This window comes from Mobula birostris, chromosome 30, assembly GCF_030028105.1.
Source record: "Mobula birostris isolate sMobBir1 chromosome 30, sMobBir1.hap1, whole genome shotgun sequence".
NCBI classification, from domain to species: Eukaryota; Metazoa; Chordata; class Chondrichthyes; order Myliobatiformes; family Myliobatidae; genus Mobula; species Mobula birostris.
The window spans coordinates 7799256-7871344 of record NC_092399.1 but is presented as its reverse complement, the minus strand read 5'-3'; the positions used below and the strand labels follow the sequence as shown (position 1 = coordinate 7871344).

General features: G+C 45.1%; 1 protein-coding gene across 5 annotated transcripts; it reads left to right on the top strand.

The window, feature by feature from the left end:
* Positions 1–32733: 32733 nt before the first annotated feature.
* rnf19b (ring finger protein 19B) lies at positions 32734–68612 on the top strand. Of its 5 annotated transcripts, none has more exons than XM_072247114.1 (11): positions 32734–32900; positions 33006–33416; positions 47224–47525; positions 52368–52573; positions 53126–53270; positions 56535–56697; positions 58345–58459; positions 58933–59073; positions 62998–63205; positions 65298–65435; positions 68030–68612. In XM_072247114.1, exons 2-11 carry the CDS (start codon positions 33180–33182, stop codon positions 68463–68465), a joined length of 2091 nt encoding a protein of 696 aa, XP_072103215.1. In that variant the 5' UTR covers positions 32734–32900; positions 33006–33179; the 3' UTR covers positions 68466–68612. The 5 variants fall into 5 exon arrangements, with proteins under 5 accessions (XP_072103215.1, XP_072103212.1, XP_072103217.1 ...); XM_072247111.1 differs by having other exon boundaries at positions 32734–32904; XM_072247116.1 differs by lacking the exon at positions 32734–32900 and having other exon boundaries at positions 32918–33368.
* The last annotated feature ends 3477 nt before the right edge of the window (positions 68613–72089 follow it).

The following is a 72089-nucleotide window of genomic DNA, read 5'->3' as shown; positions in this document are numbered from 1 at the left end:
ATGCACACACTCAGACATTCAGGAACAGCTTTTTCCCCTCTGCCATCCGATTTCTGAATGGACATTGAACCCATGAACACTACCTCTCTACTTTATTATTTCTACTTTCATACCTCTTATTTAATTTAAGTATTTAATATATATACTAACTGTAATTCACAGTTTTTTCCTATTATTACATATTGCATTGTACTGCTGCCGCAAAGGCAACAAGTTTCGTGACGTTATTAAACCGGATTCTGTTCTAAATATTGCACGTTGTGACATGCCACGACTTCCAAACCTATAATCTCAACCAACCAGAAATTCAAGGGCAGTAAATAAATAAGAACAGCACCAGCTGAACGTTCTTCTTTAACATGGGCTACAATCGTCACTGATCAAAGAACAGTATTAATTAAAAATGGACCTTGGACCTGACCTTATCATCTGGTCTAGTCCTTGTGTAGCCTTTCCAATCCCTAAGGATGAAAGCTTTTATTAAGTAGGTAAATCAAAATGTTCTGTAATAAATCGTAAATGTAGCTCGTCTGCAAAATGGTTTTACTCCAGCCCAGAATGGCTTTGAGCCCAAACCATCAGATTGCAAAGCAAAAAATTTACCAAGCTACTTTTCTTTATTGCTAACTACCTCCTTGTGGTATCTGAACTCTGCTTTCTGCCAGTCGGTCACCAATTATGTGTCACACCCTCTCCTGTGGCTTGTTATTGAATGCCTTTTGATGATCTAGAGAACTACATTTACTGGTTCCCGATATATCTACTCTGCTAGTTACACCCTCAAAAAAATCTGAATAGATTGATCGGATGTTATTTCACTTTCATAGAACCTTCACCCGACCAGACCCAGTTGACGAAGAATTTCCTGCATCCATACATCATAGGAGCAGAATTAGGCCATTCAGCCTATCAGTTCTGCTCCACCATTCCATCATGGCTGATTTATTATCCCTTTCAATCCTATTCTCCTGCCTTCTCCCCCCCCCCCCGTAAACGTTGATCCCTGACGAATCAAGAGCTGATTAACCTCTGCTCTAAATCTACCCAATGACTTGGCCTCCACAGCCGTCAGTAACAATGAATTCGACAGATACACCACCCTCTGGCAACGTTCCCCCTAAGGTGTGCGTGCACACATCTTTTGCTATGAGCTCACAGAGGAATTTAAACTGCGTACAAACACCCTCCTACCTCGTTGGCACGTTAAGTATATTTCACGACCGAACACAATCACGTTTCCTTTTCCGGTTTCTGATGCGGATGGTGCTGACGCTGTGGAGTTTGTCTGCAGAGTTTAGAACTGGCTGAATTATACTGTCTTTATTGAAGAAATTATTGATTCACTGTGTCGAATTCCAAAGAAGCAAAATGCGTTAGCGCAAAAGAACGGCTAGTTCATTTAAAGCGGAATGGCTTAATGAAACACACTTTACATAATCTTGGTTAATATGGTACTCCTGTTCATGTTCCATTCTACATAATAGAGTTCCGGGAAAGTACAGCACAGGAAAAGGCCCTTCAGCCCATCTAGTCCATGCTGAAACCATTTAAACTGCCTACTCCCATCGACCTGCACAAGGACTGTAGCCCTCCATATCGCTACCATCCATGTACCTATCCAAACTTCTCTTAGGCGTTGAGATCGAACTCGCATGCACCAATAGCGCTGGCAGCTCATTCCACACTCTCACTATCCTCTGTGAAGAGGTTTCCCTTCATGTTCCCCTTAAACTTCTCACCTTTCACCCTTAACCCATGACCTCTGGTTGTAGTCCCACCTAACCTCAGTGGGAAAAGCCTGTTTACATCTATCCTATCTATACCCCTCATAATTTTGTACACTTCTAACAAATCTCCTCTCAATCTTCTATTTTCCAAGGAATAAAATCCTAACCTATTCAACCTTTCCTTATAACTCAGGTCCTCAAGTTCCAACAGCATCCTTGTAAATTTTCTCTGTACCCTTTCAACCTTACTTACATCTTTCCTGCAGGCAGGTGACCAAAACTGCATGCAGTACTCCAAAGTAGGCCTCATCCATGTCTTCCACAACTTCAACATAATATCCCATCTCCTGTACTCAGTACTTTGACTTATGAAAGCCATTGTGCCTGGAGCTTTCTTTAAAACCCTATCCACCTGTGACACCACTTTCAATAAATTATGGACCTGTGTTCCCAGATCCCTTTGTTCTATTCTACACCTCTTCTCATTGCTGCCATCAGAGGGGAGGTACAGGAGCCTGAAGGTGCACACTCAAAGTTTCAGGAACAGCACCGGATTTCTGAATGGTTAATGAATACCACATCACTGTCTTGCTCTCTTTTTGCACTATTTATTTTTTATATTTTAAAAAATATTTATTTATCATTTAATATTGTTAAGAAGGCATATAGTATGTAGGCATTCATCAACCATGGGATTGAGTTTAGGAGCCGAGAGGTAATGTTGTAGCTATATAGGACCCTGGTCAGACCCCACTTGGAGAACTGTGCTCAGTTCTGGTCGCCTCACTACAGGAAGGATGTGGAATCTATAGAGAGAGTGCAGAGGAGATTTACAAGGGTGTTGCCTGGATTGGAGGGCGTACCTTATGAGAATAGGTTGAGTGATGTTGGCCTTTTCTCCTTGGAGCGACGGAGGATGAGGGGTGACCTGAGAGAGGTGTACAAGATGATGAGAGGCATTGATCGTATGGATGGTCAGAGGCTTTTTCCCAGGGCTGGAATGGCTAACACGAGGGGTATAGTTTTAAGGTGCTTGGAAATGGGTACCGAGGGAACGTCAGGGGTATGTTTCTCACACATAGAGAGTGGTGGGTGCATGGAATGCATGCCAGCAACGATGGTGGAGGCGGATACAATAGGGTCTTAGATAAGCATATGGAGCTTAGAAAAGTGGAGGGCTATGCGGTAGGGAAATTCTAGGCAGTTTCTAGAGTAGGTCACATGGTCGGCACAACATTGTGGGCCGAAAGGCCTGTAATGTGCTGTAGATTTCTATGTTCTATAGAAAAATATATTATTGCATTTTGTAGTTTTTCAATGGATTTTGTTGCACTGCTGTCACAAAACAACAAATTTCACAACATATGTCGGTGATAATAAACCTGATTCTGGATTCGAGTCAGACTTCGCACTTCTCCTTGCAGCATTATGTCTGACTCCTCTCTCATCCCTTCAATTTAAGGTTATTCTGTCAACTGGGGTGCCTTTATTGGTTCTGTGCCTCACTCTTGTTCAAAATAAGAATGCTGTGAATTAGGATTAGAATAATTAAATCTACATGTGACGTGAGTGTTTTCCTTCTGCTTCTGGTCGTCTCTTTTACGTTAGTTCATGGACATGTGTCTGGGAGATATTTCTACACGAGAGTTTCGAATAACTTTTTCTTGGAAGTTTGTATTTGAAAGTCTGCTTATGCCTGGAGTAATTTATACATTATCTTTTCTACCATAAGCTAGTTTATATAAGTTCGGATCAGCTGCACCTGGAGAGAAAATTAAAGGGAATTTATATGAACTCAGTAGCCACTTTATTAGATACATCGATATGCCTGCTCGTTAATGCAGCTAACTAATCAGCCAATCGTGTGGCAGCAACTCCATGCATAAAGGCACGCGGACATGTTCCAGAGATTGAGTTGTTGTTCAGACCAAGTATCAGGATGAGGGAGGAAATGTGATCTAAGTGACTTTGACTGCGGATTGATTGTTGGCGTCAGACGAGGTGGAGGAGCAACACATTATATTCTGCCTGGATAGCCTCCAACCTGATGGCATGAGTATCGATTTGTCCTTACGTAATTTTTGTTTTCCCTCACCCGCCACTCTTCTTCTGTTCCCCACTCTGGCCTATCACCCGCCTATCACCTCCCCCGGGTCCCCCCCTCCTCCCCTTTCTCCTATGGTCCTCCCTCCTCTCCTATCAGGTTCCTTCTTCTCCAGATCTTGACATTTCCCACCCTCCTGGCTTCGCCTATCACCTCCCCGCCCCCACTATTTATCCTGCCATCTCCCCCCCTTTCATTCCTGACGAAGAGCCTCAGCCCGAAACATCGGCTCTTTACTCCTCTCCGTAGATGCTGCCTGACCTGCTGAGTTCCGCCAGCATTTTGTGTGTGTTGCTGTGGATTTCCAGCATCACCAGACTCTCTCGTGTTTATGATTTGCTGTCCCCTGGACACTGCCGGGTCAGAATCCCCTGCTGCCCGTCTCCTGGACCCACGGATAGCTACCTCAGGACCAGGTTAACTAGGACGTCCGCCTCCCTCCCTGGCCCCTTCCTTATTAGATGACCAAAGATGAAGAGAGCGGGGTTACATAAATTCCTCCCTGTGGAACGTGTGGGTTTTCTCCAGGAGCTGCAGTTTCCTCCCACAGTCCAAAGATGTACCGGGTAGGTTAATTTGGTCATTGCAAATTGTTCCTTGATTAGGTTAGGGTTAAATCGGGGTTGTTGGGGGTTGCTGGGTGGTGTGGCTCGAAGGGCCGGGGGAGGTCCTATTCCCACCCCCCCACTGTATAAATAAATAATAGAATCTATGAAAGACCACGCCCACCCAACGGGGCAGACAAACAACCAGTGTGCAAAAGACAACAAGCTCTGCAAATACAAAAGGAAAAATAAATAAACAATAAATATTGAGAGCACGAGATGGAGAGTCTATAGGTTGTGGGAACAGCTGAGTGATGGGGCGAGGGAAGTTACCTCCATTGGTTCAAAAGCCAGATCCTGATGATTGAGGGGTCACAAAGGCTCCTATATGATCCTTTCCTCGTTCCACTACGTATGTTTTAATATCATAATGCTTCGTGTCTACTGTAGCCCATCCGTTAGTAAAGCCAGTATGTCAGCGGAAGCATTCACAAATTTCTGCAGGTCGCATTCCAGCTGGCTGCGTTACTGCCTGGCATGGGGGGGGGGGCAGGGAGGTGCTACTGCACAGGGTCGAAATAAGCTGCAGAGAGTTGTAAACTTAGTCCGTTCCATCGTGGCACCAGCCTCCGGATTACCCCGGACATCGTCAAGGAGCGATGCCTCAAGAATTCATCATTAAGGACCCGCACCACCCAGGACATGTTCTCCTCTCTTTGCTACCATCAGGAAGGATGTCCAGGAGCCTGAAGGTACACACTCAACGATTCAGGAATGACTTATTCCCCTCTGCCATCCGATTTCTGATGGACATTGCACTCACAAACACTACCTCTCTACTTATTTATTTCTATTTTTGCACTAATTATTTAATTTAACTAGTTTATATTTTTATTTACTGTAATTCAGATTTTTCTCTATCATTACATGGTACTGCTGCTGCAAAAACAATAAATTCCATGACATATACTGGTGATATTAAACCAGATTCCGATGTCTTTTTTGGCTTCAGGCTTAACTATTGCCCGTTGACTTCTCTGTCTCACACTTTATGTAATCTTTCCCTGTTTATTTTTTAGTCCAAAACTTGCGTTTGCATGTTGGTATTTGGGAGTAATGTTTGGACATTGAAGTTTGCTCATTTCAACTCCTCTGTCCATCTCACTGCTCTACCATCGTCTCCGGGGAAGTCTGTTACATACCCCGTAACTGGGTTGTCAAACCAGCAGAAATGGAACGCTCGTTGGAGTCTGTGATTACTAGGAACTAACAAAGTTTTATTAAAGAAATAAGTAATACAGTACACTAATCGCAAGGATATAAATGTAACAGGTTAGCAATGATAATACACACATATACACAGAAATAGGGTAATAGGAATCAACCAAGCTCTATCACAGTCTAGGGGTAAAATGATCAGTCTTAAGTGAAGCAGAGTTCAGTTCAGTTTAGTGCAGTTCGAAGTAGTCGCTGTTGTTGTACCGTTGGAGAGAGAGAGAGAGAGAGAGAGAGAGAGAGAGTGAGAGATGCAGTTGGTTTCGGGCAGACTTTTTGATGTCTTCTGATCCCGCTGTGGTCACCGACTGTGACACCTCCGTTCCGGATACGATCATTCTTCCGTGGTGAACCCGGCACCCAGGCAAGGGCGGACACACACCACAGGTTCCCACTGATTGTATCTTTACACCCTGTGAGCCTCTGACCGATTGCCGCGAACCGGTCCTCCAAACTCCCACCAACTGTGGGGGCACACTGCTCTTTCCAGAGTCTCGTGGCGTGTCGTGCCTTAGCAAACCTGCTCTTTCTATCCCCCTGCTGGAGTATCACCTGTCCATCAAACTTCAAACAGTTCAGGTTCAAAGCAAACGGTCTGTCAATATCTGAATTGTGTTTCTTTCTCGTTAATCTCTCTCTTCTCTCTTATTAGCATTTTGAATGTTTCTCCATTGTCTTCTGTTATCTCTTTCATTAGCATCATCCGTCCGGTAGCTCTGCTTGGCGTCTCACATGACAAGTCTCAGAAACTTTTGCTGTGCGCAATGCGCTGTTTGCAGCTGAGTTGTGATTGAAATTCTCTCCTCCTAGAGAAATGTGTGGTTTTACAAAGTGAGCCCCTTTTAAAGAAAAACGGGAATTCCTGTTGGTATCATGACCCTGCATACGTAATGCCTGACAGCGTTTAATTTTCAGAAAGAAAGAATAGCTGAGGCAACTGGCAATTTTCTTTGTATATGTTTTAATAGAATTTTCCATTCTCCAACTACTCTTCATCTTACTAAATGAAGAGTAAACCTGTAGCTGAGAAAAACGCACGACTTTCTTTATTACTGTCATACAGTCACTTTCAAGGACCCTTCATCTCATATTCTTGATATTTATTATTTATTTATCATTATTACAAATTTTTTCTCAGCTCAAGCTTTAAAACCTGAGATAGGAGCATAGCCAGGCACACTTGATTTCTCAATTGCTAGGAACCTTTGGACTATTTTATTGGTGGTATTGTGGCTTTCTGGGGATTTACATAAATATTGCTGTGTAGCCTGATTGTTTAGTGCTATTGTGTAGTGACTCTGGGACAACACCAGTTGTAGATATTACTATCAGGACAATGTGTATCCTGTTCATATTCCATAGTCCTTCAATTTCCTCTTTTAATTCAGCATATTTCTGGTATTTTTCACTTATTGCTTTCTGTATGTTACGTGTGTTTGGAATGGCTGTATCTATCAAATAAGTTGTTCTTTCTTTGTTTATCCTGTAATATTATATCTAGATGGTTATTATGGATTGTTCTATCTGTAATCATAATATAATTTGTAGGACTCTGACTGTAAAGCTGGATCAGGCTTGTATTTATAGTGAGGTATGGTGTCTTTTATGAGTTTGTATTTTAAAGCAAGATTTTGGTGAATGATGTTCACAACTTGATTGTGCCAGTGTGAGTAATCAGATTGAGTTAAACCGCTGCAGGATCCTGTAACGCGTTGGATACTTTTCGGTTTCTCCTGCCATTGTCTGCATTTATAATCTTGGATTTGTTGGTCCTTTATTGTGTATTTTTGATAATTTTAATAATAATAATTTTATTACCTTTTTCTTTCTTTATGTATTTGCACAGATTGTAGTCTTTTGCACATCGATTTTGTTTTGTCCATCCTGTTGGGTGTGGTCTTTCATTGATTCTATTGTGTTTGTTGTATTTAGTGTGAATGCCCACAAGAAAATGCATCCCAGGGTTGTATATGGTGACTCAGATGTACTTTGATAATAAATCTACTTTGAAAGCTACAGCATGGTAACAGGGCATCTACCATCAACCATCGACCACTCACTTTACAGGAATCTCAGTTTCATTTGTCCACATTTTCAACAACTTCCTCCCTCACAGACACAGTAGTGAGAATATTCAATGACCAAATTAACACACAGGTACTCGGGGTGCAAGAGGAAATTGAAGGAAACCCATGTGGTCACAGGTATTGTGTATTTAATATTTCAATAATATTTGAGTTATCTTTTTTATATATAGTTTGATTAAGCAGTCTTGTTGTTTAAATAATTCATTACGGGTTATATGTACAAATAGGTTAATTGCATACGTCAAAACGCTACCAAGAGATCGCGTGCATGCCTCGCTGAAAATAAACTCGAACTACACCCGTATTTTCGGACTCCCATGAGTTTCTTTGAACTAATTCAACATTCTGAAGTTAGAAAAGATAACAACAGGGAGAACGTGCAAACTCCACGCAGACAGCATCTGAGATCAGGATTGAACCAGTGCAGCTCTGGCACTACAAGGGAGTGGTGTTACTGGCTGCACAGTGGCCATGAAGGAAGGGGAGTAATAACACCTTCAGGGAATAATCTGTTCCTCGTCAAAGCTTGGAAGGTGAAGTGTGGCACAATTCCAACTCATGACATTAGCTGCTGTGACATTCTGAATGGCAGATTGCAAAATCAAAGACGTTAACTGCCAGTGAGTCACCCTTGTTTCACGCAGGTTCTCACCGGAGCAACAAACCATTCCTACTGGACGTTTAATTATGTAGAGATACAGCACAGAGTGAGCCCTTTGAGCCCTTCGATCTGTGCCACCAAGCAACCCCGACTGAACCCTAATCTAATCTTAGACCATAAGACCATAAGACAAAGGAGCAGAAGTCGGCCATTCGGCCCATCGAGTCTGCTCTGCCATTTTATCAAGAGCTGATCCATTCTCCCATCTAGTCCCACCCCTGCCTTCTCACCATAACCTTTGATGCCCTGGCTACTCAGATACCTATCAATCTCTGCCTTAAATACACCCAATGACTTGGCCTCCACTGCTGCCCGTGGCAACAAATTCCATAGATTCACCATCCGCTGACTAAAAAAAAATTCTTCGCATTTCTGTTCTGAATGGGCCCCCTTCAATCCTTAAGTCATACCCTCTCGTACTAGACTCCCCCATCGTGGGAAACAACTTTGCCACATCCACTCTGTCCACGCCTTTCAACATTCGAAATGTTTCTAAACTCCAAGGAATACAGTCCAAGAGCGGACAAATGTTCCTCATATGTTAACCCTCTCATTCCCGGAATCATTCTAGTGAATCTTCTCTGAACCCTCTCCAACGTCAGCACATCCTTTCTCAAATAAGGAGACCAAAACTGCCCACAGTACTTGGCAGCATATCACATTGTCTGCCCAGTTCACTTTGCTTGTGAGTGCACTGCTCACGGGGGCTTTGTAATCTGATGAAGAGTCTTAAAGCGGAAATGTTTCTTCTCTTTCTCTTCCCACAGATATGACCTGTCTTGTGGTGTCCGTTCTCCTGTCTCATAACCCATCTGGATTTCCAATATATTATATATAACCTTAAAAAAAAGGGTACTTCTAGCCCAAAGTTTTCACCAAAAGAAATTCTAATGGCAGTGTGTTAAACAGGTTAACAGATCATATGGGTGGAGGGTTCAAGAGTTGAGGCCGATTTGTCCTCCAAATCTATTACGTTCTTGTCACTCATGTTCAAGAATACAAATCAGGTTATACCTGTTAATTTAAGGTCGTTAAAATGGATGTAAGATCATGATAAATAAATACATACACTTTGTGTATACTATATATAAACTACACACACATTTACAATACTGTGCATAAGTCTTAGCACATTTATATAGCCAGGGTGCCTAGTTCACGCAGTACTATATTTGACAACGTGTAGTGGAGAGCAGGTTTGTAAATCTGGCAGGGGCAAAGGATGCTGGGAATGGTGAGGGTGGAATGCCACTGGAGGGGTGTGGGGCAGGTGGCAGAGAAGGAGTGCCAGGGCGGAGGGGTTAGTGTGGTTGCAGACACACCAAGTGCTGAGACACCAGCAAGGTCATTTGATACCAAACAATTGGTTTATTGATCATTACAGAATGTCTCTCTGGTACTTCCCGCTCCCTCCCCTCTCCCTTCCCCTTTTCCCAACCATGATTCCCCTCTCCCTGCCCCCTTCCCACTCTCAGTCCACAATAGAGACCCATATCAAAATCAGGTTTATCATCACTCATGTGAGTGGTGAATCTGTGGAATTCTTTGCCACAGACAGCAATGGGGGCTAAATCTTTATGCATATGTGTACCTAAGAGTTTGCTCAGTAGTCTCTCTCGCTTTCTCCCCATCCACCTCCCCTCTCTCCTCCCCCCTTTTTCTATCACCTCTTCTTCCTCCCTCCTGCTCTTCCCCTCCCTCCCCTCTTCCCCTCCCTCTTTCTCCCCATCCCTCCATCTCTTCCACCTCCCTCCCCCCTCTCTTTCCCTCCCCCCTCCCTCTTAAACCCTTCCTCTCTTCCCCCTCCCTCCCTCACTTCCACTCCCTTCTCTCTCTCTTCCTCTCTCCCTCCCTCTCTTCCCCCCCCCCCCACTCACTCACACTTCACATGGATTGCATTGGTACATTTACCCATGTGTTTTCTGGTGTATTTAATTTACTTCAGATACTGTGCATATAAGATAGATGATTTATAAAATGCGTGGCCTTCAAGGTGTCTGTGATTTCCTTTCAAATCCAGCTCAGTATGCGGGTACAGTATTATATTTTCCAATTTGTGATCCAAGCATTGTTACAAAGGCATAAACAATTTGCCTTTAAGAAGGTGGTGGTGAGCCAGAATCTTGAACTGCTGAAATCCTTCTGCTGAGGCCTGTTAGTTTAGGTTAGGAGGTGATGATGAAAGGACTATTTGCATTCTTTTGAAGTGTATGAGCAGATGTTCGTTCATCCACTCTTTTGATTTTAATGTGCTTTTTAAGTCAGCAACAGTCTCTGCTGATGGGCATTTTTCTCATTATTTGTTGAGGTGTCAGATATCAACTGTCTGATTATTTTCCAGATGGTCACCAGGTGCTTCTGAGTTAGGGGAAGAGTTTGTGATGGGTGCTTTCCCAACGTACTGTTCCAGTGGCAGAACATTCCCACCTGCTGTCTTGTTGCTCCACAGTGCAACAGAAAGTATGGCGATGTACTGCAATATGCTGAGTTCTTCTGGAGTTAGAAAACCATTGTCTTCTTCTGCCGGTGTCCAATGAGGTCTGTCGTGCCAAATTTACACTTACTCCACACTACCAACTGAGCGTTTTGAAAGTTCTTAGAGCTGACAACGTATAATCACACCTTGCCCTGTACACAATACACACCCACACGTTGCTCTGTACACTACAGACACTCACATCATGCTCTGACATGAAAGGCACCAGACATCCCACCCAGCAAAAACTCATTTCAGGGAGGTAGCACCATCAATTTGCAGGAGACTCCCGGAACTTCTGGGAGAGGTGGGATGTCTGCAATAGAGTCGCTCCTTAGCAGCTAGTCAGCTAGTTTAAATAACGTTAGCTATGCTAATGAACGAATGACACCTGTTAAACTCACCTCAACATGTCTTTTACAGTCTTAACCCACCACGGGCAATAGAAAAGTCACTGTTGCAAACAGTGCAGCAAGCAACAATGTCATTATTTTTGACCCCTATTAGGCAGGGGTACACTTTAGTGTGGTCTGGGGTGACGTACGTTTTATATTTTCTTTTTTTGGAACATTCTCCCATGGCTCTCTCTCTCTCTCTCGTGGTCGCTCTCGCTTGCTTTCTCTCTCGCTCTCTCGCTCACGCGCTCTCGCTTGCTTGCTCTCTCGTGCTCTCTTGCTTTCAAAAAAATTGATTTCCGTGATATTGTATATAATTTGCGGGCATCAGGGAGCCACTATTAATATGTGGGAGACTCCCAGAACTTCCGGGAAAGGTGGGATGTCTGAGGCACTCACCCCTTGCTCTCTACGCCACAGACACTCACCCCTTGTACCAGACGGTGATGCAACCAGTTAGAATGCTCTGCACATTAAATCTGTAGAAATTTGCTGGTCTCTTCAGTGACTTTCCAATTCTCCTTCAACTCTGAATGAACTATAGTCGTCACCATGCCTTCTTCATAATTACTTCAACATGGATAGGTCTTTGGAGATGTTGACACCCATGAATTTGAAACTGCTCACCCTTTTCACTGCAGGTTCATCGATGAGGATTGGTGTGCATTTCCACAACTTCCCTTCCTGAAGTCTACAATCAATCCCTTGATCTTACTGAGGTGGTCTGCAAGGTTGTCGTTGCGATACCAACCAGCAGACCTATCTCACTCTGGTGCACCTCCTCATCGCCAACTGAAGTTGTGTCATCGGCAAGTTTACAGGTGGCATTAGAGCTGTGCCTCGCCGCGCAGTCGTGGGTGCGGAGAGAGTAGAGCAGTGGCTGAGCACAGGACCTTGAGGCACACCAGAATTGATTGTCAGCGAGGAGGAGATGTTATTTCTGATCCGCACTGAATGTGGTCTCCTGGTGAGGAAGTCAAAAATCCAGTTGCAGAGTGAGATACAGAGGTCCAGATTTTGGCGTTCTTGATAGGTACTGAGGGTTTGATGGTGTTGAACGCCGGGCTGTAACCAATAAACAGAAACCTGGTGTGGGTATTGCTGTTTTCCAGATTGTCCAGGGCCAATTGGAGAGCCAGTGAGATTGCATCTGCTGTAGACCTATTGTGGCGATAGGCAAATTGCAGTGGGTCCAGTTCTTACTTAGGAAGGATTTGATCCTGACAATGGCCAGCCTCACAAAGCACTTCATCATAATTGATGTGAGTGCCGCTGGGTGAGAATCGTTGAGGCACTTCATCCTGCTCTTCATGGGCACTCGTACGATTGTCGCCCTCTTGAAGCAGGAGGGACTGAAGATGCCCTCGAACATTCCTGCCAGTTGGTTGGCACAGGTTTTCAGTGACCTACCAAGTGCACCACTGGGGCCTGGTGCCTTGCGAGGGTTCACCCTCTCGAAAAATGTTCTAATATTGGCAAAGAGGCAGAGATCAGAGAGTCACCTGTTGCTGCAGAGATTCACACAGGTGTAGTTTTATTCTCCCTTTTAAAGTGTGCATAAATGGCGTTGAGCTCACCTGGGAGTGAATCATCACAGCCATTCATGGTGTTAGGTTTTGCTGTGTGGGAAGTAAAGGCCTGAAAATACTGCCAGAACTGATGAGCATCTAGTTTCATAAGACCATAAGATATAGCAGCAGATTTTGGCCATTTGGCCCATCGAGTCTGCTCAGCCATTTCATTACAGCTGATCCATTTTCCCTTAAGCTCCGGTCTCCTGCCTTCTCCCTGTAACCCTTCACGCCCTGACCAATCGAGAATCTATCAACCTCTGCCCTAAATATATGTACAGACTTGGCCTCCACAGCCGCCTGATTCCACAGATTTACCACTCTCTGGCAAAAGAAATCTCTCCTCACCTCCGTTCTGAAACTTCAACTGGAATTTTAGTTGGCTGTAAGATGGCCTTCTGTTGGCCATACCTGGACTTCTTGTATATTTCTGGTTGACCGATCCTGAATGTCGCGGATCTCGCCCTCAGCAGACTACGAATCTGCTGGTTCCTCCAGGGCTTTTGGTTTGGCTACGTCCGGTATGTTCTCGAAGGCTGACCCTCATCCACACAGGTCTTTTTGAAGTCAATGACAACTGTGGTGTATTCACTGGGATTGGAAGATGAATCCCAGTCCACCGATCTAAAGCTGTCCAGTAAGTGCTGCTCCACCTCTGTTGACCTCATTAGGTCTTCCTCCTTGGTGGCACGACTTGAAGGGTGGGAAGGCTTATTCCATGCTGTATCTCAATAAATTAACGAATAAACAAACAAACAAACAAGATTCTGGTTATTGAAAGGCGGAGTGAAATGTGTCATTTGTATTAATAACCAACACAACCTAAAGATGTGCTGGCAATGGAGAGGTTCAAAGGAGGTTCACAAAGATGATTCTGAGATTGAAAGGCTTGTCACAGGAGGAGCGTTTGATAGCTCTGGGCCTCTACTCACTGGAGTTCAGAAGAATGAGGGGTGACCTCATCGAAACTTATCGAGTGGTGAAAGGCCTCGATAGAGTGGATGAGGACAGGACGTTTCCTGTGATGGGAGAGTCCAAGACCAGAGGATACAGCCTCAGAATAGAGGGGCATCCTTTTAGAATGGAGATGAGGAGGAATTTCTTTAGCCAGAGAGCAGTGAATCTGTGGAATTCTTTGCCACAGGCAGCTGTGGAGGCCATGTCTTTATGTATATTTAAATCAGAGGTTGACGGATTCTAGATTAGTCAGAGCATGAAGCAATACGGGGAGAAAGTGGGAGATTGGGGCCGAGAGGGAAATGGATCAGCCATGATGAAATGGTGGAGCAGACTCGATGGGCCAAATGGCCTAATTCTGCCCCTATATTTTCTGATCCTATGCGCTGAGGGCAGCCTGCAAGTGTTACCACACGTTCTGGTAGCCACACAGCATGCCCACCATGTTCAGCAGGACAACACAAGCCACAATAACGACACAACGAGAAAACCAAAGAACAATGGCGAAACAAGTCGCATTGTGTACGTGCATTCTCCAAATGTTGATTCAAACCGAAAACACCATCCACTCTTCTGTTCGGAATGGTAGTCTTAACGCTTTTTAATCTTTCCGTTACAAACATGATGCGATATGGCGAGCACACGAAAATCTGCAGATGCTGGAAATCCAAAGCAACACGGACAAAATCCTGGAGGAACTTAGCAGGCCAGGCAGCCTCTATGGAAAAGAGTGAAAAGTCGACGTTTCGGACTGAGACCCTTCTTCAGGACCGGAAAGGAAGGGGGAAGGCACCAGACTTAAAAGGTGGGCGGAGGGGAAGGAGGAGAGTTAGAAAGGGATAGGTGAAGCCAGTTGGGTGGGAAAGATAGAGGGCTGGAGAGGGAGGAATCTGACAGGAGAAGGGAGTGGACCATCGGAGAAAGGGAAGGAGGAGGGGCACCAGGGTGAGAGAAGAGGTAAAAGCCAGAGTAGGGAATAGAGGAAGAGGGGAGGGGTAGGGAATTTTCTTTTGCTGGAAGGAGAAATTGATATTGATGTCTTCAAGTTTGAGGCTACCTAAATGGAATATAAGGAGTTGCTCCTCCACCCTGTGTGAGGCCTCATTTTGGCACAAGAGGAGGCCGTGGACTGACATGTTGGAATGGGATGGTGAGATCCCTGTCCTTGTTCAGCGAGCAGACTGAGAGGCGTTGCGATGTTTATCTCTTCCAACAATTGCATCTCCCAAGCGTTATGATGTGGCCGCGTTTCAATGATTCTCGAACAATGGCCACAGAGGCCTTTCCTTTGTGTAGAAGCCGTGCGTCCATTCCCTATCTGCCTTGTGTTCTGTGGTGCGTGTTTATTTTTTTATGGTCACTGGTCATGTGGGTAGGGGCGTGGTTAAAGTGCAGGGAATAAGTTACATGTTCTTGCTAATTTTGGGGCAGTTTGTGTCTTGGGACTGGCGGAGGTCATATCTTTGGGGGTCGTATCTCATCAGACAGCCTCTTCACGTATGAATCACCGGTTGCGCTATACTGGTTACTTTTTAACTTGTATCATGCATGCACCTTGTTATCTGTTACCTTATTTCTGATAATATTGCTTTTTGTGTTAAGATTGTGAGCTATGTGTACTGTGTTATGCACCTTGGTCCAGAGGAACATTGTCTCGTTTGGTAGTATACATGCGTACGGTTGAATGACAATAAACTTGAACTTAATGGGACTTTCCCCCCCCCACCACCACCACCAACCAGGCTACCAGCATGGACAAAACTATATTGTTTGAATTGGTCAGTCATCCAGGTATTAAAGTGGAATCAGTACATTTTGTGCTTGACCATCTTGACCGGTTAATGATGTAGATCTTCTAAAGCAGTCTGCTCTGATGTGATCTGCTGCCGAGATATATTCAGTTCCTGATGAAGGGTTGCAGTCTGAAACGTTGATTCTTTATTCCTCTCCGTAGATGCTGCCTGACCTGCTGAGTTCCTCCAGCATTTTGTGTCTGTTACTCTGCATTCATCCCGTGCTCTCGATATTTATTGCGCATTTATTTGTAATTATTGTTTCCCTCTTGTTTTAGCAGAGCCTGTTGTCTTTTGCATACTGGTTGTTTGTCTGCCCTGTCAGGCGTGGCCTTTTTAGGTTTCTTGAATTTACTCAGCTTGCCCACAAGAAAACAAATCTCGGGGTCCGTGCAAAAGTCTACATATGTAGCTAGGGTGCCTAAGACTTTTGAACAGTACTGTAGTAATTTTAGTAAAAAAACACACTTCATGATGTATGTGAGCGATGATAAATCTGATTCTAATATGAGTCTCTACTGTGGACTGAGAGTGGGAAGGGGGCAGGGAGAAAAGGAATCACGGTTAGGAAAGGGAAGGGAGAGTGGAGGGAGCAGGAAGACCTTGAGAGTCATTCTGGAGTGACCAATAAACCAATTGTTTGGATTCAGATGACCTTCCCTGGTGTCCCAGGGCTGGGTGTGTCTGCACCCACGCCAAACCCCCACTACTGGCACTCTTGCTCTGCCATCTGTCCAACACCCCCTCCTGCAGTGCTCTGCACCCTCATCATTCCCAATATCCTATGCTCCATCCAGATTTACAAACTCACTCTCTGCTCCACATTGACAAATACAGTACTGTGCAAAAGTCTTAGGCACCCCAGCTATGTACATGTGCCTATGACTTTTGCACAGTACTGTATGAACTTTGATAAAAAAAATTACTTTGAACTATGAACTTTGGCTTCCAACATCTGCAGAATCTCTTGCAACTCTTGAGGGAGAGAATTCCAAGTGATCATAATCTCTCTGGGAGTAGTTTGAGCGTACAGGAGCAGGATAGGTCAGCTGATTGAGTGGTCTTGCAGCAACAACCTTACACTCAACATCAGTAAGACCAAGAAATTGATTGTGGACTTCAGGAAGGATAAGATGAGAGAACACATGCCAGTCCTCATCAAGGAATCAGAAATGGAGAAGGCGAGCAAGTTCGAGTTCCTGAGGGTCAACATCTCTGAAGGTTTATCCTGCGCCCACCATACTGATGCAGTTACAAAGAAGGTATGACAGCGGCTTCTAGGAGTTTGCGGAGAATTGGTATGTCATCAAAGACACTCGCAAGTTCCTACGAATGTACTGTGGAGGGCATTCTAACTGGCTGCATCACTGTCTGGTATGGGGGCGGGGGGGGCTACTGCACAGGATGAAAATAAGCTGCAGAGAGTTGTAAACTCAGTCAGCCCTGTCATGGGCACGAACCTCCCCAGCATCCAGGACCTCTTCAAGGAGTGATGCTTCAAAAAGGTGGCGTCCATCATTAAGGACCCCCATCACCCAGGACATGCCCTCTTCTCATTGCTACCATCAGGGAAGAGGCACAGGACTCTGAAGATACATACTCAGCGAATGAGGAGCAGCTTCTTCCCCTCCAGAATCAGATTTCTGAATGGGCATTGAACCCATGAACACTACCTCACTACCTTTTCCTTTCTCTTTTCACACTATTTATTGAACTATTTTAATATACAGTATATACTTACTGTAATTTACAGTTTTACTATTGTGTCCTCTAGACCAAGGTCTTTTTGGGAGCTTTTGCTATAGTTTGCTGGTGGGGTGGGGGAGGGTGCAGGGGTTGGTGCTTCTGGTGGTGCAGGTAGGGGAGGGGGTGGGGGAGGGTCAATACTTCTGCTGTTGCTTGTGCCATGGGTGGGGGGAGGGGAGGCTTCAGGGCTTTGATGTTTCTATCATACATTCTATAGGGTCTCTTGTTTCGTGGATGTCTGTGAAGAATAAGAATTTCAGGTTGTATACTGTATACATTCTCTGATATTAAATCGGACCATTTGAACCTTTTAAACCAATGTCCTGCTGCCTCAGAGCAGTAGATTTCACAACATATGCCAGTGTAATATTAAACCTGATTCTGATCTGTATTTCCCAAATAGTGTTGCAAGTTTACTGAGGGATTAGAATCATAGAGTAATGTGATACTGTAACAGGCACACCTGAGTTAGACCCACCTACCTGCATTTGGCTCATGTCCATATACCTCTTCCGTTGTCTTTTAAATGTCGTTATTGTACCTGCCTCTACCACTTCCTCTTATAGATACACCAGCCACTGTGTGAAGAAGTATTCCCCCAGTCCTCTTAAAAAAAAGTATTTTGCCTCTCTCCTTAAACTTGCAGCCACTAATGTTTTATTCTATTTCCCAGGGGAGAAGACTGCACATGCACCCTGTCAGTGGTCCTCATGATTATACACACCTGCATAAGGTGGCCCTTAATAGAGTCGTAGAAAAACGGCACAGAAACAGGCCCTTCTGCCCATCTAGTACATGCCGAACAATTTAAACTGCCTCCTCCCAACAACCTGCACAGGGACTATAATGCTCCCAATCACGTACCTATCCAAACTACGCTTCAACGTTGAAATCGAGTTCCCATACGCCTCTCGTGCTGGCAGCTCATTACACACTCTCACCACCCTCTGAGTGAAAAAGTTTCCCCTCCTATTCCCTTTAAAATTTTCACCTTTCATCTTTAACCCATGACCTCTGGCTGTGGTCCCACCCAGCCTCAGTGGTAAAAGCCTGCTTGCATTTACCCTATCTATACCCGTCATAATTTTGCATACCTCTATCAAATCCCCCCTCAATCTTCTACGTTCCAAGGAATAAAGTTCTAGTCTCCCCAACCTCTCCTAACACAGGTTCTCAAGTCCTGGCAATATTCCCGTAAATCTCCTTTGTACTCTTTCCAGCTTAATGATGTCTTTTTCATAACAGGGTAACTGAAGCTATACACAATGCTCCAGGTATGGGCTCACAATCATCTTGTACAAATGCAACATAACGTTCAAATTTTTATACTCAATGCCAAATGCCGCCTTCACCTCCCTGTGTACCTGTTTTTCTGTGTTATTTTGCAACATGGTCCAGAGCCAAACCATTCACTGTGAAAATCCCACCCTAGTCTGACTTCCCAAAGTGCCACACTTGGGCAGACGTGCCTCCACATGAAACCAATTCAGTATTCAAAGCTCTTGTAACGTGTAGAGTCCATCTTATTCCCATTAGGTTCCTTTATACAATGTTGATTGGTTGATTCTTTACTAGGGTGTACCGTCATTGGTTCAAGTTAATTATTGAGACTTGTGTATGAATATTTAGTATATGCAGGTCGTTTATTGTAAGTTGATCATATAGGATAATAGGCTGATCTTGTCATTAATTGATGTTTACACCACATAGCACCTTCAATTTGGTAAAAATCAATCTGCTTCTTGGTGAATTTGCCACTCAATCTATCAAATGTGAGTTAGGACAGGTGACCAAAATGAGTCGGGTCTATGGAGCATTTTAAAGGACAGTGGTTAAAGAAGGGGTTAAACCATTCTAACTGGTTGCACCACCATCTGGTACAGAGGGGCCACTGCACAGGATCGGAAAAAGCTGCAGAAAGTTGTGAACTCAGTCAGCTCCATCGTGGGCACGAGCCTCCCCAGCATCCAGGACATCTTCAAAAGGCTGCATCCATCATTAAGGGCCCCATTATCCAGGACATGCCCTCTTCTCATTGCTACCACCAGGGAGGAGGTACAGGAACCTGAAGGCACACACTCAATGTTTCAGTAACAGCTTCTTCCCCTCTGCCATCAGATTTCTGAATGGACAATGAGCCTATGAACACCCCCTCACTACTGCTCCTTTACTCCTCTCTCTTCTTGCGCTGCTTATTTAATTGAATTTTCTATTTTAGAACTATAGAAAAATAGAAAATTGACAGCACAATACAGGCCCTTCGGCCCACAATGCTGTGCCGAACATGTACTTACTTTAGAAATTACCTAGGGCTACCCATAGCCCTCTATTTTTCTAAGCTCCATGTACCTATCCAAGGGTCTGACCGGGGTCCTATAAAGCTGTAACATTATCTCTCGGCTCTTGAACTCAATCGCACAGTTGATGAAGTCCAATACACCGTATGTCTTCTTAACTGGTCAACCTGCGCAGCAGCTTTGAGTGTCCTATGGACTTGGGCCCCAAGATCCCTCTGATCCTCCACACTGCCAACAGTCTTACCATTAATACTATATTCTGCCATCACATTTGACCTACCAAAATGAACCACCTCACACCTATCTGAGTTGAACTCCATCTGTCACTTCTCAGCCCAATTTTGCATCCTATTGATGTCCGGCTGTAACCTCTGACAGCCCTCCACAGTATTCACAACACCCCCAACCTTTGTGTCATCAGCAAATTTACTAACCCATCCCTCCACTTCCTCATCCAGGTCATTTATAAAAACCACAAAGAGAAGGGGTCCCAGAACAGATCCCTGATGCACACCACTGGTCACCGGCCTCCATGCAGAATATGACTCGTCTACAACCACTCTTTGCCTTCTGTGTGCAAGCCAGTTCTGGATCCACAAAGCAATATCCCCTTGGATCCCATGCCTCCTTACTTTCTCAATAAACCTTGCATGGGTACTTTATCAAATGCCTTGCTGAAATCCATATACACTACATCTACTGCTCTACCTTCATCAATGTGTTTGGTCACATCCTCCAAAAATTCAATCAGGCTCATAAGGCACGGCCTGACTTGGACAAAGCCATGCTGACTATTCCTAATCATATACCTCTCCAAATGTTCATAAATCTTGCCTCTCAGGATCTTCTCCATCAACTTACCTTTAGGCTCCTGAGGGACAGGAGCCTAAAGACACACACTCAGTGTTTCAGGAACAGCTTCTTCTCTTCCGCAACAGATTTATGAATGGACAGTGAACCCATGAATACAACCTTAGTATTTTTTTCCTTTTCTCTCTCTCTTTTTAAACTATAATTTAATTTAATTTTTATTACTTCTTATTATAATTAATATTTTTAAATTATTATGTATTGTACTGTTGCTGCAAAACAGCAAACTTCACGACATAGGCAAGTGATATTAAACCTGATTCTGAGGGAATTCTGGAAGTTAAGTCCTCCCCTACATGAGATAAGCCAAAGAGGGCAGGATTGGAAGAGCGCAATGTCTCTCTGCGTTGTTGGATGCTGTGGCAATAGGGAGTGATTTGATAACAAGGATGTGAATTTCCACATTGAAACCTTGGGTGGACTTGTAAACTGCTGTAGGTCTGTCATCTCCTGGGCTTGGAGCATTTGGACATTTAAGGAGGATGTAGGGAGATGGGGTTGAGATACGTCTCTACCAAAAGGGGTGTAAGACATCCTTCCCACTGCTAGCCTGCAGGCCACCCTTGGACAAGGTGTAGCACCCACTTAGCCCCCTGATCTGGGTCACATGAAGCCATGGGAGCAGGTGGTGGATGGTTGTACGAGCAGCTAGTGCATATCACAAGTCTGAAGAGAATTGATGATGGCTGGGCTCACCCGTCTTGTGAAGACACTGCACAGAAGACAATGGCAAACCACTTCTGTAGAAAAATTTTCCAAGTACAATCATGGTCGTGGAAAGACCACGATCGGCCACGTCATACGACACAGCACATGATGATGATAATGATGAGGGTGGCAGGTCAGCTAGGTTCAAACTAAGCAAGACTACAGGCACACGGAGCAATGGTCAAGCAGGACCTCTGGAGCGTGGTCAGGAATAGGGACCGTGTATGGTTTATCCCTGCTGACTAAATGATAATTAAGATGATCGTAGCACTCCTAAAACTACCATGTCTGAGTTCAACTAACCCATTCAAAACCAGAATCAGATTGGCTATTTATCTGTCAGGACAGACGTCTTTGTGGACTAAAACAGTGTCATGATCTAAAGCGGAACATCCTGTGGGTAAGATCTTTGCTCACCCATAGCTGTCTCCCTCAGCAAGAGCTGAGCAAAGAACTTGTGCCTAAGCTCCCATCAACGCTGGTCTATCACTGGAAGCGGTGAGACTTGAGGGGAAGATATAATGATTTCCCCTCAATGCCACCCTTCCAATGAGTGTAAATAGTGCTTCAAAGGATGTGAGAGAAAACTGTAGCTAATCCTGTGGAAACAGTGGGTAGCAAACCACATCCCATCTCGCAATGACTTGACAGTATACAGTGTGCTCTGCCTAGATTTTAATAGCTGCAATAAAATGCAGTGCAGTCTCTGGTTGTGTTACCGTGACAACAGACTGTAGGGAACTCAATGTTAACCGGCAGATTGATGACTCAAGACCAATTGCTATCTTTCTGGAAATTACTTACTGCCCATTACACCTCTGTCATTTAGGGCGGCAATGAACGTCCTCCACCTCCATCTGTACGGAGGGATTCTCCATTGCTGTTTCTGAAACATTTTATTTTTGACCAGTCGTGGTTGTTAGCCCTGAGCTGAGCCGCCAAACCTGGAGGACTGGTGGACCACTCTTAGTCTGGCCTCTACCCTCTGACCTGTTTGGCATGGGTGACCCTACCAAGAGCAAAAGCATAAAGCCCTGACCCCAGTCGGCATAGCTCTCTGGGTCATTGAGGCATGCAACCCTCCAAACCCTATGGCAAGTTGTGGTCCTCCTCAAGGATTTTTCCTGAAAAGGTGATGCATCTGCTCTAATTACTTGCCAAGGAGGCGAACGGTTGGCCTGGGGCAGTTCGTGAGTTAGGCATTTGAATGTGACTTACAGAAACAATATTTTATTATTTATTGTCTAGGTTCATTAATTTTATTACAACTGAAACGCTTGTAATCACTTATGCGGGTAAAGATGGCGGCGAGCTGTGGTCTCCGTCGCGGCCGCGGCTCTGACACCGTGGTTTATTAGGTTCGTACGATGGCTTTCGGGACAGAGTGGGGAGTTAGGTGTCAGGTTAGCGTTTAGGGGTGTGGATGTGGAAGAGTTAGACCATCGTCCATGTTAGACCAGTCCATGGGTCAAAGGCCAGTAATTCCTATGGACAGGTGTCAGGCTGGGAAGTGATGAGGATGAAGACCAGCAAGGATGAGGGATGGTCACACCCCAGGTCGGTGAGTCCCCCCAGGTTGACATGTCCTCCCAGGTCACACCCCAGGTGGGGAAGTCCTCCCAGGTCATACCCCAGGTCTGCGTGCCCCCCCAGGTCACATCTCATGTCTGCAAGTTCCCCCAGGTCACACCCCAGGTCAGCACGGCCAAGATCAGAGGTCTGTTCAGACAGGAAGCAGCAGGATTGGTGTCACCCTAGGTCAACAAGGCAACGTCCAGAGTTCAGAGTCCTGTCGTTGGCGAGTACTGGGTGGATCCTGGAGATCGAAGGTCAAAGATGAAGGCGGTGAATACGGATGTCAAGGCCTGATAGCTGATCCCCTGGGTCTGTGGGTCTGCAAGTCCACTGGGGAGGTCAAGAGGCCCGATGTCTGCGAGGGCATGGCTTCACTGGTTGCCTAGAGTCCTGGGGTTGGATGGAGGTCTGTCTGTCTGTGTGTGTTGGGGGGAGAGGAAAGGAGCTTTTGTGGTTCTGCTGAACACTGTGGGTGTGTTGTGTTGGCGCTGGAGGCTGTGTTAGTTTCTAAAGTGAAAGATTACTGTCCGTTTTGATGTACGTGTAATGAATAAACAAATCTGAAATCGGAGATTTAAATTAAACATGCTTGCTTATCCAAAACCTGAATTACAAGTTTCTTCTTGGCTTTAGTAAACCGTTGGGACAGCTTGCAATACCAACATTTCCATAACATGGGGAGACTCTGGTTTACTTTTGATGCACACCTAGTACGGGGGAAAGCAAAGGCTGGAGATGAGGCACATCTCTCTTAATAAGTACTTACACAGCAGATCCAAGATTCACAGTAGATCTCTCTCGCTGCTCCTGGAGGAAGGTGGAAGGTGCCTGCATTTGACCGGTCTCTCTCTCTCACCCTCTTGCTCAATGCTGCCAGAGTCTTGGGTCTTGGGTCTTGGACAAGGTCTAATTGACACAATTGGTGGATTAAGCTCTGTAGTTCATGTGTTTCCGGTTACTCCTTTTTTCATTGCGACTTTGATCGGGGCAGATTGGTTCAGTCAAAGAACAGCACAACGCTAAATTGAACTGAACTGAACCAGACTGTTTCAATGACTCTGTGGTCTGATGTTTTATTTTCTGTGTTTCTCCCTTTTTTTTTACCATTTGCATGATTCGTTCTTTCTCGTTTGTGCGTTGGATGTTTGAAGTTTTCTTTGAATGGGTTCCATGGTTTCTTTGTTTCGTGGCTGTCTGTGGAGAAGACGAATCTCAGGGTTGTATACTGCGTACATGCTTTAATGATAAATGTACTTTGAATCTTTGAAGATGAGTCTGAGCAGAGGTTGTTCCCCTGGGTGGGGAATGATGTGGAATATGAGTGAACTTGATAAAGTAATATGGTGTAGCTTTCTCATGGTAAGTTCTGCATTTGTGATAGCCTTAGTCATTTTCATGCCAAATTATGTATTATAAGACCATAAGATATAGAGGTAGAGTAAGGCCATTTGGCCCATCTAGTCTGTTCCACCATTTCGTCATGTCTGATCAATTTTGCCTCTCAGCCCCAATCTCCTGCCTTCTCCCTGTATCCCTTTATGCCATGACTAATCAAGAATCTATCAACCTTAAATATACCCAGTGAGTTGGCCTCCATAAGTGGCATTGAATTCCACAGAATTGTGTTAATGACTAGCAGTTACTTACATTGTGCTGTGATTGAAAACAATTGGCAAAACAGTTCTTTTTTTGTCAGAAATTTGTCCTTGAGTTTCCCATCTTCTTTGCGTTGTCTGCAGAAATTCCAAAACTAATTTGCAGTTTAGAGGTTATTAAATATCTAAGAGAAATGTCAGCAAGACCAAAGAGCTGATTGTGGACTTCAGAAAGGGTGAGACAAGGGAACACATACCAATCCTCATAGGGGATCAGAAGTGGAGAGAGTGAGCAATTTCAAGTTTCTGGGTGTCAAGATCTCTGAGGACCTTACTTGGTCCCAACATATTGATGCCATAAAAAAGGCAAGACAGTGGTTTGAGGAGTTTCATTTGAAGTTTGAGAGATTTGAATTGTCAACTAAAACACTTGAAAACTTCTACAAATGTACTGTGGAGAGCATTCTGACTGGCTGCATCACCGTTTGGTATGGTGATGGGGGGGCTACTGCACAAGTTTGAAGTAAGTTGCAGAAACTTGTAAAGTTAGTCAGCTCTATCATGGGTACTAGCTCCTGTAGTATCCAAGACATCTTCAAGGAGCAGTGCATTAGGAAGGCGATGTTCATTGTTAAGGACCTCCATCACACAGGGTATGCCCTCTTCTCATTGTTACCGTTGGGAAAGAGGTACAGGAGCCTAAAGGCAAACACTCAGTGATTCAGGACCAGCTTCTTCCCCTCTGCCATCTGATTTCTGAATGGACATTGAACCCATGAACACTACCTCACCACTTTTTATTTCTGTTTTTTTACATTACTTATTTCAACTATTTAATAGACATACATATACTTACTGCAATTCAGTTCTTTTCTCTATAATTGTTTATCATGTATTTCATTGTACTGCTGCATAAAGTTAACAAACTTCACAACATATGCTAGTGATATTAAACCTGATTGTGATTCTGAAATACTGAATGATTTTAACCTACTAGGCAATTTGTTATTCTGAATTTTAAACTGGACTTAATCAAATAAACAGATAAATCACAAGCTGCTATTATCTGTAAACTTGATTCTGATATGTGTCTCTATTGTGCACTGAGAGCGTGAAGGGGGCAGGGAGCAGGGAATCAAGGTTGGGAAAAGGGGAGGGAGCAGGAAGCACCAGAGAGACATTCTGTAATCACAAACAAGTGAAAATCTGCAGGTGCTGGAAGTCCGAGCAACACACACAAAACGCTGGAGGAACAAGGGTTTCGGGCCGAAAAGTTGACTCTAATTTTTTCCATAGATGCTGCCTGGCCTGCTGAGTTCCTCCAGCATTTTGTGTGTGTTGCTCGGACATTCTGTAATGATCAATAAATCAATTGTTTAGAATCAAATGACCTTGCCTGCACCTGTGTCACCCCGCGCCCTGGCACTCCTCCTCTGCAGTGGTCCCACACCCCTCCCGCAGTGCTCCACCCTTACCACTCCCAATATCCTTTGCTCCTGCCAGAGTTACGAACTTGCTCTCCACTGCACGTTGACAAATACAGTACTGTGCAAAAGTCTTAGGCACCCTAATTACACAGCATATACGTGCCAAAGACTTCTGCACAGTGCTGTACCCGAATGTACACTCAGAAAGCGATTTGTTAAAGCTGGCCTCTTTCATCATTAACATTGAATGTATCTGGGTAGGAAGGGAGAGAGTGACTAAGCCCCAAAGATTTAGGTTTGACCCCTTTCTATTTTCACTCTCTACCTCTTTTTGAAGAATGTATTACAGGGCCACATGCTGGAATCCTCCGCTGTGTGAAAGTGTGGGGAGAGAAGCTTCGATCCCAAACACAGGAAAGTCTGCAGATGCTGGAAATCCGAGCAACACACACAAAATGCTGGAGGAACTCAGCAGGCCAGGCAGCAGAGTAAACAGTTGAAATTTTAGGCCGAGACCTGAAATATCCACTGTTTACTCTTTTCCATAGATGCTGCCTGACCTGCTGAGTTCCTCCAGCATTTTGCGTGCGTTGATTGGAGGTAGAAGGTTGCTTGCTCTTGCAAAAGCCTAGAATCGTGTGTCTGTGTTTTTTTTAATTAGCCTGGCCTATTTATACACCTCCACATCTCAGCTCTCATACAAAGTGCAAACTATGCAAAGCGCTCACAAAAAGGTAACGCTGCCCTCCCCTTAATTCCTTTGCAAAAATAAAAAGTGAAGGGCAGATCCATGTCATGTGGCTTGCAACTATGGTTATGTTAGATTTGTATTCATTGTAAAAACGAATAAAATGTAGACTATTGCATGTCATCTGCAAAGAAATGTAGGTATAGATTTTCTTTGAATTCAAATAGTTTAAATGAATTTATTGTAAATAATTTTAAAGAAATAACTGTAGAAGCAAAATGTAGTGCAGTGGCTTTCAACAGATACACCTCTAAGTATCTAATTTGAAGTATGTGTGGGTGGTAGGTTTGAGAAAGGAGGAGGTTGGAATGAATGTTGTATGAAGACATAGGTAGGTCAAAATACTGTTGGGGGTGTTGGTTAGGAGTCACCTGTATCAATATGTGACTTAATATTATGCACATTTTTATATCAAAATAAAGTTTATTCATAATAAAAATTATTTTGTGCAGATTTTGCTACGTAAAGCAATTTGTAACAAGAACAGTGTGATGTTGGCCTTTATCTCAAAAGAGCTATGCATGAACGTTGGAAGATTCGTTAAAGGTGTAGGTGTAAAACTCTAGTCAGACTCCCCTTCTGAGTAATGCACTTGGTTCTGGGCGCTTTATCTCAGTATGTATGTGTTTGAGTGGAGGCACTACGGATTTATTGGAAAAGACCATAGCAGAAAGGTTATGTACATGAAGCTTGAATTGAAAGATTAAGAGGTGGTCTGATTGAAGTTTTGAATGATTAAGGAGGAATTAGAGTAAATTTTAAAATGTTGGAAAAATTGAAGGTAAGTGTGGTGTCAGAAATCGCCTCCTCACAGGCGGAGTGGTAATCTGGGACTTTGTACCAAAAGAAATCGCAAAACATACATTGATGAATATAAAGATATTAGGGTTTATAAAATCAAAGTGCGTCTTTGGGGTTAAGGAACAAATCAGCTGTGACTTCTGAAGGCGCAACATCAGAAATAAGCAACACCTTTTATCAATTTTATTATCAACTGCTGATTTCTATCTGAGGCTTACTTAACCTGTGTTAGACAGAGTTTACACTTGAGCTACTATAGTATGCAGTTTGTATACTGCATAGATAGTTTGATAATAAACGTACTTCAAACTTTGAACCTTGGCAAGTTTCAAAATGTATATAATAAACTGCTATAAAAGACCATTATCAAATTATGAAATCCACTATTTTATCACCCTGGAGGTGAAATAATTCATCTTGTACTTGGAGATGTTGCTTCATTTAATTAAAACTCCAGTGCAGTGATAAGCGTTCATGATTTGATACATTTGTGTGCTAACCTGTGCTCTTCTTCTTAAGTCCATCACCCCTACAGGGGCATAGGCCATTGATAGCACCTCGCTGGACTCCTCTGTCCTTGGCCAATAGAAGGTTGATTGCCCCGTGTGGATTCCACTTTCACCTCACAGCTTCTTGTCTTCGAGCTGAAGATCCTTCCTCTCCCAGGAATGATATCTATGCAGCTTTTGTTGGTATTTCTAAAGCTCTAGGTGTTTTAGGGCTCTACTATCTCAATACCCATGATTGCGTGGCTAGGCATAGCTCAAGTACCATCTATAAATTTGCTTACAATACAACCATTGTTGGTCGAATCTCAGGTGGAGACGAGGAGGCGTACAGGAGTGAGATATGCCAACTAGTGGGAGTAGTGTCGCAGCAACAACCTGGCACTCAATGTCAGTAAGATGAAAGAGCTGATTGTGGACTTCAGGAAGGGTAAGACGAAGGAACACACACCAATCCTCATAGAGGGATCAGAAGTGGAGAGAGTGAGCAGCTTCAAGTTCCTGGGTGTCAAGATCTCTGAGGACCTAACCTGATCCCAACATATCAATGTAGTTATAAAGAAGGCAAGACAGCGACTATACTTTATTAGGAGTTTGAAGAGATTTGGCATGTCAACAAATACACTCAAAAACTTCTATAGTTGTACCTTGGAGAGCATTCTGACAGGCTGCATCACTGTCAGGTATGGAGGGGCTACTGCACAGGACCGAAAGAAGCTGCAGAAGGTTGTAAATCTAGTCAGCTCCATCTTGGGTACTAGCCTACAAAGTACCCAGGACATCTTCAGGGAGCGGTGTCTCAGAAAGGCAGCGTCTATTATTTAGGACCTCCAGCACCCAGGACATGCCCTTTTCTCACTGTTACCATCAGGTAGGAGGTACAGAAGCCTGAAGGCACACACTCAGCGATTCAGGAACAGCTTCTTCCCCTCTGCCATCCAATTCCTAAACAGACATTGAACCCGTGAACACTACCTCACTTTTTTAATATATATTATTTGTTTTTGCATGATTTTTAATCTATTCAATGTATGTATACTGTACTTTATTTATTTATTTATTTATTTATTCTCTGCTAGATTATGTATTGCATTGAACTGCTGCTGCTAAGTTAACAAATTTCATGACACATGCTGGTGATAATAAACCTGATTCTGATTTTGAGATGGAGCTAACTTTACAACTTTCTGTAGCCTCTTTTGATCCTGCGTAGTAATCCCCCCGTACCAGACAGTGATGCAGCCACTCAAAACGCTGTTTACGGTACACCTACAGAAGTTTTCCAGTGTTTTAGCTGACAAACCAAATCTGTTCAAACTCCTGTAGTTGCTGTCTTGCCTGCTTTATAGCTGCATTGATATGTTGGGACCAGGTTAGATCCTCAGAGATCTTGACACCCAGGAATTTGAAATTGCTCACTCTCTCCACTTCTGATCCCTCTATGAGGATTGGTTTGTGTTCCCTCGTTTTACCCTCTGGAAGTGTACAATCAGCTCTTTTGCTTTCCTGACATTGAGTGCAAGGTTGTTACCACAACACCATTCATAGGGAGCAGAGCAATGGGCTAAGCACACACCCCTGAGGTCAGCGGGGAGGAGATATTATCACCAATCCACACGGATTGTGGTCTTCTGGTCAGGAACTCGAGGATCCAATTACAGAGGGAGGTACAGAGGCCCAGATCCTGTAACTTATCGGTCTGGATTGTGGGAATGATGGTGTTAAGCACTGAGCTATCGTCAACGAACAGCTTCCTGACATAGGTGTTTGTATTGTCCAGGTGATCTCAAAGTCTCTTCACACAGCCTTAGATCACCTGGACAATACAAACCACTCTCTCTTTGCACTACATATCTCAAATTTCTTTATGTGCGTGTGTGTATATATACATATAATTTTCAATTTTATATGGGTGGGGGGAGTGGAGATACATTTCTACCAAAGGGGGGGTAAGGTGCTCCTTTCCTCCGTTAGCTTGCAGGTTGCCCTTGGGCAAGGTGTAGCACCTGCTTAACCCCCCGGTCAGGGTCATCTGAAGCCATGGGAGCAGGTGGTGGATGGTCGTACGAGCAGATGGTGCAGATCACAAATCCTGGTTATGTGACACTGGCGCCAGGCAGGCAATCTCTGAAGGGTACTGATAATGGCTGGGGTCACCTATCTTGTAAAGACATTGCCCAGGAGAAGGCAATGGCAATTTGCCAAGAAAAATCAGGGTCAAAGACCATGAACTTTATTATTATGTATTGCAATGTACTGCTGTAGCAAAACAAAAAAAAAATCATGACATACGCCAGTGATGTTAATTCCGATTCTGATCCTGATCTGTTTCCCCTTGTTATCAATCTTGGAAAGCTGGCTGGCGGTGTCGTGGCACCTGCACCAGACTTCGGGGCGAGCGGCCCTGGGTTCGAATCCGGCCGGCGCCTCGCATGCTTTCCGTCCGTGCTGTGTTGAGAAACAGCAAGGTTACCGCCTGATGCGCCACGAGGGGCAGAAAGGAACGACTGTCGACCTCTGAGCCAGGGCACATCGGCCTTTCCTATTCGAACTATCGTTTTATCTGTTGGTGCTGCTGCCTGTTCTGGTCGCTTTCTGTTTGTCCTTTGCCTGGAGGTTCACAAAGGGTTGAATTTAAATCATATTAAAGCAATTTGCTGTATTAATAGCCAACTTAAGCAGACCCAATCTTTCCTCACCGCAGGATGACTGTGCTGTAGCCTCAGGACGTACAATACTCACCGTCTCATTTCCCTCCCTCCCTTAAATGACATCAGCAGAGGTCATGGTCTCAGCATGTGGTGGGTTGCAAAGAAAACCCACGTCCTCTTCATAAGCGGTGCAGTGAGAAAATGCACTCTGGCTATTGGTTAGTCTGGATATGACAAGCCACTTCATTGTGCGAGTTTGTGGGGGGAATGTGCAGGTATACTCCTCGGCCGCACACAAGTGGCCTAGGACACTTTAATTCAGTTTCTCATTCACCACTAGTTGATTCGATGCCCTTTTGGGAAATCAGTATTTTTAAAATATTCTCTAAAATATTAAATGTTTAAGCACTTGTACAAAGAAATAAAGTTTTCAGTGTTTTACTGACACGGACTGGAACTCTGTGCTGGGTTCTAATCTTTGACGGGCCGCCAGTCGCACTCGGCTGGGGCAAACAAGTGAAGGAAAGGATGAGTAATTTCTGAGGAAGCCGTTGTGGAGAAGCCTGTGAATTCCCATCCGCTGGGCCATCGGCTAATAGGGGCAGCCATTTATTCGGGGCAAAGAACGAAAACTTTTATTTAGGGCACGGTGCTGCTTTAATTGGGACAGGAGGCAGTCGCCGTCAGATGCACACATGCACGCACGTGCAGCCGTCAGGCACTACACCTTGCTGAGAGCGAAACAGTTTTCAAAGTAGTGCCAGATGAGTGTGTTTGTGTTCAAAAGGCAGGTAAGACAATTCAGAACTGTTTTGTTCACTGCGGTTTCAAGTATTCAGGCTTGGAGATGCCAGAAACAGCCGTTAGACATTACGGAGCAAACAGTTTTTAAACAGCATCGGTTAGGTGTGCTTTTTAGGTTATCAATTTGGGCCGACGGACGCTGATTCAAAAAAAAAGTGATTTTTGATCATTGTCTTTTTTAAAAATTTTGACTTTATGCAAGGAGGTAACGGAGGCAGCCTGTTATCAGTACTAGGGGTCTGCACAGATTTTGTTCATTTCCAGTCAACAGAAAGAACACAGCAGCGATGAATTCTTCTGTCAATAGCTATTAGGGATTAATACACAATTTTGTAATGGTTGGCATCCGTCTGTCTCGGAGGACAATGGGTGGTGCTGATCATCATCACAGGCCTGGGTGGAAGGTATGGAGATCCTGAGACGCTCAGTTCCCCTCTCGGCCTCACCAGTGTAGTCCAAAGGAAAGATTATGAAGCAAAACGTTTGACAGCAGCTCGGCTTCAGGAGCTGCTGGGAGGATGTTCAGTGACGCCCAGCCGCCTTAGGGGCCCCACTCCAGATTAGCTGCCTGGGCTTTGTCCCTCCCGAAGCTGCCCACAAGGCAGTGGGGTCATTTGTCCATAGCTGGGGATCTGGTTCAGCACCACCAGGGCGTGTCCACACACCGGTGGGCCTGTGTGCTCCGTGTGCAGGGGCCAGACCTCCTCCCCGTCCTCTGTAGTTCGGCCCGAGTCCGAAAGGAGTTCAGTTTCCGTGTGTCACCAGAGAGGAGGCACTACGTGAGGCTTGCTGTTGGAGAGGCTGTGTACTGGCAGGGAGAGGCTTACACATTCAGCTCTCCTTTCCACAAGACTGCGAGCCGGCGGTGGAAGCTGAAAGTGAGAGCGACAAGCACTAACTACCTACTACCCCACCAGACTAGACGCGTCGCAACCACCATTCTGACAAATTTATAATACTGTAGTAATATTGGTAGTGCTCTCATTTATAATGTATTTCATTTAAATTCATAATTTGGTCCCTAGTTAAATGATAGTTTGCCTTTTTTAATACTTTTTTTAATTGTCATGAAACTTAGCTAATGGGCAGCCGCTTAATTGGGCCAAAATGTACTGATCCCGATGTGTCCCAGTTAGCCCGGAATCCACTGGGGTTATGTAAAATAATGTATTGTTATTTTTCTAAGATGAGCGCACAGTAGCAATATAATCCCCACAACGAAAAGTGTATTTAAACAAATCCTGAAGGCAGAGTTCCGCAGATTTTACCACTCAGTGTGTCCTTCCCGGTTACTGCGGTTGCTCAAGGGTTAAAATGATTCACCGACCAAGCAGCCAAAATGAAAGTCAAACATCTGTGCGACGCCGAAACCCTTGAAACTATAAACGAGATCTTTTTCCCAAACACAAGTGGGCTGGCTGGCTGGGCGTTAAATATCACTCGATCAAAGCCAGGCTGCTGTCTGACTGTGCCGCGTTTGTCAGCCCTCAACACGGGGTGCAGAAGGGAGCCCGAAATGAACAAATTATTGACCATGACGCACTTCCCGACCCACACGCCGCTCACTCGGGGTTAGGAGCGGTAGGTGAGGCGCTTTGAGCATGCTCTGTCAAGATTGTGTGATGACACAACTGGTGAACCTGAGTGAAAACCAACTCGCTCACCCCCCTCTGTTTTATGTTGCAGCCTCGACTAGGGAGAGAGAGAAGACTGACTCCAGATGCAGGAACTGCTGAACGAAATAGACAGGGGGGAGCTTCCTGGAGGTACTCTCTGCATCTAGCTGTGCCGGCTGCCCCGCACTGCCCATGGTGACCGGAGCTGCGTAGCGGACCCAGGAGAACGCGTTCCGAACGAACAATGCGGTCCCATTCTCCCCGCTCCCCGGCGAACGCACCCCCCAATCCCAAGTGTCCTGCAAAGAGAAGGAGGATTTCTCTCCATGGCATGTTTCATGGAAAGTCGAGAGGAAAACAGAAGCAGGAAGTGTCCATCTCCAGTATCGAGAGCATCCATGCAGAGGTGGCGGAGCCCGACAGAAAACCACAGGTGACCGACAGTCAGACAACCTTGACATCTTCAGATTCGGCGAAGAAGGTTCGATTCTAATTACCGTTCAATGTAGACGGACGCCTAGCCGCGTTCCAGCACCTTTTTTTGTGCTCCGGTTAATTATTAGCGCCGTTCAAAAATCTGATCAAACTAATAAGGGAATTCGAAAACTTAAGATGATTGGTGCGTTGGCCTGATTGCCTTGTGTTGCCATAATAATTATATATATAACGCCGCTGTCGGCAAGGTAGTTTCCCTTCCCCACCCGTGATCGCGTGGGTTTCCTCCGGGCGTACCCGTTGGTAGGTTAATTGGTCATTGTAAATTGCCCCGTGATTAGGGTAGGGTTGAACTGGGGGCAGAGCGCGGTTCAAAGGCTTATTCTGCACTGTATCTTAATAACTAAACAATGTCCTGAAAGGCCTGAATCTGCTCCTATGTCTTACAATCGCAGTGAACGAGAGAATGCTTGCAGGTACCTAACGCCAGCACCATCAGCACGTCTGTGTTGAGACCTTGTTACGCTGATACATAGAAATCCGACGTGCCCTTTGGTAAATGTCCACCCAACCCCCCCATACCCGGTGATCACAGCAAAGTAATGACCAGAAAAATAGTACAGAAAAGTCTAAGACCATCATAAGCTTCTGTTAGGCAGAGTGGCGTAGTGGTTAGCACAACGCTTTACAGTACCAGTGACACGGGTTCAATTCCTGCCGCTGCCTGTAAGGAGTTGGTATGTTCTCCCCGTGACCGCATTGAGTTTCATCTGTGTTCCCCTCTCAGTCCAAAGACCTGCTGGTTGGCAGGTTAATTGGTTGTTGTAAATTGTCCGGTGATTAGGCTGGAACCGGGTATCTCAATCAATAAACAAATGAATTTCGAGGATTAATCTTTCTTCCTAGCGGTGTAACGGGCAGCAATGAAGGTCCTCCATCTCTGGTGATGTTCAGGATTTCCTTCATCGTGTCAGTAGCTTCCTCTCAGTTTTCACGACTGTCAGCCATGCAGGTCCTGGGTTTGAGACTCACACTGTCACCCGCAGAAGTAGAAGGGTTCTTCATTGCTGTTTCTGTAACAATTTTGTTTGACCAGTCAGGATAGTTAGGGCTGAACCCCCAAACCGGGAGGACTGGTGACCCACTCTTAGTCTGGCCTCTACCCTTTGACCTGTTTGGCATGGGTGACCCGACCAAGAGCTAAAGCATAAAGCCCTGACTCCAGCCAACATAGTTCTCCAGGTCACTGAGGCACGCAAGCCTCCTAACCACTGAAGAAGGATGTCAGCCTGAAACATCGATTGTTTATTAATTTCCATAGATTCTGCCCAACCTGCTGAGTTCCTCCAGCACTTTGGTGATGGTTGTGGTCCTCTTGGAGGTCTAGGATTATTCATAACTGTCGTGTACTGAGTTGTTACCCAATAGGAACTTGGTCCAGACCTTTTCAGCAAGTATCATGCCAGATAGTAAACGTTATCAAAATATATTTCTGCCACCTTTGATCTACTGAAATCGGAGAATAAGTCAAGTGAATATTCCAAAGTGCAGAGCTGTGAATTGGATACACCACCCTATTGTGAAAGCTCGGCAACAATCATTATAACTCTCTGGTAAATCAAGAATTGTCCAAGCTCAAAATGGGCAATTTTTACTACCTTTTTAAAAGAAAAAGCAAGTCACTGCAACAAGTGTTTTTCAAAGAGGTATTAACCTGTTTGGCAAAGCTGAAGACGCGGTCTTTTTCATGTTTAAGACTTGTGTTAGTCCAGTTGCACGTTAGATAGATCTTTTCGAACGTTTTTTTTCCCCGAAACCTTCATTATGAAAGATCTACACTAAACATCAGAAAATCCTTATCTTGTAAATAGCACATGATCACAAAATGCCACCGTCATTTCCTGGCAAAGCACTAAATTCTCTTGGGTGTCGTACCTTTCATGTGTGAATGGTTCATGTTAACACTTTTTTTTAGAAGTAGGAGAAAAAGGCGGTTTTGCACATATCAGTCCATCTCTGTGTTCTCAGTGGTTCTGTTTCTGTGAGGACATTGGAGTTCCTTGACCGTTTATACAGCCTGCTTTACAGGCCAATCAGTAACCAGTCGCATTCTTCCTTGCACTTAACCTTTTCCCTACTAACTTCTTGAAGTCTGAATTGTTCTAACTTTGAATCAATTTTGCCAGTTCCTTTTATAATCTAACAGCACTACTTGGATCATTTCTAGAGCCTTAAGGTTTTTAACCCTGGAACACCTGGTTCAGTGAATAAATGGTTTTACATTTGGCCTCTCTGAATGTGTCCATTTATAGCTGACTATAGTTCACCTGTCACCTTTCAGCCAGCTTCTTTCCCCTCCCCCCGCCTTTTTATTCTGGTGTCTTCCCCCTTCGTTTGGTCTCAGCCCCTCTATCTCCCTCCTTGTCACCATCTTTCATCCCCTTTCCAGCTCCCTTTATCTCCATCCATCCTATCCCATTTTTCTCGCCCCCTTTCTCACTCCTTCTATCTCCCTCCTTCCCACCCCCATCTCTTATCCTCCCCTGTCTCTCTCCCTATCTTCCTCCTTCCCACCATCTCTCATTCCACCTTCCTACCCTCATCTCTCATCCCCCTTTCTCTCGCCATCTCCCTCCCTCCCAACCCCATCTCTCAGCTCCCCTTTTTCTCTCCCATCTCTCATCTCTCCTTCCTACCCTCAACTCTTGTCCTCTCCTTTCTCTCTCTATATCCCTCCTTCCCACTCCCATCTCTCATCCCCCCTTTCTCTCTCCCTCCTTCCCACTCCCATCTCTCATCCCCTTTCCTCTCTCTATCTCCCTCCTTCCCACTCCCATCTCTCATCCCCCCTTTCTCTCTCCCTCCTTCCCACTCCCATCTCTCATCCCCTTTCCTCTCTCTCTATCTCCCTCCTTCCCACTCCCATCTCTCATCCCCCCTTTCTCTCTCCCTCCTTCCCACTCCCATCTCTCATCCCCTTTCCTCTCTCTCTATCTCCCTCCTTCCCACTCCCATCTCTCATCCCCCCTTTCTCTTTCCCTCCTTCCCACTCCCATCTCTCATTGCACCTTGCCACCTCCATACCTTATCCCCCCTTTCTCACTCCCTCTGTCTCCCTCCTTCCCACCTCCCATCTCTCATCCCCCCTTTCTCACTCCCTCTATCTTCCTCCTTCCCACCTCCACCTCTCATCCCCCCTTTCTCACTCCCTCTATCTCCCTCCTTCCTACCTCCCATCTCTCATCCCCCCTTTCTCACTCCCTCCATCTCCCTCCTTCCCACCTCCCATCCCCCCTTTCTCACTCTCTCCATCTCCCTCCTTCCCACCTCCCATCCCCCCTTTCTCACTCCCTCTATCTCCCTCCTTCCCACCCCCACGCTTTTTGCTTGTCTTTGCCATTCTCCCTACCCATGATTTAGATATTCAAAATATGAGGCCAGACTTGCCTTATGGAATGCATTGACTGTTGATAACCTGCGTTTAACAAGATTGCCCAGAGAGTACCATGTAAATGAGCAGATTATCTGTTTTAAAGATTTTGACTGAGTTATTTTGCATTTGTCAGGACGGGGATAAATTGTTGTTCTTCTCTGAAGTAGTGTGCTGACATCTTGTATGCACACTTTGGAAAACAGGAAATAGGTCCAGAACTTGGCACCTCTTAAATTCCAGTGGTTCTTCAGCACTACAATGGCATGCCAGCACAATTCTTTTAAAGCCAAGGTCAAGTTTATTGCTGTAAACCCAAGTACATATTCACAGGTGCAGTGGCGAGCTTATTTGAAGCAAAATCTGGGGCAAACTGCAACATATAAGCAGCAGTCAAACAAGAAAGAGACATAAATAAGTTGTTGCAAGAAACTACACAATTAGAACAAAATAAAACAGTTCATTTTAGGTCGAAGTGTTGACAATGCAACACACACATAGTGCTGGAGGAACTCAGCAAGTCGGGCAGCATCAAGGAGAATGTGTAAACAATCGATGTTTCGGGCCGAGATCTTTCCCCAGGACTGGGAAGGAAGGGGGGAGGTGCCAGAATAAGAATATGGGGAGAGGAGAAGGAGGTGAGGTGTGAAGCCAGGGAGGTGAGAAAGGTCAAGGGCTGGAGAAGGAGGGATCTGAAGGGAGAGAAGAGGGGACCATAGGAGAAATGGAAGGAGGAGGGGACCCAGGGGGCAGAGATAGATAGGCAGAGGAGAAGAATGTTGCTAAGCTGTAGTGATGAGGATTGTGCTGATTGGCTCAAGAACCAAATGAATGAAGGGAAGTAGCTGTTCTTGAACCTGGTGGTACGGGACTTAAAGACCGCTGCACCTCCTTCCAATGGTAGCTGTGAAAAGATGTCATGGTATGAGTGGCGGAATTCGGAGGCAGTGCCTTCTGTAGAGACCACTGACAATGGGGGGGTGGGGGGGGCGGCACCACTGTAGCATAACCGTTAGCGTGATGCTATTACAGCTCGGGGCGTTTCGGAGTTCGATTCCTGCACCATTCTGTAAGGAGTTTCCTCCCCTTGGAATGAGAGGGTTTTCCCTGGGTGCTCCAGTTTCCCTCCACAGTCCAAAGACCTACCAGGTAGGTTAACTTGTCATTGGAAAATCGTCCCGTGACTAGGTTAGGGTTAACCAGGGTTGCTGGGCTAGCATGGCTCGAAGAGCCTGAAGGGCCTATATGCCATGCTGTATCGCTAGGTAACAAATGTCCAAGTTCCTGGAACGGGACTTGAACCAACAGTTAACGGATTTTCAGAGGGTTGTTATAAACTGAATTATAAATCGCAATAAAGAATTAAGGCTACAGCAGTACAAAACAAAGGAATCCACCTTGCAGTTGTCTTGGAATCCAGTAGCTTTCCCTCAGTCTGCGATAGATCAGAGAGTCAAACCACACGTCCGTCTTTGCATGGATTTGCTCCTGACATGATGCTGAGATACATCCTAGGATGTGCTGGGACACATAAGCAGTGATGTAACCTGGGGTAACTGGGTGTGTCAGCCTTTCAAAACCAGATACTCACACCCAGGTAACCCAGCCAGGGTTGATCAGGCCTTGGCTTGTATCCTAGCAGCATTGGTCTGCAGGTCACAGCTCTTGATCCATAGCCATCTGGAGGCTCGCTCAGCAGCCTCCGTGATGGTCCTGATGGCTGTTTTCTTTGCAGCTCCCATAATGCCGAGGAGAGAGTAGGCTCTTTAGGGTGGGCAGCCAGCAAAACCTGTAAGCCCCACCTCTATAGGCTGGCATCGTGCCCTCCACCCCTCTCTCTGGCGCTGCTTCACCAGCTCCTGGTGTTCAAGAGCCTCCTCAATCCAGTCTCCCCAAGGAACTGCCGGCCCTTCCATGACCACCTGCTTCGAGGTTTCTGACAGAATGACCACGTCAGGCCTCAGGGATGATGATGTGATGAAGTCAGGGAACTTTAATTGCTTGCCGAGATTGACTTTCAGTTGCCAGTCAGACGTCGTGGTGAGCAAGTCTGCAGGTTATCTGGGCTGAGGATGTGGTTGGTCACCCACGTTGACAAAGGCTGTGAAGCTCTGCGGGTCGGCGGAGGTGCTTACTGTTGTTAGTGGCCGAGGAAATATTTTCCACCAGTTTTCCACACTGGGCATGGTGCCAGCAGTAGAGACCTTCTCCCTGGGCTTTTAGGCAATGAAGATTTTGCATAAATGCAAATAGGATACAGCAATACTAAAGGGCTTAACAACGGAATCCACCTAGATAGTATCTTGCCTTGAGTATGGTGTAGATCAGAGTCTGACCACAAATTAGTCTGTGAATGGAATTGCTCCTGTGACTATCTGAACAGTGATCTGTTGGCACCTGCGCTGTTAGGAGGAAGAAAGCAGCAATCGGGGCCGTGCAGACAATAGGAAGGTGAACTGGGATCGACGTGCTCCTAAATCTAGAGTCAGTGTTTTGGACAACTTGTGATTCCCTTTCACCAATTCTTACTGCTGAGGTTTGAGGACACAGAAATTGTACCCGTGAGAATTAGGCAACCAAGGCAGGGAAGCAGCAAAAATCTGTCATCAGCAAATAATGAAGGTGAATGTGTCTATAGTTAAGGTGCATTCGTGCTACAGGCTGAAACAAAACCTTTGAAATATACTTTAATTCAATTATTTACATATAAATCATAATAAATTGGTCAGGATTTAGTAAATTCCATATAGTGTTTGTACCTTGAATTTCTACTTTTTTAATCACTTATTATTTGGAAAGTTTTTTTTCCTGAAATACACATCAGTGATATCTTGCTATCCAACCGTAAGAACAGTTGAAAGTCATTGGCTTTTTTTCCCCTTAGGACTTTATTTCCTAGAGTGTAGGAGAGTGAATGGAGGTTTGATAGAGGTATATAAAATCATGAGGGGTATAGAGAGGGTAAATGAAAGCAGGCTTTTTTCCAAGGAGGTTGGGTGGGTCTACAACTAGAAGTCATTGGTTAAGGGTGAAAGGTGAAATGTTTAAGGAGAAAATGAGGGGGAACTTATTCATTCAGAGAAGGTTGGGAGTGTGGAATGAGTTGCCAGCAGATGTGGGTTCGATTTCAGCATTTAAGGGAAATTTGAAGGGGTACAGAGGGCTCTGGTCTGGGTACAAGTCAATGGGACTAGGCCAAAGAGCCTGTTTCTGTGCTGTCGTGTTCTATGACTGACTGCACACCACAGGCGTTTGATTTGCTGAACAGCAGGCAGAGAGTTTGCTGTCATTCCTACAAGTTCCTCTCACCGTTCTGGCATTGCACTCTTTCCATGTGGTAATTTAACACCTTTCTCTGCTGTGCTGTCAGCCCTTTTAACACCACCTACCCTTTTTTGCTCGTTCCACTCCCTGCTGCTTTCAGAACTGCTGCACCGAACTTCTGTTTATTGTCAGATTGATGTAGGTCACTGTTCTGGTAGATTCCATGGTTATTGAAAAACAATTCTGTCATTTTCTTTGGTTCCTCGTCATTTATATGCTGAGCGAACTAAAAATGCAGAACATGGTGGGCATGCTGTCTCACACCGGAATGTGTGGCAACTCTTGCAGGCTGCCCTCAGCACACCCTTGGGTTGCTAACACAAATGATGCATTTCACTGAATGTACCTACCTACAGTACCATGTAAACATCTCAGGCACATGTATGTAGCTAGGGCTTTTGCACAGTGCTGTATTTCTCAACTTGAAGCGGAGAGGGAGTTTATAAATCTGGTGGGAGCAAAGAATGTTTGGAATGGAGGGGGATGGAGTGCCGTGGAAGGGGTGTGGGACAGATGACAGAGAAGAGGTGCCAGGGGTGGGGCTTGGTGTGGGTGCAGACACACCCAGCTCTGAGACACCAAGTCATTTGATCATTGCAGAATGTCTCTCAAGTGTTTCCCACTCCCTCCCCGCTCCCTTCCCCTTTTCCCAACCATGATACATGGAGCTTAGAAAAAAAGAGGGCTATGGGTAACCCTAGGTAATTTCTAAGATAGGGGCATGCTTGGCACAGCATTGTGGGCCGAAGGGCCTGTATTGTGCTGTAGGTTTTCTATGTTTCTATGATTCGCCTCTCCCTGACCCCTTCCCACTCTCAGTCCACAATAGAGGCCCTAGTTAGATATACGCGCCTAAGACTGCATCTGTGATAAATAAATCTGAATCTGAAAAAAAAGATCTATTACACTCTGTGGACTCTTTATTAGGTACACGTCAATTAATGTGAATATCTAATCAGCCAATCATGTGGCAGCAACTCAGTGCAGAAAAGCATGCAGACTTGGTCTGGAGGTTTGGTTCGTGTTCAGACAATAGAACGTAGACTCTCAGAATGGAGAAGAAACGTGATCTAAGTGACTTTGACCATGGGATGATTGTTGGTGCCAGATGGGGTGGTTTGAGTATCTCAGACACTGCAGAGCTCCTGGGATTTTCACACACAACGGCAGAGTTTACAGACGTTGGTCGGGGGGGGGGGTGAACATCTGGGGGTGAAAAGACCTTGTTAATGAGAGAGGTCAGAGGAGAATGGACAGTGTGGCCCAAGCTGACAAGAAGGTGACTGTAACTCAGACAACTGCATGTTACGACAGTGGTGTGCAGAAGAACACCTCTGAATGCACAACACATTGAACATTGAAGTGGATGGGCTACGGCAGTAGGAGACTACACTGGATTCCACTTCTGTACCTAATAAAGTGGCCCAGTAAGTGACACATACCCGTGCCATTTGTCAAGTCAGCTGCCTTGGAGGACACCCGGCTGATTTCATTATAGATCAACCTTTTGGTAGCTGGTGTTTCTGGCTGATGACCAAAATTTTGAGTTGAATTTCATTCGATCACCTCCATTCACAATATTTTCATTTTCATATGACTCGGACTTGTCATCAGTAAGTCATCCAGGCACAGGAAACTAGAGAGTTCTTCATCATTTGAGACAGCAGTTGGCAAGATACCAGGTCCCGTAGCCTGTGGTGGTTTAGAGGACAATCATGGTTTGCCTGTTTGCAGCAGAGCGATGACTGTGCAGAGCTTAGCATTTTGAGAGCATTCTTTGCAGAAAAAACACGAAGTAGGAAAGCAGCAGGTGGCCCAGCATTTGTGGAATCCAGGCATGAAAACTGTGTGCAGATATGGTCCTACGACTGTAGGAGCAGAATTAGGCCACTCATCCCATCGAGTCTACTCTGCTATCCCATTGTGGCCGGTTTATCATCCCTCTCAATGTCATTCTCCTGCCTTTCTCCTCCCCCCCCAGTAACCTTTGACACTCTTACTAATCAAGAACCTATCAACCTCCTCTTTAAATACCCCCACTGACTTGACCTTCCACCACCGTCTGTGACAATGAATTCCACAGATTCAGCACTCTCTGTCTAAAGAAATTCCTCCTCATCTCTGTTCTAAATGGACATCCCACTCTGAAGCTGTGCCCTCTGATCCTAGACTTTGCCACTATAGGAAACATCCTCTCCACATCTACTCTATATTTTCAATATTCTATGGGTTTCAGTGAGCCTCCCCCACCATTCTTCTAAACGCCAGTGAGTACAGGCCCAGAGCCATCAAACATTCCTTGTACATTAACCCTTTCATTCCTGGAAATATTCTTGGGCTGAATGGAAATTTGTTTTTAAGGATCTCTGACATTATTTCCTCCTGCTTTTTAAAATATACCATCTTTCCGAATTGATTGCAGATCGCTGGTGTTGAAAGTTAGATGAATGGATTGGCTTAAAATTTAATCTGTACATCACTGCAACCTTGCTGGGTATTAACAAGCGGGCATTGGTTAGCCTTGGATTTAAAACTATTTCAACTTTAGAAAGCATATAAAGCTCAAAATAAATTTATTATCAAAGTACATATGTGTCACCATATTAAGACCCTGACTTTCATTGTTTTGTGGTTAGTTAGTTCCTCTTCACGTCTTATGGTGCATCCGGTGTCAGCAGCTGGCCGGATTCGAACCCGGGACCGTTCGCCTCGAAGTCTGGTGCAAGTGCCACTACACCATAGCCAGGCATACTTGATAAATCTACAGAGTAATACCATCACAGCATCAATGAAAGACTGCCTTAGCATTCAACCAGACTGCAGAAGATAGCATATCAAGTCCAGTCAGATAGGATTCCCACCCTGCCTTTCGGGTGATGCTTCCTCAAAGTTCAATTATTTCAGAAAATTAGTTCAGTGGAATGTTTATATTTGTTATATGGTTAAGTACGTGTTAGAATTTTGGAAACGGTTCAGCTTACACAAGACTTTTGTGCTGAATTTGAAAGATGTGTGCCAAGTTACATCAAAACCACCTGACGTGAGAGCTGTTGTTTTGTGACAGGAGTCCAGCGCAAGACAATAGAAGTTACTTCCCAGTGGCCAAGCATTTTAATTCCAGTTCCCAATCCTGTTTTGACACGTCGGTCCTTGGCCTCCTCGTGTGCCAAGATGAGGTCTCCCTCAGCGTGGGGGAGCAACACTTTGTATTCATTCCATCTGCGTAGCCTGCAACCTGATGGCATGAACATCGATTTCTCCTTGTAGTTAAAAAAAATCCCCCCCCCTTCCCCCTCTTCTATTCCCCACTCTGGCGTCTTGCCTCTTCTCACCTGCCTATCACTTCCCCCTGGGTCCCCTCCTCTTTCCCGTTCTCCTATGGTCATTCTTCTCTCCTATTAGATTCCTTCTTCACCAGCCCTTTACTTTTCTCCACCCGCCTGGCTTCACCCATCACTTTCCTGCTATCCTCCTTTCCCTCCCCTCACCTTTTCATTCTGGTGTCTCCCTCCTTCCTTCCCAGTCCTCAAGAAGGGTCTCAGTCTGAAACGTCGACTGTTTATTCATTTCCATGGATGCTGCCTGACCTGCTGAGTTCCTCCAGCATTTTGTGCGTGTTGCTTTGGATTTCCAGCACTTGCAGAATTTCCTGTGTTTAAAATGTACTATTATTTACAAAGATAATTAGTGCAAAACAAGGGTTCATGGGTTTATGGGATGTCCAGAAAGCTGATGGTGGAGGGAAAGAAATGGTACCTAAAATATTAAGTGTGAGTCTTCAGACTCCTGTACTGGGGTAATGAGAAGAGAGCATTGTGAGAATTCTTCGTGACGCACTGTATCGTGAAGAAGTCGTCGATGGTGGAGAGGGTTGTGCTTTTGATGGAGCTGGCTGAGTGTACAAAACTCTGCAGCCTGGTGTGATCCTGTGAGCTGGAGTTTCCGTACCAGGCTATGATATAGCCAGACAGGTGGTTCTCCACCATACATCCGTAGACATTTTCAGCTGTGTTTGGTGACTTGCCAAGTCCCCTGAAGCCCCTGCTGAAGTAAAGCTGTGGGTATGGTTGTGTCAATGTGTTGGGCACAAGACACCCAGTAACTTTTCCACCACTGACACCTCAATGAGGACTGCTGTGTCCTCCAAACTTTCCCTTCCTGGTCCACGATCAATTCCTTGGTCTTTGCTGACATTGAGTGCAGAGTTATTGTTGCAACACCACTCAACCAGCTGATCTCTCTCACTCCTGTGAGCCTCATTGCCATCATCTGGGATTCTGTCAACGACAGTGATGTCATCAGTGACTTTACAGGTAAGGGGTTCCCAATCTGGGATCCACGGGCCCCCTTGCTTAGCAGTATTGGTCCATGGCATGAGAAGGTTGGGAACCACTGTTATGGCTGGTGTTTGAGCTTTGGCTAGCCACACAGTCATGGGTGTAGAGAGGGTAGAGCAGTGGGCTAAGCACATATCCCTGAGGTGTGCCGGTGTTTTTTGTCAGCAAAGAGGAGGTGTTATTACCGATCTGCACAGACCGTGGTCTCCCGAGAAGAAAGGTGAGGATCCGGTTGCAGGGGGAGTTACAGAGGCTCAGGTTTTGAAGCTTGTTGATTAGTACTGAGGTAGCCATACACCTTTAATTAGTTCCCTACAGCAGTTCAAATCCAGACTTTGACTGTGCGCAACAAAAACTGTTTTGCTGTTTCAAATGGAGCCCCACCACCCTGCTGCTATCAGGAAGGAGGTACAGTAGCCTCAGGACTCTCACCACCAGGTTCAGGAACAGTTATCACCCCTCAGCCATCAGCTCTTGAACTAAAGGGGATAACTTCCCTCAACTTCACTTGCCCCATCATTGCAACATTCCCACAACCAATGGGCTCACCTTCAAGGGCTCTTCATCTGATGTTCCTGATATTTATTGCTTATTTATTTATTATTATTATTTCTTCTTTTGTAGTTGCACTGTTTGTTGTCTTCTGCACTCCGGTTGAAGGTCTTAGTTGGGTGGACTTTCATTGATTCTGTTATGGTTATTATTCTATAGACTTATTGAGTATGCCCGCAAGAATATGTATCTCAGGGTTGTATATAGTGACACATATATACTTTGATAATAAATTTATTTTGAACTTTACTATAGTATCAAACCAGTGCACAACTACAGGAGACTAGTTATGCCCTAGAACCTGTGATTCTTTTCTCTTTAGTCTGTCAAGAGTTTCAAAGTTCAAAGTATATATTGTCATCAAAATACATATATGTCATCATATGTAACCCCGAGATTCATTTTCCTGTGGGCATACTCAGCAAGTCTACAGAATAGTAACTATAACAGGATCAATGAAAGATCAACTAGAGTGCAGAAGGCAACAAACTGTGCAAATGCAAATATACATAAATAGCAATAATTAACGAGAACATGAGATAATCAGATGAAAAGTCCTTAAAGTGAGATCATTGGTTGTGGGAAACATCTCAATGATGGGGCAAGTGAGTGTAGTTATCCCCTTTAATTCAAGAGCCTGATGGTGGAGAGGTAGTAACTATTCTTGAACCTGGTAGTTCGAGTCCTGAGGCTCCTGTTCCTTCTCCCTGATGGTAGTAGTGAGAAAGGAGCATGGCCTGGGCCTGGGTGGTGGGGATCTCTGATGATGGATGTTGCTTTCCTACAACAGTATTTCATGTCGATGTGCTCAGTGGTTGGGAGGGCTTTACCTGTGACTGAACGTTCCATTAAGAAAGGTAGTTGTGCCCACATAATTCCATTTGTTGTTCGCGTCGCAGTTTCAACTCGATAATTTATCAATAATTTTGATAAGAACAACATTCAGCCTATTGTCTTTTGGAATCCTGAGATAAAATATCAATGGAACAGGTGATCACAGAACTTCAGTTCAGTTGACATACATGCTCATTGTTATCAATTAAAAACCAAGTACCACGCAAAAGTACAGGCAGGAGAAATAGTTTGTGACTTTGAAACAAAATGTAAGATGCTGACCTCAGCCTGTTTTATTGTCTGTCTGCAAGAATCCTTAAACCTCATCCTTGGATGAGGATGGGAATCACTACTCTAAACTCCTTCAGCCACAGCATATGGTCTAGTCCTACACTCATGGTCCCATTCCTCTCTGTTTTAAAGCCCCCGATAGAGTCATAGAAGAGGACAGCACAGAAACAGGCCTTTTGGCCCATCTGGTCCATGCCAGACAGTTTAAACTGCCTACTCCCATCAACCTGCACCCTCCATATCCCCAGCATCCACGTACCTCAATTTTTACTGCATAATCAAGTGAAGTGTTGGCGCGTGGCCAAGTGGTTAAGGTGTTCGTCTAGTGACCTGAAGGTTGCTAGTTCGAGCCTTGGCTGAGGCAGCATGTTGTGTCCTTTGAGCAAGGCACTTAACCACACATTGCTCTGTGACGACACCGATGCCAAGCTGTATGGGTCTTAATGCCCTTCCCGTGGTCAACATCGGTGGCGTGGAGAGGGGAGACTTGCAGCACGGGCAACTGCTGGTCTTCCATACAACCTTGCCCAGGCCTGTGCCCTGGAAATCTTCCAAGGTGCAAATCCATGGTCTCATGAGGCTAACAGATGCCTATTAATCAACTGAGGGTGTTATCAAAGACACAGCTCGGGTTTTGACAGTAGAGGAACAGATTTGAAAGGCGGCGATGGGAGTGCCTTGGGTGGATGAGTTCAAGTACCGTGGTTTCAGTCTAGCTGAGACGGTGCTGGAATGAAGATAAACAGGTACGGAAACGAGCTTGTAGCAAAAGTGAGGGTGATGCTGCTTCTTCCGTTCGCAAAACAACAGATCCCACGCCATATGTAATGCTAATAAATCTGATTCTGAAAGAAAGTTAGATAAAATTAATTAAAAATGTTCCCATTTGGATCATAATCATCTATGGCTCATTTACCAAAAATGTTGCCACACTGAAAATAATGGAAGATAAAGTTTTAAATCTAGAATTCTTCTGCTCCATTGGCTTAATTCTGCTCTGATCGGTCTACTTACTAATTAAGGCATCAGAGAGACTAGATAACAGAAACAACTTTAACCTGAATCCAACGGTTTCTGCTCTTCAGGCACCATCTGGTTTTCTAGAGTGTCCCCTGTGCCTGGTGCGGCACCCGCTGGAGAACGTGCCCAAGATTATGACGTGTCATCACCGCTCCTGCCTTGACTGTTTGCGCCAGTACCTGCGGATCGAGATTACAGAGAGCCGCGTGAACATTAGCTGCCCCGAGTGCTCAGAGCGGCTGAACCCGCACGATATTCGAATGATCCTGAACGACCAGGCACTGATGGAGAAGTACGAAGAGTTTATGCTACGGCGGTACTTGGCTTCAGACCCTGACTGTCGATGGTGTCCGGCACCAGACTGTGGGTATGTAGAATCTTTTTTTTAAAAGGAATCTTGTGATTTATTTACTAATTGAAGTACAGCACTGGATAGGCCCCTCGAGCGTCCTGCGAACTCCCACGCTACTGTGGGCCCATGGTTGCTGTTTAACTGACTGTACGATCTTCTTGCTCCAACTGCTCAACCAAAGTAGCTCCTGGATTTGGACTACAGCACGCCCAGAGTTCGTTAACAGCAAAGCTCTCCTTTGCTACACCACTGCATAATTGTATTTGTCATTTCGAGTTCTTCCATCTCACGGTCACTGAGTGTAACGGCGACACAGTAAATTGCATGGTGGCTGAGCAATCTGTTGGTTGGGATTGAGGTGCAGTACCAGAATCGAGACCGACAGCGATTCTGCGGGATTGCTGGTAGTCGGGGAAGCCAAAGGAGAGTCTAGGGTTGAATTTCCCGGTTCCTGCAGGACCTCAGGGTGGAACGGGCGGGTGGCATGCATGGACTTACCTGGCGGTTGAACTAAATGAGCAAGAGAATGAGTATCCTCAGAAACTGAATTTATCTTCCATGGGCTGTGCGGATGAGTATAAAGACTGTCAGACGAAATGCTGACTAAAACCATCAGGTTGATGGGAGAATGAGAACAGTGAGGGACATTGAAGGGTTGTAGTTACAGTTGATTCAATAATTAACAGCACATTACAGGCCCTTCAGCCCACAGCTTTGTGCCGACCATGTAACCTAGGGCCGGGGCTTCCGAGCATTTTTTTATGCCATGGACCTACAGCATTAAGCAAGGGGTCTGTGGAACCCTGGAGTCAGGGGCAATAGATTGTGTTCCTTGTAGGTTTCCTCACTGGGGTCTGGTCAAACTGCCTTGAAAGAGTTTTTGAGAATGGAGGGTCCTATTGCTCTGTCTCATGTTAAAATTGGCCACATTGAGTGGTCCTGTGTAGGGTATCCTAGGACCTCACTGAAAGGAAAGATCTCTGAGGATTGAGGAATTGATCATTATCTGAGCTACAGTAGGTACACAATGGAAGAGGTGGAGGCGTTACTCACGGCCGAAGAGTGAGGAGGAATTATTTGTTTATGCTCAACATGAACACAAGTACTTGAAGTTGGCTTTAGAGCAATGACATGGGAGGGAGCATACAGAGAAGGATAGATGGCTCCAATTGAAAAACTTGGTCAAAGGCTGTAGTATGTTCTTTGTCAGCAGTTGAACGCCCAGCCCAGTGGCACAGTGGTTAGCGTGATGCATTACAACAACAACGATCAGCAGTTGGAGCTTAATTCCTGCCCCTGCCTGTAAGAGAACGTTTATACATTCTCCCTATCACCATGTAGGTTTCCTTCCACGTTCCAGAGATATACCGGTTAGGGTCAGAAGGTTGTGGGAGTGCTACATTGGCGCCAGAATCGTGATGACACTCACGGGCTGCCCCCAGCACATCCTCTGACTGCCGGTCGTTAGTGCAATGATACATTTCACTGTGTGGTTTGAGACATTACCACCCAGCTACACAGTTTAGATTGGCTTTTTTTGAAAAGCTGTAGAAAGAGGTGTGTACAGATTTGTTTGATAGTCTATATTTATTAAAACTGGATTAGGATGAATCATGAGAACTGGGTCATGAATCACAACTGATGTTTACCTGAAGCTCGATTCACTTGCGTGTGAAAACCCAATTGGTTCCTTGGGAAATTTTACTTTTCCCAGACACTGAACTGCCTAAATTTGAGTCATCTCTGTCTAAATTACATCCCACAAATATTTTATTACAAGGAATTGATGATTGGTTTCTTTTGGGGTGACACAGCAGCGTAGCAGTTAGTGCAACGCTTTTAGCAGCAGCTGAAACATTCAAAGATTCAGAAGTGCGTTTATTATCAATGAATATAGAAGTTATACAACCTCGAGATTCGTCTGCTTGCAGGCAGCCGCAAAGCAAGGAGCCCGAAAGAACCCAATTATAAAAAATAAGACCAACCCCCTGTGCCCACAGAGAACGAAGAATAAAAAAACAAATCATGCAAACAATAGATGGGAGCAACAACAATGACATTTCGAACCAAATTGAGCCTTTGGATCAGGATTCAATTCCCGCCACTGCCTGTCAGGAATGTGCGTGTTCTTCCCGTGACCGTGTGGGTTTTCTCTGGGTGCTCTGGTCGCCCCCCCCCCCCGGGCACATTCCAAATACCTACGGGTCAGGGTTTGTGAGCTGAGGGCGTGTTATGTTGCCACTGGAAATGGGACGACACTTGCAGACTGTCTCAGCACACCCTCAGTGCATGTGCCACGTTTCACTGCGTGCTTTGGTGTTTTAATGCAAAGCTAATCTTATCTCTCTGTAGGCAGCTACACCAGTTGAGACTGAATAGATTTCAGGTACACTGCTCTTGATATTAAATCACACAGTTTTAAAAATATCGTCAGCAACACACATCACACCAATTCAGTATTTAAATAGTTAAAACTATTAAGTACACACTTAAATTATCCAGATTAAATGTTACACATTTGTGTTTTGATTACAGTTGACAAAATCAGGCCCAGAATATCCATGCACGGTGATTGAATGAACTAAGTTTAGTTTGTATATGTGTTTATTTATAAGATAATTACTAAACGTTCCCTTGGTGAGGATGAAAGATAAAATCCAGAAAGGTACCAGAGAGTAAATGGTGTGAAGAAGCACTGTAGATCAGAACACCCTTTCAAGCTGGGTTACCCTAGGAAAAGATGCGTGCAGGATATGTGTCACTAAACACCTGGCAAACTACATTCTGCACCTTGTGTCTACCTCCAAGTTGATTTTAAATACAGTTAATTGGACCATAGGTTAAATAGGGCAGCCGCTTATTTGGGACAACTCTTAAAGAACAAAAGCTAATCGGGAAAGTAGCCGGGATTCCCTCTGTTTATTTGGGACATGATGCTGCTCAATAGGGTTGGGAGACTGTAGCTGGGCAGTCAACTGGCATCAGTCGTGTGCACTTGTGTGGCCACTAGACACCACACCGTGCTTAGAACAAAGTTTTTAAATAGCCTCAGTTGCATGTGTTTGTGTTCACAAGGCACTGTTTTTTGTCACTGATAGTTGGCAAGAAATAAGCAGTAAGACAATTCAGAATTGCTTTGCTCACTGCGGTTTCAAGCATTCAGGCTTGGCGATGCCAGGAATGGTTAAGAGTGGAAATAAAATGATTTCACTACTTCAACAAGTTAGGAACTATGAGGAATTTGAAGGTATCAGCAATGATGTTGAATGTTACAATGAAAATGAAGATTTGGAGGATGCAATCCTCGATAGCTGTGTATGGATGCAGTCCGATAACTCCCTTGGGGGAGAAGACTGTCGCATTGTCTGCAAGGTTTTGTTTGGCGAGTAGGACATTGTCAGGTTGTTGCTGGATTTGTCCGTTGTAGATCGCTGTGAAAGTTCTGCGGTAGTGTTGCAGCGCGAGGCTGTTACAGCGCAGGGTGTCGGAGTTTAATTCTAATGTCGTCTGTACGTACTCGCTGTGGAATGTGCGCGTTTCCTCCATGTGCTCCAGTTTTCTCTCTCGGCCCAAAGGTGTACCCGTGGGTAGGTTGATTGTAAGTTGTCCTGTGATGAGGCGAAGGTTAAATTGAGGGTTGCTGGGTGTCACAGCTCAAAGGGCTGAAGGGCCTTTTCCATGCTGTGTCTCGATAAATAAATAAAATAAAGATTTCACTGAACCGGAAACGTTTTTCTTTAAACTGGGAGTTTTCTGCGTAATATTCCTACTGATTGGTCAGCTTTTCAAAACTGGAGATTGTTGACTGAATTAAGTTCCACCCCTGCCAAGGAGGGACTCAGGTGGTTTGCCGAGGCATCTGCTGTAACCACCATAACGTCTGTGCAGACAGTGTGGGCTGTGCAGAGTACAGGAGTCTCCAGACGGGCCAAGTGAATGGGCAAGGTTCTGGAAGGGGTATTTATTTATTTAGAGATGCAGCTCGGAATTGGCCCTTCCGGCCCTTTGAGCCGTGCTGCCCCCGACAGCCCCCGATTTAACCTGAACATAATCACGGGACAATTTACAACGATCAACTAGCCCGCCCTGTCCGTTTCTGGACTGTGGCAGGAAACCGGAGCACCCGTTCCATGGGGAGGGCGTACAGAGGATGCTGGGATTGAACTCTGAACTCCGACACCCCGAGCTGTGACGGTGGCACGCTAACCGCTACGTTACCGTGGCGTCCTAGAATCTAAACACTTGTGCAGAGAGAACGATAGAAATGTGGGGCAGTTTTAAACGGTGAGCGTTGAAATGTAGTTCAGTGGCTTTTGGCCGTCATTATGTGCAATTCACTGAACCTTGACATGTGGGTGCACCAGGCAGTTGGGAAGGGAGGCTGGCTGTGACTACAAAGAGAATTTGAGAACAACCATAGAACCATGATGAATGTAGAGTATTGTGTTCAGATCCAATCTCCCCATCGAAGGAAGAAAATTTACTTACTGATGCCACACAGAGTAGACCCCGCTGGCGCACCAACTCCTGACAACCATGATTTAACCCTAGACTAATCACGGGACAATTTACAATGACTATTTAACCTACTAACTGGTACATCTTTGGACTGTGAGAGAAAACCAGAGAACCCGGAGAAAACGCACATATTCCATGGTGAGGATGTAGACTTCTTACAGATGACATTGGAATTGAAGTCCGAGCTCTGAACTCGACGGTCCAAGCCGTAACAGTGGCTCGCTAACTGCTACACCTACCGCGGCGCGCCAGCGTAGGTCTGTGGGTGTCAAAAAACTAAGAAGAGGCCTGTTCCAGATTGACCACATCTTGGGTGAAATAAATTGCTGTGTTTTCCAGGTATGCTGTGATCGCTTATGGATGTGCCTGCTGTCCAAAGATCTCCTGTGGCCGGGATGGCTGTGACACTGAGTTCTGTTACCACTGCAAACAACTCTGGCACCCAAATCAGACCTGTGACAGCGCTCGTCAGCAGCGAGCTCAAAGTCTGCAGATTCGAGCAAAGCAAACAACGGTGCTGAACTACGGCCAGGAATCGGGCAGTGGTATGTGTGAGAGTGTTTCTGCACTTTAATGTGCCAGTCAACGAACTTCCATACCGTTGTCCATGTTTCTGTGTCTTGATAAACTGAGGTGCATCAACATGAAAAGCATTGTTTTTTTAATGATCTATTTTCATATCGTTCCCTCGTTCCTAGTATATGGGCATTGGCTGACTTGTCAGTTTCCAATCAAAGTTCGAAGTGAATTTATTATCAAAGTACATACACATCACCGTATACGACCCTGAGGTTCATTGTCTTGTGGGCATTTGCAGTAAGTACAAGAAAAACAATAGAATCAATGTATGGCCCCACCCAACAGGACAGTCAAACAGTCAATGTGCAAACACCAATAAACTTGTGCAAATATGAAAAAAAGGGCAATAAATATGGAGAACATGAGATGAAGGGTCCTCAGACAGTCCTAGTGTCCATTTTGAAACTCAGCACACGAATTGTATAATAACGCCCGTGTTTCATATTTTTTAACCTTTAAGTTGATTTGCTTAGGAGTCCAAGCACAAGTGTTAATCTCTACGAAAACCTATTAATCAGGTGATGAAATCAAGCCGTGCCCGCGCTGTGAGGCCTACATCATCAAGATGAACGATGGAAGCTGCAATCACATGACGTGCGCTGTGTGCGGCTGTGAGTTCTGCTGGTTGTGTATGAAGGAGATCTCTGACCTGCACTATCTCAGGTAGGAGTTGGTCAGGATTGCTTAAAGTTGTGTTGAAGTGTTGAGAAGGTGATTTTTTTTTTACCTCCGAGCAGTTTCAGTTATTCGGAATGTTTGCTGTGACGTCAAACAGACCCTGCACTTCCTCCAGTGGCTTCCGATCCAGCAGCGTTCTTGTTAATCAGTTCTTCCTGAAATGTGTTTCCCAGTGTTGGACATGGGTACAAACCAGATCCCAGGCTTCACTGACAAAATAATTTTTTACTCCATTTTGGCACCAGAGTTCTGTAGGAAGCCGCGGACGGGGTGGGAGAGTGGCCCACTCTTCGGAAGGTGACCTTCAAGAGGCAGAACACTGAAATCCCCAGCACTGCTGCACTTAACAGGACGGACAACCTTCCTACGTCCTCGCTAGAGACACTGACTTGTGTGACAGTTGTGTTCTGGAAGCATGGGGAATAAAAATTAACTGTTGATCAATTGGCAGAGATAATGTCAGTAATCTCACGATTGAATTTGATGTTCTGAGTGGGGCAGTTCCTTAGGGGGGGAAAAAGAGTCACAGGTATGAAACATCATTTCTCTCTGCACAGTTGCTGCCTCCCCACCCAAGCATCTTGTTTTGCACGTTTAGCATGTCAATTCGGGTGGTGGGGTGGAGATATGTCTCTACCAAAGGAGGTGTAAAGGACTCCTTCCCTGCACCAGCCTGCAGGCCACCCTTGGGCAAGACGTGGCACCTGCTTAGCCCCCTGATCGGGGTCATGTGAAGTCATGGGAGCAGGTGGTGGATGGTCGTCTGAGCAGTTGGTGGACATCACAATTCTGGTTATGTGACCACTGACGCCAGGCGGACAATCTCTGAAGAGTATTGATAATGGCTGGGGTCACACCTCTTGTAAAGACACTGCCCAGAGGAAGGGAATGGCAAACCACTTCTGCAGAAAAATTTGCCAAGAACAATCACGGTCATGGAAAGACCATGATCGCCCTCGTCATGCAACATGGCGCATAATGATGATGTCATACGACACGGTGCATAATGACGATGATGAGCATGTCAGTCGGGTCACCCATTTTCCAAAGAGTAGAGCACAGGACGAATGGACATTATGACCATAGCTTGCTCAGGCTTCACCAACCTGACAATTCTGCAGTGTTTTGGGGGGTGGGAGGTGAGGGACAGGGGCTTAAACTTTTTCACACTCTCGATCCAGAATGCTAACTTGTTTTTGGAAATCCATTTCTGTTTTTGACTGAGTCTCCAACGGCAGCAGGCCCCTTTTGTTTCTAGAGAGAGAGAGTGGGGAGGCCTTTGCCGGTGTGGTCGTGGGGAGGCTTTTGGCAGCACTGGATCAGCAGACAGACACTGAGACACAGAATCGGGGTGCATTCACTCGGTGATTCAGAGGGAATGTCACCAAAGGTGCTCGCAAATTTGTATGGGTGGACCGTGGGGAGCATTCCAATGGGTTGCATCACCATCTGGCCCTGCACAGGATCGAACTAAGCTGCAGAAAGTTGTGAACTCAGTCAGCTCCACCACTAGGTACCAGTCTCCCCAGCATCCCGGACATCTTCAAAGAGCAATGCCTCAAAAAGGCAGCATTTTTACCTCATTAAGGACCCCAGGACGTGCCCTCTTCTCATTGCTACCATCAGGGAGGAGGTACAGGAGCCTGAAGACACACAACTCAGCGATTCGGGAACAGCTTCTTCCCCTCTGTCGTCATGGGTTCATTGTCCATTCAGAAATCTGAACACTACCTCACTACTTTTTTTCATCTTATTGCACTATGTATTTAACTTAATTCTTATTTATATATTTCCTGCAGTTTACAGTTTTTATTATTACGTGTTGCTGCCACATTACATATTTCATGCCGTGAAAGGGGCTCGGGCTGAGGTGGAATCCACGGCCTCCTTTCCTGCTGCTTCCACCTTTGGTGCTGTGGCCTTTCCCTGCCGAACCCCGTCTCGCAGCCACTGAGCAGGGAATCGTAACTAATCTGGAGCAATCGTTCATCACCCTTCAGTCCTCCGTGTCTGCTAAAGGATCTCAGAGCAAACAACGGCAAGGCCTTCAAATGGCGGAAAGGCGAGGTGGATGAAGCTGACGAGTTCAGCGCGGGTGTAGCGAGCAGCACCAAGGCAGTCTCTAATTTTGTTTTTCCTTTATTGGCTTGATGCAGCATCTTCTCACAATCTGTGAAAGTGACAGTGAACCGTCAGGGCGGCTGAAAATGTCACTGGCTGCAGTCACTATAGTTCTTCTGTGTCCAGGACAAAAAGTTCACCAAAAACTCCCTTCTGGGAAGCACTATAGGGCTATTAAAACTAAAACTTCACACCATCTTTAAAGTGTCTTCCCCCAATCAGTTGATCTAATTGGCCCTCTCCCCACCCCTCCCCCTTATCTATTATCTCAGGCGCCGCAATACACTGTAAACACTTCAAACGTTTTATAATGCTGTTTACTGTACATTGTAATGCATGCTGCTGTTTAAGCAGATTTTATTCTATATCCATACTTGTGACTTTATTTTGTAGTTCTTTATTCTTTCTAATTGTTGAATGTTTTTGTTGCATGTCACACCAGCACACCACAGCAAATTTCTTATTGGAAAGCTGATGTATCTGCAATAAATTTGTTATTGAAGTCTCTCATTAGAGGTGTCCTCAATCTTAAACCAATTCCCACTCTCCCCTCGTTCTCCATTCTTCACCCAGAGGACCCCCCCTCCCTCAATCCCATGTCTCACCCAGAGGACCCCCCCCGTCCCATGTCCCACCCAGTTGATTTCCATTCTGACCTGCTCTCTTTGTTGCTGTCAGTGAGCTCCTGTCCCCCCACCCACCCCCATCCCCACCCCCATACGCCCATTGTCACCACCTCCTTGGAGCCACTGGAGTGAAATGGTACCTCGCATCAAGTGGTTGATGTCAAGACTGGATTCTGGTAGGGCCGGCCAGATTGTCCTTCTCGAATAAAGCTGATTTGTCACCTGAAGCAGCAGCTGCCCTTGGCTCTGACTGGGACATACGACCATCTTAGCATGTTAACGCCAACTCAGTGACACGCGGTTCTTGACCTGCACCAATGCTGCCACCTGGTGGCAGATGACAGAAATGCTGATAGACACAGAGCCTTGTCCTGGTGTGCAGGTCGCATTAGTCTTGTAAGGCAATGTGTGACTTTGATCTATTTTAACATTGGCCAAGGGCGAGGGTTGCCCTCTGACCTTTCTGAGGCATGTTCTGACTTTCCTCTGCTGTTATTTTCAGCCCCTCTGGTTGCACGTTTTGGGGAAAGAAGCCATGGAGCAAGAAGAAGAAAATTCTCTGGCAGCTTGGCACTCTAATTGGCGCTCCTGTGGGCATTTCCCTCATTGCTGGCATTGCTGTTCCTGCCATGATCATTGGCATACCAGTCTATGTTGGCCGTAAGGTAAGAACCATTGTCAAAAAGTATCTGCTGGTAGCTGTTAATGATTCCCCTCCTCCTGCACACTAACCCCACAGTGTTATAATTATTGTAAATAATCGTCTTGGTCGTATGTTATCCAACCTCACATTAAAATTTTCTCTCTGAAACTCCACAGTTACGAAGGCTCACTTTAATCTGTTTTAACTGTCATCATTTCTCATTCCTGCCTTTAGGAAATGTACTTACAAGAAAGTTTAAGTTTATCAGTAGCAGTTTCTGCTACTTGGATAATTTCACGTAAAGTGTAACTGAATTTCCTTGGTACCTCTTCTGCATTCAAACTTGCTGATTTTGGCCAGGCTGTGTCCATATCACCTTGCGTGACTGAAGCACAGAGGTACGAGTGAACTCTGCCGAAGATAAATTTGAGAGTTGCCGCTTTTGAATGCCTCAGCTGCAGTATGGCTACAATGCACAGTCCAGCTGTTATGTCATAGAAACAGAAAATAGGTGCAGGAGTAGGCCATTCGGCCCTTCGAGCTTGCACTGCCATTCAGTACGATCATGGCTGATCATCCAACTCAGAACCCCGCCCCAGCCTTCCCTCCATACCCCCGAACCCTTTCGCCACAAGGGCCATATCTAACTCCCTCTTAAATATAGCCAATGAACTGGCCTCAACTGTTTCCTGTGGCAGAGAATTCCACAGATTCACCACTCTCTGTGTGAAGAAGTTTTTCCTCATCTTGGTCCTAAAAGGCTTCCCCTTTATCCTCAAACTGTGACCCCTCGTTCTGGACTTCCTCAACATCGGGAACAATCTTCCTGCATCTAGCCTGTCCAATCCCTTTAGAATTTTATACGTTTCAATCAGATTCCCCCTCAATCTTCTAAATCCCAGAGAGTACAAGCCCAGTCGATCCAGTCTTTCATCATATGAAAGTCCTGTCATCCCAGGAATCAATCTGGTGAACCACCTTTGTACTCCCTCTAGGCCCTCCTGGTTTTGAGGCCCTCCCAGAACACTTCTCAGTGATGGGATTGGATCACAAAGGTCTGGAGAAAGAGTACTTGTGGTAGTAGATCATTTGGTAGGGTGGGGGGGGGGGTTGTTGATAAAGAATAGGCTGGAGTGATAGTGGCTCTCAGGAGTGCTTGTGTGGAGGTTGGACACACACACACACGCAAATACTACTTGCTCCTAATGTAAAAGAATAACTATGCTGCTGACTGCCTCGGGCAAGTCATACTTTGCAGAGACAAGAGGCAGGAATTCAGGCTTATTAGTAAATGGGCCCTTCTCAGATCTAAATAATTTTTTAAAAAAATTGTATTTCCCCTTTCATCAAAATGATGTTCTGTGCCCCAAAGGATAAAAGAAGAGGTCCTCGTCCACTTCCCTGCTTTTTTAATTCACTTGGAAACCAGCCATCATAATTGTTTCAAAGAAAAAGCGGAAACATGCGCCTCTTGTCTATTCCTCTATAAATCCCCAAAATAAAAGGAGGAAAATATCATAATGAATTTGTAAACCTGTTAGTCCTGGATGCATTATCCCTTCATATTGGAGAAAGTCAGGCCGATTTTTATGAACCTTGTACCTTCCTCCTGCTTTGAAGATTGCTCAGAATGGTGATCATTTTAACTTCTTCTCCTTTTATTCTTTAGGTTCACAGTCGCTATGATGGGAAAAAGACTTCAAAGCACAAAAGAAATTTGGCGATCACTGGTGCGGTTACCCTGTCAGTGATTGCTTCCCCTGTGATAGCAGCCGTCAGTGTAGGTAAGCGCTGGTTCTTTACCCAAGCATTGGTGTAAACCAGTGTAACAGTGGGATAATGTCTGATATCTAACTATCCGTTGGTGTAAACCAGTGTATCAGTGGGGTCTACGAAAGAGTTTCATGTCTATCGCAGATGGCCGTCACAGAGGGTGATGTGAAGCATTGGTTGAGATAGGTTGGATGCAGGTTGTTAATCTACTTTGTGCACGGCAACATTATTTATTTGTTTAGTGACCCAGTGCTCAGTAAGCCTTTCCAGTCCTTAAAGCCAGGCTGCCCCAGAAACCCCTGGCAACTCATTTTAACTCTAACCTAACCTAAGCATTTACAATGACCAATTAACCTAGAACTGATACACCTTTGACTGTGCAAGTCATTATAAAGTTTGCACTCTTCGAATAGATCCCACTCATTAACATAGGGTTTATTTTTTTAACAAGAGGTTTCACAATCTATTATCTGATCTGTTTAAGGAATTGGCGTTCCCATTATGCTGGCTTATGTTTACGGTGTGGTCCCGGTGTCGCTGTGTCGCGGCGGCGGCTGTGGTGTCAGTGCAGCCAATGGAAAAGGAGTGAAGATTGAATTTGATGAAGACGATGGGCCAATAACAGGTAACCAACCATGCACCTGTCTGCAGTATGTTAAATGTTGTGTTGTAACTGATCCCCCCAGGAAACTTTTTTTCTGGAGTGTTTGAGAGGCATGCATGCATTTATATATTTTTCCTATCTGTTTTCACTCACTCACTTTCCAGGACTTTTTACAACGCGAGTACTCAGTGTTATTTTTTTATTTGCACAGTTTGTTGTCTTTTGCATTTTGGTTGTTTGTCGGTCTTGGCAGAACACGGAACAGTACAGTACAGGGATAGGCCCTTCAGCCTGCAGTGTTGTGCTGGACCAGTGAAAAAGCAAATCAAAAACACTAAACACTAATCCCTCCTACCTACACAGTGTCCATATCCCTCCATCTTCCTCACATCCATGTTCCTATCCAAACGTCTCTTAAGAGCCTCTAATGTATTTGCTTCTACCACCAAGTCAGGCAGCCACCACTCCCTGAGTGAAAAAAAACCTTGCCTCTCACATCCATCCCTTGATAGCTTTTCATAAATTCTGTTGTATTTATTTCCCTGTAAGTACCTGCAAGAAATTGAACCTCATATTACCTCAGCTTTGATTTTTGCTGTCAGTATAAGTGTTTGTTGTCGTTGCTGTCTGGTACACTGGTCTGATCATACACACTGCAGCTGTCTGCATTTGTGTATTTGTGTGGGTTTCTGTGAGCAATGTTACTTGAAATACTGTTGCATGTTTTAAGAGTGGAATACTTCCCATCTAACAGTAGTATTAAGACTTGACCTGTCCTCAGACTTTGAGTTTTAATATGTCTCGGCCTGAAACGTCGACTGCACCTCTTCCTAGAGATGCTGCCTGGCCTGCTGCGTTCACCAGCAACTTTTATGTGTGTTATTTAAATACCTAGATGTTTCCTTAAGGTTATCCCAGCCAGGTGAAGTAGTGGAGATAAGCTCCCACTTGCGATTTAAATGCTCCCAATGGCGTGCATCTCAAACAGCCTATGGCAACCAAGTCCAGCTCCTTGTCTTCATGTGTGGTTTAGTCACTAAGTCCGGCAGAACGGTTTCTACTGACAGGAGAAGGGGGCCAAGGTGGGTTATTAGTGCCTTAAAACTGGTCGTTACTGGCAGATGGGTCTCGTTAGCCGTAGCTGGCAGCTCATCTAGAAGGGGAACTCTGATCTGAAACCTCCACTGCCTTGCAGCTATACCCACTCACGGGGAAGGCTTCGGGAATGAATCCCGAGGGGAAAAATCTGGAACTGGAGTCCCTAAGGCAGCCCGACATTGTGTTCAATGTGACTGGCAACTCCTGTGACGCCACTGGTGCCAAACCGTATTGGCCTCTGTCGTTCCTTTGGATTCATCAGCTGCACGGAGAGGGGGAGCCTGTTACACGGGCAACAAGGTGCTCGTATTTTTGTACCGTCCTGGCTTGTGTACTGACTTCAATGTAGATGGCTAGGACTCAGCATCCATGGTCAGCACTGGCCAGCGGAAGGCTTCAAAATGGCTGTTGTGACTTTGAAATGAGGAAGCACAAAGTTACCTTCTAAACAGGAAATGTTAGTTTGTACAAGTGCGAATCCAGGCGTTGAGAGTTAGGAAAACAGTTGTGCACGTGATAATTTTACTTTAAATCTCAAAAATTAGTGACAATTGTCATTCAAGTGGGACGTGGGCAGCATAAATTGAATGATAATGAGGGATGTTTCTAATTTTATTCCCATGAGCAAAATATACTGTCTTAAGTCTTTGCTTTCCCGTCTTGTCCTGCTAAGGTTAGACATGGAAGCTGTCCCTGTTATGACCTTCAAGACTGAAGGATGAATGTTCAAGGTCAAGGCAGGTTAAAGTGTTTCCAAACAACCTGAATTATTATCTTAGAAGGACTGTGAAGTATTTGTATTTATTTTATTTCTTGCATCCAAGGGAGTAAAAATCTTTACTGCATCTCCGTCACAACGTACAAGCAATAAGGCAGGGAAATGTGGGGGGTTATTGCCCAGACACTAAGATTGTACACAGGATTGTTTTATATACATGTATATACAGTCAGATATACAATCAGATCAATGTGTATTGATCAATTTGGGGAAAGAAGCTGTCCTGGACCCTGTTAGTTCTGGCCTTAATGCTGCGGCACCGTTTACCAGACGGAAGCAGCTGAAACAGTTTAAGGTCGGGGTGGCTGGAGTCCCTGATGATCCTCTGACCCCTTTTTACACACCTGCTGCTGTAAGTGTCATGAATAGAGGAAAGTTCACACCCACAGATGCGCTGGGCTGTCCGCGCCACTCTCTGCAGTGCCCTGTGATTGAGGGAGGTACAGTCCCCGGACCAGGCAGTGACACAACCAGTCAGGATGTTCTCAGTGGTGCCCCTGTACAAAGTCCTGAGGATTTGGGGACCCATGCTGAACTTCCTCAGCCGTCTGAGGTGAAAGATGTGCTGTTGTGCTCTTCACACCAGACAGCCGGTGTGTACAGTCCAGGTGAGATCCTCAGTGACGTGTACACCGAGGAACTTGAAACTACTCACCCTCTCAACTACAGTCCCATTGATGTCAACAGCGGCCAGCCGGTCTCTGTTCCTCCTGTAATCCACGATCAACTCCTTCGTTTTGTCGACGTTGAGGGAGAGGTTTTCTCGACACCACCTGTGTCAGGGCATTGAGTTCTCCTCTGTAGGCTGTTTCATCATTGTTGGAAATAAGGCCTACCAATGTAGTTGATGTAGTTTGTTCATTCTCCTGTGATCATTAAGGAACATTATGAAGCTCACCTGTCCTGTGGGTTGTAGGAGCTGTGGTTGTGGAGGTTTATAAGATTTATAGATAGAGTACGCAGGGAGTGTCTGTTTCTCAGGGTTGCAATGTCTAATACCAGAGGGCACGTATTGAAGGTGAGCGGGGGTAGATTCAAGGGGGAAGTGAGGGGTAAGTTTTTTACTCAGAGAGTGGTGGATGCCAGGTATGGTCGTAGAGGCAAATGCATTATGATGATGATTACGAAGACACGTAGTCCTCTTTTATTGTCATTTAGTAATGCATGCATTGACAAATGATACATTATTTCCTCTGGTGTGATATCACAAAACACAGGACAAACCAAGACTGAAAAAACTGACAAAACCACATAATTATAACATATAGTTACAACAGTGTAACAATACCATAACTTGATGAAGAAGTCCGTGAGCACAGTAAAGTTCAAAGTTTCTCAAATGTCCCACATCTCACGCAGACAGGAGAAGGAAGAAAAACTCTCCCTGCCATGCCGACCACAATCCGATTCTGAGTCATCCGAAAACTTCGAGCTCTGATCAGCTCTCCGACACCAAGTACTGAGCAGCATCTCTGTCCGAATGATTCGACCTCCTTCTCGGTCACCAAAAGCAGGCAAGGCCGGGGATTTTGAGGCCTACCCTCCGAAAGATTCTCGACCACAGAGTAACGACAGCAGCGGACAGGCGTTTCAGAAATTTCTCCAGATGTTCCTCTGTGCTTTCACGTCCATTCTCCATCAAATCAGAATTGGCCATGGCCCCTATTTAACAGATACGATATCATTTTTCACCGGGGGGGGGGGCTGCGCACGCGCGGCGCGCTGCCATCTTCTCCTCCCGCCGTTCCCGCCATTAGAAGCTTTTTGGATAGGCACATGGACGTAAGGAAGATGGAGGAATATGGGCATGGTGTAGGTAGGTGGGATTAGTGTTTGGGTGTTCTTGATTTGCTTTTTAGCTGGTTTGGCACAACACTGTGGCCTGTTCCTGTCTGTACAGTTCTATGTTCTATGTCCTCTTTGCACAGATAGGGCCCAGCATGCAGTCTTCCCAGTGTATTCCATTGTTCTAGGTTTGGTCTCCCATCACCTGTGGTGTATTGTCTTCATTGCCCGGCTGTGCCCCTCTCTCTGCTTCGCTCCCATTGATCTCCTTCCTTTCCTTGCAGTTGCTGACGCGTGGCGAGCCCTGAAGAACCCCAGTATCGGAGACAGCAGCGTGGAGGGGCTGACCAGCGTGCTGAGCACGAGCGGCAGCCCCATTGACGGCGTGAGCGTGGTGCAGAGCAACTGCAGCGAGACAGCCAGCTTCGCGGCTCTGTCGGGGAGCACGCTGTCTGGAGGGGCCCTCGCGGGGAGCAGCGTGCAGCACAGCAGGTATTCTTTGTTGTCACATCTGTCTGCTCTTTGTAAAGTAATAAGATATTGGGCAGTAGTCTGTCATGCAGCAACACCTCTGAATACCACTCTTAATGGCAGCTCGAAAGTTACCCAAGATCAGGGGTTCCCAGTCTGAATCCACTAACCCCTTGCTTAATGGTTTGTCCATGGCGTAAAAGTTGGGAACCCCTTCCCTAGAGACAAGGGAACCACCGTAAGCAGTTACATCCTCTCGCACTGATGGCTGCTGCCCTTGGACTGTGTCACAATGAGAATCAGGTTTGATATCACTGGCATATGTCGTTAAGATTTGTTAACTTTCTGGCAGCAGTACACTGCAATACAATAATAGAGAAAAAATGTGAATTACAGTAAGTGTGTGTATCTCAAATAGTTAAATAGGTAGTGCAACAATAGAAAAATATATTAGTGAGGTAGTGTTCATGGGTTCAATGTCCATTCAGAAATCAGATGGCAGAAGGGAAGAAGCTGTTCCTGAATCGTTGGGTGTGTGCCTTCAGGCTCCTGTACCTCTGTCCTGATGGTAGCAATGAGAAGAGGGCATGTCCTGGGTGACAAGGTCCTTAAAGATGAACGCCGCCTTTTTGAGGCATCACTCCTTGAAGATGTCCTGGATATTACAGAGGCTAGCGCCCATGATGGAGCTGACTGAATTTACAACTTTCTGCAGTTTATTTCAATCCTGTGCAGTAGCCTTCCCCACAAATCCCACCCCCCCCCACCATAGCAGATGGTGATAGAGCCAGTTAGAATGCTCTCCATGGTACATCAGTAGAAATTTTTAAGTGCCCTTGACTTACCAAATCTTTTTGAGCTGCTAACAAAATATAGCTGCTGTCATGTCTCTTTTGAACTATTACTGCTGCAGACATCCCACCCTGCAAAAACTTATTTCAGGGAGGTAGCACCATCAATTTGCGGGAGACTCCCAGAACTCCCGGGAGAGGTGGGATGTCTGCAATAGAGTAGCTCCTTAGCAGCCAGCCAGCTAGTTTAAATAACATTAGCTATGCTAATGAACGAATGACACCTGTTAAACTCACCTCAACATTTTACAGTCTTAACCCACCATGGGCAATAGAAAAGTCACTGTTGCAAACAGTGCAGTGAGCAACACTGTCATTATTTTTGACCCCTATTAGGCAGGGGTACACTTTAGTGTAGTCTGGGGTGACGTACGTTTTATTTTTTTGGAGCACTCTCGCTCGCGTGCTCTCGCTTGCTTTCTCTCTTGCTCGCTCGCCTGCTTTCTCTCACTCTCTCTCAAAAAAATTGATCATGATATTGTATATAATTTGCGGGCATCAGGGAGCCACTATTCATATGCGGGAGACTCCCGGAACTTCCGGGAGAGGTGGGGTGTCTGCTGCTATTACTACATCGACTCAGGCTGAGGGGGCCAGCATTGGGCACGATGGCGGATTCTCCACTTCTCCTTTGTAGCTGCATAACAATGAAATCAACATGCCTTGGGCTTTTCCAGAATAAAGGTAACAATGCTGTCCGAGATGATTTACAGGAGGGTGAGGTCCTAAATTCAAAATTGGCTGAATCTTGCAATGCCAGATCAGTTTCTGGTTTGGTGAAATTGAAATACTGCTTTTTTGCCCCTGGTGTGCAGTGTGGAGCAAAATTAGATGTGTAACAATCATCCAGAGAGCAAAGGGGCTGAGGCCCCTTTGTCAGGCCTATACAAAGGCTTTGGAAGGACTCTGCCTTCCATGCCTTTTTTCATCATTCTGGAAGGGTACAACTTATAACAACTGAATAGGTGTCGTTGAAAGGCTTGAATACTCTGCACTTGTCATATTGTAGAGCAAAGAATATCCCCTAACTTTGAGAAAGGACTTGTTACCAATTGGCTAGATGTTGTACAAAGCAGGCTGCATCCCAACCTGTAGTCTGCAGGGCCCTTGGTTAAGTGGGGTTCCATGGCGCAAAAAAAGGTTGGGAACCCCTGCGGTAGTGTTATAATACTGTATTCTATAGTCAATCTTCTTCAAATCAAATTAGAGATTATTGATTTGATATCAAACCAGGGTTCAAAGTGCAATACTTTTTTTTTTAGCAGGCTGGAAACTCGAGCTGAAAGTCAAAAGCAAAACAAACTGCATAAAGATTCCATCAGCCTTGGGGCAACCAGTGATAACGCCAGCACCAGGGCCATGGCAGGTTCCATCATCAGCTCCTACAACCCACAGGACAGGTGAGCTTCAGAACATTACCTCATGGTCACTGGAGAATGAACAAACTACTTTTTATTTCACAGTCCTCTCCCTAAGAACAAGAAATTGAAGTTGTTTGAAAACAGTCTAACACTGAAAATCAGTGACCCAAAATTTATCCTGAAAGGACTGGCTTTTCTGAACTTCCTTTCACATCTGTTTGTTTATTTCATTGAGACACTGCGCAGAGAAGGCCTTCTGACCCTTCGAGCCCCACTGTTAGAAACCACCCCCCCCTCCCAATTAAACCCTAGCCTAATCAGGGACAATTTACAATGTCCAATTAACCTACCAACCAGTATGCCTTTGGATTGTGGGAGGAAACCCACGCGGTCCCGGGGAGAACGTACACTCCTTGCAGGCAGTGAACCCTGGTCGCTGGTACCATAAAGCATTGTGCTAACCACGTCACCATTCTGAACCACTCAGTGCTGGACAGCCAGTGAGGTCCTTTGTAGACTCCACTGGAGCAGTCCACAAAGCCAAGGAAGGATCAGGAGACAATTGGTTGCAGAAATTTAAAATGTCAACTGACCAGATGCTGAGGATGATGCTTGTAGAATGAGAAGTATTCTCAGCAAAAACACAAAGAGATTCTGCAGACGCTGGAAGAAATCAGCAGGTCAGGCAGCATCGATGGAAATGACGAGCTAGTCGATGTTTCAGACTGAGACTCTTCTTCAGGACTGGCAAGGAAAGGGGGACGATGCCAGAATAAAAAGGTGGGGGGAGGGGAAGGAGGATAGCTCGAAGGTGAGAGGTGAAGCCAGGTGGGTGGGAAAAGTCGAGGGCTGGAGAAGAAGGAATCTGGTAGGAGAGGAGAGTGGACCACGGGGGAAAGGGAAGGAGGAGGGGAGCCAGTGGGAAGGGTGAGAAAAGGTAAAAGGCCAGAGTGGGGAATAGAAGAAGGGGGGGGGAATTACTGTAAAGAGAAATAGATATTCATGCCATCAGGTCGGAGGCTACCCAGAGAGAATATAAGGTGTTGCTCCTCCACCCTGAGGGTGGCCTCATCTTGGTACAGGATGACTAATATGTCTGAATGGGTATCGGAACTAAAATGTTTGGTTGCCGGGAAGTTCCACTTTTGGCAGATGGAATCAATCTCTGAATGCTTTCTCTAGCAAAGAGGGAAACACACTACTGGCATAAATGGTATACCAAACCAAGGAACTAAGATTACTTTGCATTTGGTTCTGTGTCAAAATCTTGCTTATTTTGCTTGTGTTATGTGCACAAGCAAATGGATGGAAATTCATGGAAATTTGATGTGGATTAAAATGTGACACTCTTTTCAATTATGTTTGAGGAATGTTTAGGGTTCTTTTGTTTTTGCAGAGGGGTTAATGCTGGAATAGCTTAGAAAGGACATTGAAAGAACAGTATTTATGACATTTACAGATGTAGTACTGTGCAAAAGTCTTGGGTACTCTAACTGTGTGTGTGTGTGTGTGTGTGTGTGTGTATATGTGTGTGTGTATGTATGTATATATATATGTATGTATCTATAGATATAGATATCTATATCTATCTCTATCTCTCTCTCTCTCTCTCTCTCTCTCGCTCTATATATATATATATATCTCTGTCCCTAAGGCTTTTGCACAGGACTGTATTTGTCAACGTGGAGCAGAGAGCGAGTTTGTAAATCCGGCGGGAGCAAAGGATGCTGGGAATGGTGAGGGTGGAGCGCCACGGGAGGGGTGTGGGACAGGTGGCAGAGGAGGAGTGCCAGGGGCGGATGCAGACACACGCAGCCCTGAGACACCAGGCAAGGTTATTTGATTCCAAATAATTGGTTTATTGGTCATCACAGAATGTCTCTCTGGTACTGGGACAATTAGTGACCAGTCGCTGACTGATTTATAGTGAATGAAATTGTAAAAGGATCAAGCAACAGGAGAAAATCATCCACCCACCCTGCCCCATCTGTGGACTATAGTAGCCCAGAACCATATTTTCACATCTGAAAGTTACAAAACATTGCCAGCTACAACTGCCTGGAAGATGAGAATTGATGGACGCAAATCAACAATTAAGAGCAAAAAAAAACATTGTGCTGGTTTAACTGTTATAATCTTCTATCTTAGAAATGTAGAGAACAGGACATATCATGTTCAGATTTTTACACCCTGATACTGGGTAATCCTGAATTCCTACTCTAAGAGGCTAAGACTCCTTAAGGAAACAACAAAAGCCTCTACACTTGAGAAGTTAGTTAGAAACTGAGCACTTCAACCTCCAAGAGGACCACAGCCTTGTAGGGTTTGGAGGCTTGTGTGCCTCAATGACCCAGAGAGCTACATTGGCTGTAGTCAGGGCCTTGTGCTTTTTCTCTCGGTAAGGTCACCATGCCAAACAGGTCAAAGGGTAGGGGCCAGACTAAGAATGAGCCACCGGTCCTCCAGGTTCAGGGGCTCAGCTTGGGGCTAACAAAAAAGGTTGTGACAGAAACAGCAGTGAAGAATCCTTCTATATCTGCGTGCGATGGTATGGACAGAGATGGGGTCCAGCAGCATGATGGGCAGTAAGTGAGCACTTCAGACTGAGTAATTGATTGTCATTTTTATTACAGGGAGTACAACAATCTGGAAGTTCAGGTTGACATTGAAAGCAAACCCAGTCCCCTGTGTCTCACCAGTGATGGCAGCATCGATGAATTGCTTCATGTCCACTCTCAGTCAGTGGAGGGACTCTGCCACGAGGAGAAGGACAGTTCTTTCATGAGTGACAACAAGGATAGTATCGCGAGCAGCACCTGTGATGTTACGCTTGCTCAACCCGAGAGTATCAAAAGCGATGAAAACAGCACAGATACTCAGTCGGATGACGTGCCTGACATAAGCTCTGATGAATGCGATTCACCCAGTCCAATTAATGGCAGACATTTGGAAATCACAGATATCAAGCTCTTAGACATTGAGAGTTTGGCATGTGATGATTTTGAGCAAAGGGAATGCACTCTTGAACAAGATGGGCAGCAAACAGAGACTGTTGTACATTACTTTTAAACCATCCAATCATCACTAATTCACCAACTCACAACACGCACCTTATTCAGAATATTGAAATTTTATGTGTCTATGTTGTTTTAAATATACAAAATGTACCCTGAGTATCACATTCTTGATGCAGTAAATAAAAATGTTAATCACTTACTTTCTTGATGAAATTAATTCAGAAGTCTTTTGCATGAATTTGCTCTGGCCTGTTTCTCTGCCCAAAAATAGATAGTCTCATATGGAGAAAAAGTATTCAGAATTGATCAATTCAGCAAAAAATGAGCTTTTCTGGGCAGCTGGGCGTCTTGCTATAGTTTCAACAATCATTCTTTATAAAGAGGGTGCAGTAAATAGATACTTAGTGATTGGTAAAGTAGGCACCGATCAACAGGCCTACATTAGAGGACAAAGTAGTTAATTTTTTTAATTACTTTAAATTTGATCATAGATCTAAACAGTAGACATAAATGCCACAAAATCAATTGACTAGTGTTAACTCTATTGAATGTTATAATTTCTTAATAACCTACATCTATCTCTTGAAGGCAAACTGAAATTAATAAAAGACAGCTATATTAGGGTTTGATTTGATTATGTAGTTCATTAATGCTCATTAGCAGAGATTATAATAGTATCTGGGAATTCTTATACTTTGTCTTTTACATTGTAGCATTTGAATGAACATTGTTTCCCTTTTTTTTTTGATGATCCCAACATTACTTGATGGTCTGAAGTGTCTTTCCAGGGAAGGGTAGCGTGCACTACCAGTTCTTTGTAACTTCGTTAGCAGTAAGATGGTTGCTAGGATACTGCAAAGGTGTATTTTAATTGACATAATTCAAATTCTCTAATGAGTTATTTTAGCCAGGTCTGTTAATACTGGAATCAATTTGCTAAATCTCAAATCAGCCAGTTTTTATTTAAAATGCTTTATGGTTTCAGTTTCCTGTTGATCTCTTATGATGGATATTGTAATGATAGAAACTGGAAGAGATAAGGCTAGCAGACCTCTAATTTATGCCTTAAACCAAACGACATAATTGTAAACGTGTTTACTGATTCAAAAATTCCTTCTAGAACATAGAATAGTACAGCACAGTACAGGCCCTTTGGCCCAGAATGTTGTGCCGACCCTCAAACCCTGCCTCCCATATAACCCCCCCACCTTAAATTCCTCCATATACCTGTCTAGCAGTCTCTTAAACTTCACGAGTGTATCTGCCTCCACCACTGACTCAGGCAGTGAACTCCACGCACCAACCACTCTCTGAGTAAAAAATCTTCCTCTAATATCCCCCTTGAACTTCCCACCCCTTACCTTAAAGCCATGTCCTCTTGTATTGAGCAGTGATGCCCTGGGGAAGAGGTGCTGGCTGTCCACTCTATCTATTCCTCTTATTATCTTGTACACCTCTATCATGTCTCCTCTCATCCTCCTTCTCTCCAAAGAGTAAAGCCCTAGCTCCCTTCATCTCTGATCATAATCCATACTCTCTAAACCAGGCAGCATCCTGGTAAATCTCCTCTGTACCCTTTCCAATGCTTCCACATCCTTCCTATAGTGAGGTGACCAGAACTGGACACAGTACTCCAAGGGTGGCCTAACCAGAGTTTTATAGAGCTGCATCATTACAGCGTGATTCTTAAACTCTATCCCTCGACTTATGAAAGCTAACACCCCATAAGCTTTCTTAACTACCCTATCCACCTGTGAGGCACCTTTCAGGGATCTGTGGACATGTACCCCCAGATCCCTCTGCTCCTCCACACTACCAAGTATCCTGCCATTTACTTTGTACTCTGCCTTGGAGTTTGTCCTTCCAAAGTGTACCATCTCACACTTCTCCGGGTTGAACTCCATCTGCCACTTCTCAGCCCACTTCAGCATCCTATCAATGTCTCTCTGCAATCTTCGACAATCCTCTACACTATCTACAACACCACCAACCTTTGTGTCGTCTGCAAGCTTGCCAACCCACCCTTCTACCCCTACATCCAGGTCGTTAATAAAAATCACGAAAACGTAGAGGTCCCAGAACAGATCCTTGTGGGACACCACTAGTCACAATCCTCCAATCTGAATGTACTCCCTCCACCATGACCCTCTGCCTTCTGCAGTCAAGCCAATTCTGAATCCACCAAACTTCCCTGGATCCCATGCCTTCTGACTTTCTGAATAAGCCTACCGTGTGGAACCTTGTCAAATGCCTTACTAAAATCCATATAGATCACATCCACTGCACTACCCTCTTCTATATGCCTGGTCACCTCCTCAAGGAACTCTATCAGGCTTGTTAGACACGATCTGCCCTTCACAAAGCCATGCTGACTGTCCCTGATCAGACCATGATTCTCTAAATGCCCAGAGATCCTATCTCTGAGAATCTTTTCCAACAGCTTTCCCACCACAGACATAAGGCTCACTGGTCTATAATTACCCAGACTATCCCTAATACCTTTTTTGAACAAGGGAACAACATTTGCCTCCCTCCAATCCTCCGGTACCATTCCCGTGGACAACGAGGACATAAAGATCCTAGCCAGAGGCTCAGCAATCTCTTCCCTCGCCTTGTGGAGCAGCCTGGGGAATATTCCGTCAGGCCCCGGGGACTTATCCGTCCTAATGTATTTTAACATCTCCAACACCTCCTCTCCCTTAATATTAACATGCTCCAGAACATCAACCTCACTCATATTGTCCTCACCATCAAGTTCCCTCTCATTGGTGAATACCGAAGAGAAGTATTCACTGAGGACCTCACTCACTTCCACAGCCTCCAGGCACATCTTCCCACCTTTATCTCTAATCGGTCCTACCTTCACTCCTGTCATCCTTTTTTCTTCACATAATTGAAGAATGCCTTGGGGTTTTCCTTTACCCTACTTGCCAAGGCCTTCTCATGCCCCCTTCTTGCTCTTCTCAGCCCCTTCTTAAGCTCCTTTCTTGCTTCCCTATACTCCTCAACAGACCCATCTGATCCTTGCTTCCTAAACCTCATGTATGCTGCCTTCTTCCACCTGACTAGATTTTCCACCTCACTTGTCACCCATGGTTCCTTCACCCTACCATTCTTTATCTTCCTCACCAGGACAAATGTATCCCTAACATCCTGCAAGAGATCTCTAAACATCGACCACATGTCCATAGTACATTTCCCTGCAAAAACATCATCCAAATGCACACCCACAATTTCTAGATTTATAGCCTTATAATTTGCCCTTCCCCAATCAAAAATTTTCCTGTCCTCTCTGATTCTATCCTTTTCCATGATAATGCTAAAGGCCAGGGAGCAGTGGTCACTGTCCCCCAGATGCTCACCCACTGAGAGATCTGTGACCTGACCCGGTTCATTACCTAGTACTAGATCTAGTACGGCATTCCCCCTGGTCGGCCTGTCCACATACTGTGATAGGAATCAGTCCTGGACACACTTAACAAACTCTGCCCCATCTAAATCCTTGGAACCAATCAGGTGCCAATCACTATTAGGGAAGTTAAAGTCACCCATGATAACAACCCTGTTATTTTTGCATCTTTCCAAAATCTGCTCCTCTGTATCTCTTTTGGCTTTAAGAAGAAACTTAAAACTAAAGGTAGGAAGCTGCATAACCCTTTTGTTATTGGTAAAGATA

Excerpts from the sequence above, each read along its gene's own strand:
- rnf19b (XM_072247114.1), top strand. The coding sequence starts at position 33,180 with ATGCGGTCCCATTCTCCCCGCTCCCCGGCGAACGCACCCCCCAATCCC. Across the intron at positions 47,526-52,367 it reads TGTCCGGCACCAGACTGTGG|GTATGCTGTGATCGCTTATG; the intron begins GTATGTAGAATC and ends TGTGTTTTCCAG. Across the intron at positions 65,436-68,029 it reads TCCTACAACCCACAGGACAG|GGAGTACAACAATCTGGAAG; the intron begins GTGAGCTTCAGA and ends TTTTTATTACAG.